Source organism: Syngnathus scovelli, chromosome 13 (assembly GCF_024217435.2).
Source record: "Syngnathus scovelli strain Florida chromosome 13, RoL_Ssco_1.2, whole genome shotgun sequence".
In the NCBI taxonomy this organism is placed as follows: Eukaryota; Metazoa; Chordata; class Actinopteri; order Syngnathiformes; family Syngnathidae; genus Syngnathus; species Syngnathus scovelli.
This window is the reverse complement of record NC_090859.1, coordinates 1,405,789-1,477,877: the sequence shown is the minus strand read 5'-3', so window position 1 is coordinate 1,477,877 and position 72,089 is coordinate 1,405,789. Positions and strand designations below refer to the sequence as shown.

The 72,089-nt window shown below is 45.3% G+C and overlaps 2 protein-coding genes across 5 annotated transcripts in view; both read right to left on the bottom strand.

Annotated features, from left to right (window-relative positions):
- Positions 1 to 31,306: 31,306 nt before the first annotated feature.
- ajm1 (apical junction component 1 homolog) lies at positions 31,307 to 51,210 on the bottom strand. Of its 3 annotated transcripts, none has more exons than XM_049738644.1 (2): positions 50,923 to 51,210; positions 31,307 to 36,144 (listed from the first exon to the last, which is right to left on the bottom strand). In XM_049738644.1, the coding sequence occupies exon 2, from the start codon at positions 36,094 to 36,096 to the stop codon at positions 32,866 to 32,868; it is 3,231 nt and encodes a 1,076-aa protein (XP_049594601.1). In that variant the 5' UTR covers positions 36,097 to 36,144; positions 50,923 to 51,210; the 3' UTR covers positions 31,307 to 32,865. The 3 variants fall into 3 exon arrangements, with proteins under 3 accessions (XP_049594601.1, XP_068508836.1, XP_049594600.1); XM_068652735.1 differs by having other exon boundaries at positions 31,307 to 48,498; positions 50,994 to 51,210; XM_049738643.1 differs by having other exon boundaries at positions 50,994 to 51,210.
- Positions 51,211 to 62,927: 11,717 nt separating this feature from the next.
- The window catches only part of slc12a2 (solute carrier family 12 member 2), a 114,864-nt gene continuing 105,702 nt past the window's right edge, over positions 62,928 to 72,089 (bottom strand). For both annotated transcript variants that reach the window (XM_049738637.1, XM_049738636.2), the window contains 4 exons: positions 69,601 to 69,687; positions 68,989 to 69,124; positions 64,739 to 64,806; positions 62,928 to 64,546 (listed from right to left, as the gene is read on the bottom strand). In XM_049738637.1, the coding sequence (XP_049594594.1) occupies positions 64,411 to 64,546; positions 64,739 to 64,806; positions 68,989 to 69,124; positions 69,601 to 69,687 (427 nt within the window). In that variant the 3' untranslated portion in view covers positions 62,928 to 64,410. The remainder of the gene's footprint in view (positions 64,547 to 64,738; positions 64,807 to 68,988; positions 69,125 to 69,600; positions 69,688 to 72,089) is intronic.

Genomic DNA, 72,089 nt, shown 5'->3' with positions numbered 1-72,089 from the left:
AATCTTGCCCCTGTTTTGACAACTAGCTTAGCAAGTAAATGGATGGCCTCCCCGAATGGGGAGCGACTCAGCTAGCAAATGATTAGACATTTTCACTTTGTTGTAGTTTCTTTAGTTACTTTTCAATCGTTTTCTCATTGTTTATCACAAGAATCTTAGAAATTTGAATACAAATCAAAACGTATGTTTTATTTTACTCAATTGTATGATTTAGAGAATCCATATGTAGTAAAGTTTTGTAGTACTACATATGATTTCATCATCATTTAGTTTGACTTTCTTTCCAAAACGCTTCTTAATTTCTCAGTTCACACATCTTCTACATGTGTTACTGGTTCTCCATTTTTTTTTCTAGTTAATTATCAATCCAAAAGCTACGTGTTTCTTTCTAACATTCAACCTGCTCAAAATCATTCTTTCATCAAAGTCGCTCTACTAATTTTCCATAGTAGTCGCCAACGACTTCAACCATTCAACCTTTCATTCAGGCAATCATTCATCAATGCTCATCATATGCATCTCATACAGTCTCCAAAAAGGAGTCTTCTTATCACATTGGTCCCAATTCATCCAAGCTCACCACACAACACTCATATATCATTTTCAACTCAGGTTTCCTGGTAGAACAATCCACCAATTCAAAAAAAACTTAACTAAAACAAACAATTGGCAAATTAATCTGAATTTTTCTTTGTTTTTAAATTTGAAGAACTCAATCGCTCAGATTTAGTTTGCAATTAGAATTTTGCATAATCTTATAACACAACCAATCAATTATTCCTATTAAATGTAGCATTGCAAAATCTTAAATTCACAATTTAGCTTCTTCCAATTCCTGAAAGCATGTTCTGTCATTTTTTTTTTTTTTTTCTTCGAATTTCTCATGTGGGCTCGACACTTAACATGCACTAATGTGGATTAGTTTCTGCTTGCAAACAGATTTCTCTCTTTTTCCTCTCATTTTTATCTTTCAAAATCATTTCTGTTCTGCGGTGCAAATTGGATAGACCACAGTCTAGCAATTTTTTTTATACTAAAACTTTAGCCAATGTTCATCATTTTAACATATACGCACACACATGCACAGCTCTCGCACGCAAAAGGTAGTTCCCAGCACCAATGATTCGTCACAGGCTGGCCATTTCCTGTGGTCGATCATGAGCTGGTCCCTCCCATGCACACGAGGACAGCACATTCTAATTTTATTTATTTATCTTCTAGAAGCAAGTTGCATTTCTTTACCACTTGAACTCTCAACTTCCTTTCTACTCCATACTTTTTCTTCCACTTCGGCATATATTGCATACAATTAAGAAATCTACTTGCCATGAACTTCTCGTTTTAAAGAAGAGCAGAGCAAGAGATTTACCGTTTTTATTTCCCATATTAATTCTAGTAGTTTTAGGTTATACAATCTCTTTGTCTCAAAAATATTATTATTATTATTATTACTATTATTACTTATTTATTTATTTAACTATTGCTTTGAGGATCCTCAATGCAGGTTTAAATTGACCTTTCAACAAATTACTAGCCTGTATTATTGCCGTGGATCAATGCTAGAACTGCTTAGTCAATTTATCCTACCAGTCACACACTCAATCACACTAACTCCAGCGCTTTTTTTTTTTTTTAGGCCTCATGGCTCGGACAAACCAAAGCCGTATCTCATAGCTCGGACAAACCAAAGCCGTATCTCATAGCTCGGACAAACCAAAGCCGAATCTCATAGCTCGGACAAACCAAAGCCGTATCTCATAGCTCGGACAAACCAAAGCCGTATCTCATAGCTCGGACAAACCAAAGCCGTATCTTTAGCGCTTTAACTTACTTGTCCCCTGGTTCGTTGCACCGCCGGATCCCGTCAATCCACCTCTGTCAGACGAAGGCAGACCTAAGATGCTGGCCCAGCGAAGAATTCTCTTCCCAGGACTTTCTTTTCCAGGTCCTCCTAATGGACGCTGGCTTGTCGACAATGCAGCACGTCCTCCTTCGCCGGTCAGATGGTGGGTATGAGGATCCCGGGTTTCGGCACCAAAATGTTAGAGATTTGCTCACTCCAACTTATTTTGCAAGAACGAAACAGGAGACAAGCAAGTTCTTTTAGACACCTGCAGGTGGAGAGTCCATTCGTCGCTGTCTGAACAGCGATTATCGAATGAAGTCTGAAAGTCTCCTCCCTGCAAGGGCATATTTATTAGGAGGAACAGAGTGGGGGTGGGAGTGGACAGGTTTGGTGAACCCCCGGCCTCTGATAAGATCAGAGCAGGGGGTGTTTTACACTATTGTGGGAAACAGAACAACTTTGATTGCTTCCCCTGCAGCTGGTCAATCAAGCAGAGGAAGCAACCACTTCATCTTACTCTGCATTGTGAGGGCCAGACGTGATTGATTTAATCATTACATTGTGAGGGCAAGACAAGATTGATTTAATCATTACAGTCTACATTCCAACATAATCATAGGATCAAACTAACCTGAAAACCCTAACAGACAGGACTTATATACACGACAGGTAACGAGAGGCAGGTGGGAATAATCACACTGATCATGGGTTAGGGTTAGCGAGCACACAGACAGAAACCAAGACAACAGACACATAGTGGAGCAGTTGGGGACGAGACGTGACAAGTATATATCAAATAACTATCACATAAACAACAATATAATCAAACCATCTGTGTCACTCCAAATCATTAAATCCATCGATCAAAATCCTCGTCCTTTGTCAACAACGCCGCGCGTGCGCCCTGACGTCAGCCTCGTCGTTATTCCACAGATCTAGTATATAACTATATTATAGCGTTACCAAAGTACAAGGAAAGATGTGGGTTTGGTAAACGTCTCTTTATTTAACAAAACAAGAGTTCAACGAGCCAACAAGTACTGAACTGTAACGATAAAAACATATACAAGTTGCTATACGAAATAAAATATATCAAATAACTATAACATAAATAATTCACCACCACACGGCCCCAAGCACCGGCGTCCACTTCCAGGTGTGTGGCGGCGTGGACTTCCATCCCCGGAGGTGGCACTTCCAGCCACGGAGGTGGAAGAGAGCTCCATAGAATAGGACCGGGCGTGCGTAAAAGCCATGCCCGAGCCCCATCCACCGTCCCCGGACAGCCACTCGGCCGAGCGCCGGCCCATGACTTCCATCCACGGAGGTGAAAGAGAGCTCCGTAGAGTAGGACCAGGCGTGCGTAAAAGCCATGTCCGAGCCCCATCCACCGTCCCTGGACAGCCACCCGGCTGAGCGCCGGCCCCCGACTTCCATCCACGGAGGTGAAAGAAAGCTCCGTAGAGTAGGACCGGGTGTGCGTAAAAGCCATAATAGTTTTTCAAACCTTCTGTGTCACTCCAAATCATTAAATCCTTCAAACTCTTCGTCCTCCGTGTCACTTACAAACAAAGCCGCTAATGATGCCGGTAGTACGAATCTTTGTCCATTATGTAAACAACCGCCGCGCCGCACCACTGACATCACTTGAAATTCAAATTACAGTAATCCCTTGCTACATCGCGGTTCGTTTATCGCGGTTTCCCTTTTTTTTGGGGCGGGGAAATTTTTGAAAAAATTCACATATAAGTCACTCCTCATTATAAGTCGAAAAACTATGAAAAAAAAACGCGACTTATAGTCCGAAAATTATGGTATTTGTCACTGGACTTGCCCGGTCATTTAACCGGGCGGTGGGGGGTTTTGATGAGACCAACCAGGCCGACTCAACCAGCGTGGAACAACAGGTGACAGCCTTTTTCATGTCCATGGGCATAGAACTGGACATGCGTAGCATAGAGGCCTGTTACCCACTCCCGCAGAGAAGGACAAGCGACAAACCTGCTGTAATACTGAGATTTGCAAAGCGAAAACATAAAACGGCACTGTTAAAACAAAAGAAAATGCTGAGAGGATCTGACGTTTACCTGAATGAGCACTTGACCAAAAAGAATGCGGATATTGCCAAGAAAGCTCGCTTTTTACAAAAGAACAGAAAGATCCAATCCACATGGTCAGCAAACTGCAAAGTCTATATAAAGCTGAATGGAACGCCAGAGGAATCCAGAGGGATGGTCGTCCGAAGTATAGAAGAATTGAACAAGTATCAGTGACAATCAGACAAGTACACAAGGTAACAATGCTGTCTATTATGGACTGGCTACTTGTGGAAATGACTGTAGACCGAAATGGCATTAGATTCTTCTGATATAGTTGAACTCACAGAACATAACAAGCATGGATTTGAATATAACATTGACCCTGATAGCAACTTCTTTAAGAATGTAAACAGCAATTGTGGTTATTATACAGATGACTAATTTAATGCCAAAATCAATGTAAATTATCCATTTTAATAGCAGAAGCCTTTATGCCAATTTTCAACATATTAAGGAGTACTTATACCATTTTAAGAAGCAATTCAATATTGTAGCTATTTCTGAGACTTGGATTAACTCCGAGAAGGGTGCAGATTTTATGTATGTATGTACGTACGTATGTATGTACTATGTATGTATGTATGTATTTATATACATTCTATGTATCGAGAATTTATAAAGCATAGAACCATAAGGACAGAAATTAAGTACAAAAGGTATAAAAATAAGATGACGCAAATTATCAGTAGGTGCAAGAAGGATTACTACAGCAAGTTAATAGAAAAAAAATAGAAATAATAGTAAAGGGATATGGAAGGTTTTAAACAGTATTATCCGGAAAGGAGCTGCTAACACAAAGTATCTTGAACGCTTCATGGATAATGACAAGACCATAAACAATATGGAAGATGCGGTCAATGATTTGAATGCATTTTTCATGAATGTAGGACCAAAATTGGCTGAGGGTATCAGTGACCCGTCGATAGAGCAGGCAAGAGCAGTAGGAGACGGTATTGAAATTAATCCAAGTTCAATGTTCTTGAGAGCGGTTGATGAGAAAGAAGTTTTAGATATTATAAAATCATCAAAAAATAAAATATCTACAAATGGGAATGATGTTGATATGGCCTTAATTAAGGAAGTTGTTGATGGAGTGTTAAATCCTCTGACATACCGTATTTGCCGGTGTATTAGTCGACCTTTTTCGATCCAAAATCGACCGAAAAAAATCGACCTCGACTTATACACCGAGTCATAAAATTTAACTTCGTATTCATCGCTTCAAATGTGATGGTAACCAAGGCCGTTTCTCATGCATCTCATTGTGCGTGGGTGTGCGTCCGTCAGGCTCATCAAACAGCGAGAAACTGAATCATTATAAAGCGTTCGTCGCATTAACACACATCCTCAGCAACAATTTCAAATATTCTCACCTCAATAACGGACATCGAAAGCCAGGCAGCGACGATGACTGCTAGGGGGAAGTACTGGGTATTGAGCGAATGTGCGAGTCATCGCGCGTCAAGCAACGACAATAACTACCGGTAAGTAAACATTCAATCGCCATGTCTAAATGAATGTCGTTGGCACTTAGAAAATATTCGCCAAACTTGGCCAGACTTCCAGGGGAAGAGGCCGAATTTTCACTTGTTCTGGCCGACTGGAGAAACCAGCCGAGGCGGACACTTTACGGCGGTTGAGACGTTGGCACTTAGAAAATATTCGCCAAACTTGGCCGGACTTCCAGGGGAAGAGGCCGAATTTTCACTTGTGGTGGCCGACACGGGGAACCAACCGAGGCGGACACTTTACGGCGGTTGAGTCGTTGGCACTTAGAAAATATTCGCCAAACTTGGCCGGACTTCCAGGGGAAGAGGCCGAATTTTCACTTGTAGTGGCCGACACGGGGAACCAGCCGAGGCGGACACTTTACGGCGGTTGAGTCGTTGGCACTTAGAAAATATTCGCCAAACTTGGCCGGACTTCCAGGGGAAGAGGCCGAATTTTCACTTGTGGTGGCCAACATGGGGAACCAGCCGGGGCAGACTCTTTATGGCGCAAGAGCCGTTGGCACTTAGAAAATATTCGCCAAACGCTCTCAGGATAGAGAAGACCAAGAAGATGCCCTTTATGACGACAAACTAAACGAAAACGAATGGAACGAGCTTTTCGGAAGTAGCGACGATGAAGACGAATTTTGAACTCTATGTACCGGCAATCACTTTATAATTATAATTTGTAGTTTCTTAACTAAAAATAAACCAGTTTCTAAGAGTGTTCATTGTTGTTAGTCTCTCTCGGCGCGTAATATCACAGGGTCATGAAGTAAATAATATTTAAAATGGCGTATAGATCGCTCGCTACAAACTCGCGAATTTGAACACATTTCGTCAATAAATTTCGCATATTTCTGATTGAATTTTGAAGTTTAATATAATGCAACAATTGAGCTCGACTTATACAAAGGATATATCATAAAATCGTAAATTTCCGTCGAATTTTAGGGGGTCGACTTATACACCAAGTCGACTTATACACCGGCAAATACGGTACATCTGTAATTTGTCCGGTAAAACAGGTACCTTCCAAAGCAAAATGAAAACGGCTAAGGTTATCCCACTGTATGAAACAGGAGATAAACATCTCTTTACAAATTATAGACCTGTTTCTTTATTATGTCAATTCTCTAAAATCTTGGAGAAGCTTTTCAGTGTGAGACTGGATAGCATCACTGAGATACACAACTTGTTAACTGACAGCCAATATGGATTTAGAACAAATAGATCAACAATTATGGCACTAATGGATTTGACAGAAGAAATAACTAACTGTCCTGACAATAAGAAATATGCGGTAGGATGATTTATTGATTTGAAAAAAGCTTTTGATATCATTGACCATAACATACTATTGTATAAAATGGAAAGATATGGGATGAGAGGTGTAGTATTGAGCTGGTTAAAAAGTAGCATTACTAACAGACAACAGTTTGTTAAGATGGGTAATCATATATCATCATGCCTAGACATTACCTGTGGAGTCCCACAGGGGTCAGTGTTGGGCTCTATAGGATTTATTCTGTACATACATGATATTTGTAAGGTGTCAACTATCTTTAAACATATTATTTTTGCAGATGACACCAACATCTTCTGTTCTGGTAATAACTTAAAGATACTATTGAAGACCATTACAATTGAATTGTCCAAACTAAAAATATGGGTTGACATTAATAAATTATCATTGAATGTAGACAAAACCAAACTGATGGTATTTGGAAACCGTAAAATAGATACACAGGTTCAAGTAACAATAGATAATGTCAATATTGAACAAGTTATCATTGACCATAACATACTATTGTATAAAATGGAAAGATATGGGATGAGAGGTGTAGTATTGAGCTGGTTAAAAAGTAGCATTACTAACAGACAACAGTTTGTTAAGATGGGTAATCATATATCATCATGCCTAGACATTACCTGTGGAGTCCCACAGGGGTCAGTGTTGGGCTCTATAGGATTTATTCTGTACATACATGATATTTGTAAGGTGTCAACTATCTTTAAACATATTATTTTTGCAGATGACACCAACATCTTCTGTTCTGGTAATAACTTAAAGATACTATTGAAGACCATTACAATTGAATTGTCCAAACTAAAAATATGGGTTGACATTAATAAATTATCATTGAATGTAGACAAAACCAAACTGATGGTATTTGGAAACCGTAAAATAGATACACAGGTTCAAGTAACAATAGATAATGTCAATATTGAACAAGTTTATGAGATAAAATTTTTAGGAGTAATATTAGACAATAAATTCTGTTGGAAACCTCATATAAGATACGTTAGAACCAAAGTAGCAAGGAGTATTGCAGTACTGTGCAGTGCAAAACATATTCTGGAGCAGAGAATGTTGTATACTCTGTATTGTTGTCAAATTGTACCATATTTGACTTACTGTGTGGAGATATGGGGAAATGCATACATAAGCACTTTAAAACCATTAATTATACTACAGAAAAAAGCTATGAGAATTGTAGACAAGGTTGGATTTCGAGATCATACAAATAATTTGTTTTTAAAATCAAACGCTTTAAAGCTAATGGACTTATTCAAATTTAGACTGGCACAAATAATGTATCGAGCAAAGACTCAAAAACTCCGAGGGAACATTCAAAAATTATTTATTGAAAAAGATAGGGGATATAATTTGAGAGGAAAAGGTAACTTTGATAAGGGGTATGCTCGCACCAACCTCAGGAGCAGGTGCATATCATTCTATGGAGTAACTGTGTGGAATGGACTAGAAGATAAAATGAAGGAAAGCAGAAATATAGTTCTATTTAAAAAACTGTATAAAGGAATGATATTTGCAAATTACCAAAAAGAGGAAAATGAAGGTGACTACTGTTAAACCTTTGGATTATAAGATGTTGTTGTTTTTCTTTTGTACTTTTAATGTTCTCACTTGGAACTAAGTGATGGAAAGGGGTAGGACAGGGGTTTCTTAAACCGAGAGCTACTTCCTGGGTACTGATTAAGGCAAAGGGCTACCAGTTTTACACACACTTCTGAAATAGCCAATTTGCTCAAATTAGCTTTCACTATGTGTTATTATTGTCATTTCCAGTTCACATGTAAGTGTGATTTTAACAAGAATAGCAAAAATACAGTCAAACCTCGGTTTTCGACCACAATCCGTTCCAGAAGGCGGTTCGAGAAGCGAATCAGTCGAATTCCGAATCTATTTTTCCCATTTCAAATAATGGAATTTTTAAAAATCCGTTTCAAGACAAAAAAAACCCGCCTTTTTTAAGCATGTTTTCATTTGCGCATCTTTTCTTATGTATTTTTCGCATTACAAATAATGTAAACACTTTTAGTCCGTTCCAAGACTTTTTTTGTTTTTTTAGCATTTTTTTCACTTGCGCATTATAGTCCGGTCGTTCAACTGCAACGCACCGCCGAACGCCCAACCGTAGCGCGTCGCCCACCGCGCAACTGCACCGCGCTGGTTGCATTATTGTGACAGAGCCGTCGCTGAAATTTCGAAAATATTTTTAAAGTCCTGATGTACTTTCCAAAATTTAAGTAGACATCAGTGCGCAGGGAGCTTAATTTTGTCCGATCGCACAACCGCAGCGCGCCGGGCGCTCACTGTCGCATTGCTTTAAGAGCGTCTTTGTGTTTTAGGATGGCTTTACTGCTCCCACTTGCTTTCTTTGGAGGCATGATTAGGGGGTTAATACAATCCTCAAAGTAACGAAAATACAATAACAACGGAGTCAGTCGGCATCCGGGCCGCGCGGTCGGGTTTTCTCGGGTCCTCCCGGCTTATCTCGCAAGGTTGGACCTCCGAATTTTGTTCGACAACTGAAGCAAAAAAATCTCGAATTTTTTTTTTTTCGAATACCAATTTGTTTGAGAACCGGGACGTTTGAAAACCAAGGTTTGACTGTAAAATAAATAGATGCAGCTCACTGACAAGTGCTGCTATTTGAGATAATTTTAAAACAGTCCTGCGGGCGACTCATGCGGTCCTCACGGGCGACCTGGTGTTGGTGACCCCTGGGTGTAAGGGATCGGACAGTACAGCCAAGTGCGTAGCGACAGACTTTATTGTGGAAGGGGATGATGGCGGTGGCTGGCGCTGGGGTGGCTGGCGCTGGAGCGGCGATCTGCCTGGAGTGGACAAGCAGTTCTGTGGATTCGAATTGTAAGTCAGATTCTCAGGGACAGATGAGCGAAGCATCAGCGCTGGCGGCGCTGATATAGCGCTGTCCATGAACCCGTGGCAGGTGACGGCGATTCCACTGACAGAGGGCGTGGTCCTGTCGCAGGTGGCACCAGCACGTGACAGAACCCCGCCACAAGGGACAGCTCCCGACGTCCCCAGGAACCAAAAACAAAAAAAAGGAAGGCAATACCCCGGGCGACCAGGTGGGGGGGTCAGCACACCGCCGAAACGTCCGACACCTCGCCGGACGCAGGATCGACGGACGTGGGAGCAGAAGACCCCAGTACCAGCGGACAAGACCTCCCCGGACCCTCACCCCTGGTCCCCTCGTCCCTCCTCGGGCGCCCGCGTCGAGGACCCGGTTGGTCCGGATGACAGCGATGGAACTCCGTGATGAGCGAACGGTCGAGTATCCAGCGGCTCGGAACCCAGGAGCGGTGCGCGTCGTCATAACCCTCCCAATCCACGAGGTATTGGAGGCCACGACCGCGCCGCCGCGATCGGATCAGGGAGCGGACAGCGTAAGCCGGACCCCCATCGACGAGCTGGGGCGGCGGCGGAACGGGCGCCGCCACCAATGCGCCCTCCTGGATGGGCCGCACACGGGACACGTGGAACGTGGGGTGAACCTTCATGGAATCTGGAAGGAGAAGACGGAATGCGGCCGGGCCAATCACCTTCTGAATAGGGAACGGTCCAACAAAGCGGGGCGCCAGTTTGCGGGATCCCGCTCGCAGCGGCAAATCCCGCGTCGAGAGCCACACACGCTGCCCCACTCTGTACTCCGGAGCCGGCGTCCGGTGCTTGTTCGCCTGGCAGGCGTAGCCTGAAACAGAGCGGAGAAGAGTGACCCGGCCCCTCGCTCAGGCACGATGACAATGGCGGACACAAGCCTGGGCCGACGGGCACGCCGCACCACGCTCCTGGTGGGCGAACAAGGGTGGCTGGTACCCGAAGATGCAGTGGAAAGGCGAAAGTCCCGTGGCCGAGCTGGGGAGGGAATTGTGAGCATACTCTACCCAGGGAAGCTGTTGGACCCACCCGCGCTGGTCCCCGGCGGCCATGCACCGGAGAGACCTGCCCAGTTCCTGGTTCAGGCGCTCCGCTTGACCATTGGACTGAGGGTGAAACCCCGAGGAGAGGCTGGCCATGGCGCTGAGGAGGACCTCGGTCTGACACGATGTCTTGTGGGAGACCGTGGTGACGAAACACCTCCCGCACCATGATGGACGCAGTCTGCTTCGCAGATGGGAGCTTAGGCAGAGGGATAAAATGCGTCATCTTGCTGAAACGGTCCACCACCGTGAGGACCACCGTGTTTCCCTCTGAGGGGGGGAGGCCCGTGACAAAGTCGATTGACAGGTGAGACCAGGGACGCTGGGGAACCGGCAAGGGTTGAAGCAGCCCAGCCGGAGGACGAGTAGACGTCTTGCAGCGGTTACAAATTGAGCAGGCTCTGACGTAATCGCTGGTGTCCACTTGGCAGGTGGGCCACCACAAACGCTGTGCCACCATGTACCTTGCGCGTGCAGCGGCGGGGTGACAGGCCAGGCGTGAGTCGTGTGCCCATTGCAGCACGGACGACCGCAGGCCTTCAGGGACGAACAGGCAACCCTCCGGGCAGTTGCTGGGGCCGGGTTGATCGCGTGATGCGGCTTCCACTTGGCGTTCGATCTCCCATGTAAGAGCCGCCACCCGAACCGAGCTCGGGAGGATAGTGGGAGGCGGACCCTGTCCCTCCTCCCCCCCCCAGGAAACAAACGCGACAGGGCGTCCGCCTTCGCGTTACGGTCTATAACCCGGTCTATAGGAAAGAGAGAACTCAAACCGGTCAAAGAACAGAGCCCACCGTGCTTGTCTCGCGTTCAGTCTCTTGGCCGAGCTCAGATACTCCAAGTTGCGGTGGTCGGTCCAGACGATGAACAGAGTGGTCGCGCCCTCCAACCAATGCCGCCACTCCTCCAAGGCCACAGCCGCACCTCGCCCGTGAGGTGGGTTAGAACGAACCCGACCTTGGCAGATTCCGACGCAAACGTGACGGGCTGGAGGCTGAACATTATACGGCAGTTAGTCACGAATGCCCTCACGTGCTTGGGGTCGCCGTTAAATTTCTCGATGTTGCCAAGGCGGGGCTCCGGGACGTCCACGAGCCTCCTGGCCTCGGCAGATGGGCGGTGCGGGGGTGCCGTGACAGCCGGGGACGCTGCCATCTCCTGCTGCTGTAGCTGTTGTTGTTGACCAACCTCGATCAGATTCGGATGTCGGCGGACAGGCTGCTGATGGCGGTCTCGGCTCGCTCCAGTCGGGTCAATGCCGTCTCGTCGTTCGCTGGCTGCATAGCGTGGTCAGTCTGTACTGTAAGGGATCGGACAGTACAGCCAAGTGCGTAGCGACAGACTTTATTGCGGAAGGGAATGATGGGGGTGGCTGGCGCTGGCGTGGCTGGCGCTGGAGCGGCGATTTGGCTGGGGTGGACAAGCAGTTCTGTGGATTCGAATTGTAAATCAGATTCTCAGGGACAGATGAGCGAAGCATCACGGGACAGACTGACACTTGGGTCTGCGCTGGCGGCGCTGATATAGCGCTGTCCATGAACCCGTGGCAGGTGATGGCGATTCCACTGACAGGGGGTCGTGGTCCTGTCGCAGGTGGCACCAGCACGTGACACTGGGGTAGAATATGATAAGCCGAGGCTTCTTCCTACTCCTTTTCGAACAGTGATATATGTTAGAGATTTGCTCACTCCAACTTATTTTGCAAGAACCACACGGGAGACAAGCAAGTCCTTTTAGACACCTGCAGGTGGAGAGTTCACTCGCTCAAGGAATGAAATCTGAAAGTCTCCTTTCTGCAAGGGCATATTTATTAGGAGGAACAGAGTGGGGGTGAGAGTGGACAGGTTTGGTGAACCCCCGGCCTCTGATAAGATCAGAGCAGGGGGTGTTTTACACTGTTGTGGGAAACAGAACAACTTTGATTGCTTCCTCTGCAGCTGGTCACTCAAGCAGAGGAAGCAACCACTTCATTTTACTGCATTGTGAGAGCAAGACAAGATTGGTTAATCATTATAGTCTACATTCCAACATAATCCTACGATAAAGATAACCTGGAAAACCCTAACAATATATATTGTTTGTTGTTTTTTTTAATTGTTTTTAATTGTTTTTATTCTTTAAATCATGTTCGAAATAAAGATTCATTCATTCATTCATTCATTCATTCATTCATTCATTCATTCATTCATTCATTCATTCATTCATACCAAGGGAGGCGCGTGTGACACCATGGAACATGCTTTTCTTTTGGTCGGGGTCACCATTTGTTGGATTTTGTCCACAATTTAGGGAGCGCGTTATCTGCACCTCACGGCAAAAGCCTTTGCCAATCACCTGTTATCCAATTTACTCACTGCGTGCTCGTTTGATTTCTTCAGATTTAGGAAAATGCAAAGACACTGAAGCAGAAATTAGACTTAGACAGATTGGTTGAGTTCAATCACAATTCTCTGTTTTCAGGAAAGTACAATACAGCGCTGGGCCCTTCAAGAGCGGAAAGTCTCCATTCAGAAAAGGCAAAGTTCAAGGTTGTTAGATCAGTTTTATATTCAGTAGCACATTGTGGGCCAGGATTGATGGGCGATGAGTCTTCGGGGTGGGGCAAGTTCGAAGGAGAGTCTGCTTCCATGGGAGTGGTGCTGGTTATGGGCGATTCGGTGTGTAGGTGGGGGGCTGTTGGTGTGTGTGTGTGTGGAGGGGGCTGTTGTCTTCCATCCCGTCTCTCGGCCTTGGCGATCATCTTTGGCCGAGTTCTTGGGTGGCTCCTTCTGGCACCTGCTGGTTTCATCTCCACGTGACCTTCCTGTGAACATTCTCCTCCAATCTTGGACATACACTATCGTACCTCATTCTTCCAATTGTGTCATCTTGTGCGAATTTATGTTAGCTTTTGGCTGTGACATCATTAATCTATTGCTCTTACCTGACTATGTAAAGTTTGTGCTTTTGATACTTCATGTCTTTGCTTACGTCATTATATTCTTAGTTTAATCATGTTTCCAACCGTATCTTTTCTTCGTTAGGCCAAAATATTTCCCTCTGTGCAGAACGTTCAGTAGTAATCAAAAACTGGCGTCTAGCATTAGTCAAAACATAAGATACAATCAAGTACTGAACGGTCAAGACGACTCTGGCTGTGTCCATGATTCTGAGAAAAAACATCAGGCATGCATTCCACAGTTCCTTAAGGGTCATTAAGCTTCAAGAGCGGAAAGTCTCCATTCAGAAAAGGCAAAGTCCAAGGTTGTTAGATTAGTTTTATATTCAGTAGCACATTGTGGGCCGGGATTGATGGGCGATGAGTCTTCGGGGTGGGGCAAGTTCGAAGGAGAGTCTGCTTCCATGGGAGTGGTGCTGGTTATGGGCGATTCGGTGTGTTGGTGGGGGGCTGTTGGTGTGTGTGTGTGTGTGTGTGGTGGGGGCTGTTGTCTTCCATCCCGTCTCTCGGCCTTGGCGATCATCTTTGGCCGAGTTCTCGGGTGGGGGCTGTTGTCTTCCCTCCCGTCTTTTGGCCTTGGCGATCATCTTTGGCCGAGTTCCCGGGTGGCTCCTTCTGGCACCTGCTGGTTTTATCTCCACGTGACCTTCCTGTGAACATTCTCCTCCAATCTTGGACATACACTATCGTACCTCATTCTTCCAATTGTGTCATCTTGTGCGAATTTATGTTAGCTTTTGGCTGTGACATCATTAATCTATTGTTCTTACCTGACTATGTAAAGTTTGTGCTTTTGATACTTCATGTCTTTGCTTACGTCATTATATTCTTAGTTTAATCATGTTTCCAACCGTATCTTTTCTTTGTTAGGCCAAAATATTTCCCTCTGTGCAGAACGTTCAGTAGTAATCAAAAACTGGCGTCTAGCATTAGTCAAAACACAAGATACAATCAAGTACTGAACGGTCAAGACGACTGGCTGTGTCCATGATTCAGAGAAAAAACATCAGGCATGCATTCCACAGTTCCTTAAGGGTCATTAAGCTATTTAGGCAATATATCAAAAGTCATTTGTTATTTCAAAGTCCTCAGAGATATATCAGATCATAAAGTTATAAAAACCTTTCTCATCACCACTTATCAAAAATGTCTAGTTATGTCTTCTTTATTGATTTGGTGTGTAGGTATAATTATAAGCTTAAAATGTTTCTTTTATTTATTTATTGAATATGTGAATATACTTGTCTGCTTATGTACTTTATTCAATGAGGTTTGAGCATATCTGTTTTTGTAGCGAGGCAGGACTTTTTGTATTTCGACCTCATTCCTTCAATAACCTGGAAAACCCTAACAATATATATTGTTTGTTTTTTTAATTGTTTTTATTCTTTAAATCATGTTCGAAATAAAGATTCATTCATTCATTCATTCATTCATTCATTCATTCATTCATTCATTCATTCATTCATTCATTCATACCAAGGGAGGCGCGTGTGACACCATGGAACATGCTTTTCTTTTGGCTGTACTAGATTAACGGGTAATTAGACATCCACTGCAGTAAGTGGGAATGGCAGAGTGTGCGCAAGGAGTAGTGCTCTACTGTGTAGAGCGCACGGAGCATACGCACACACAGCACAGAACAGGCGATAAAAAGTGCAGTGGGACACCATGGAAAAATATTTAACAGGGTTGAAAAGAACGGCGGAGAGAGACGAAGATAAGAGAATTGAGAGTCACACGAAAGCTAAGACAAGGAAATATGACGAAGCGTACGTAGCGCTCCACTTCAGTGTGACTACGATGGGAGACGAGGAAAGACCGGTGTGTTTATTGTATTTGTTTCAGCATAAAATGGCAGTTGGTCAAGAATGTTTATAGTTTGAGTAATTATAGTTTATTTTTTATTTTAAGGAAAAGTGATGCACTTTGAATCTGTTCTGTTACGGACTAAAAAAACAATGTTATTAAGTTATTCTTTATTGTAAGTTGATCCTTCATTTTTATTTATTTTTTGTTTTCTTTAATGTTAATAACATGGGGGGGGGCGCGAAATGTTTTTTTCTCCCTGAGGGGGCATCACAGAAAATAATTGAGAAGCACTGGCCTATAGTGATGCAGACTGGGCAGCTGACGTCACAGACAGACGCAGCACCACAGGTTACTTACTGTATAAGCCTAAGTAACAACAATGCTTTAGTCTCATGGAAAACTAAGAAACAGCCCACAGTGGCGCTTTCAACATGTGAGGAAGAATACATGGCTCTGGCCTCTACTATGCAGGTGTGCATATATTTAGAACAGCTGTTGAAAAACATTGATGACTACAAATACACACACACAACTGTAGTGTATGAGGATAACCAGGGAACAATCGCTTTAGCCAAAAACCCTGTGAACAGACAGAGGTGCAAGCATGTAGACATCAAGTATAATTGTATTAGATCTATTGTAAACGAAGGAAAAATGAACCTGGTATATTGCACTACCGAAGATATGATCGCCGACGTCATGACCAAACCTGTCACCAGATCAAAACTTAGAAAGTTTGCAAGTATGATGTTTGGTGTTTAAAAGAATGGAGAGGATTCAAATCTGTGTTGTGTCGTGTGTGTGTATGTATATATATATATATATATATATATATATATATATATATATATATATATATATATATATATATATATATAAAATGGGCGGCTCGGTGGCGCACTGGGTAGCACGTCCGCCTCACAGTTAGGAGGGTGCGGGTTCGATTCCACCTCCGGCCCTCCCTGTGTGGAGTTTGCATGTTCTCCCCGGGCCCGCGTGGGTTTTCTCCGGGCACTCCGGTTTCCTCCCACATTCCAAAAACATGCTTGGTAGGCCGATTGAAGACTCCAAATTGTCCCTAGGTGTGAGTGCGATTGGTTGTCTGTCTCTGTGTGCCCTGCGATTGGCTGGCAACCAGTTCAGGGTGTCCCCCGCCTACTGCCCGATGACGGCTGGGATAGGCTCCAGCACGCCCGCGACCCCCGTGGGGACTAAGCGGTTCAGAAAATGGATGGATGGATGGATGGATATATATAAAATAGATTTTTTGGGGGAATTTGTGCATTCTGAGTACAAGTGGGGGTGTTAAGATGAAGATGTTCATGTTTGTGTACTCAGATGCAGCGATTTATTTGACATTGAGGGGGCCAAATAGAGAGTTGGAAGAAACCTCGAGAGAGGGTGTATGTACATAGTTCCTAATAAAAAAAAAAGCAGCTGAGAGGAGCCTGAGAGAAAAGCTTCTTTGTCTCCAACTGTCACGTGTGGGCGCCGCCGGCTGCTTTGCCACGCCCCCCTATCACCGTGATCACCAGCACCTGACGCTGGCTCATCAGGAAGTCTATATTAGCGTGACCAGCTGACAACTCCAGTTGTCAGCTTGTCTTGTCATATCCTTGTCCGCATCAGAGCAGAGAGAAAAAGAAAGAAGAGAAGAGAAAGAAAAGAAAAGAAGAGTCCTGTCATCCAGCCACCCACGCTCAGCAAATACAGCCTCGCCCGTCCACCGCTTCAAGACTCCATCGATCCCCTTCCCTTTCACAATAAAGTCTGGTCACTCTGCACATGGCTGTACTGTCCGGTCTTTACAGTACAAGCTGACCACCACTATGCAGCCAGCAAGCGATCAGACGGCATTGTGCCGACTGGAGCAAGCGGAGACCGCCGTCAGCAGCCTGTCGGCAGATCTCCAAACCCTGATTTTGATTGGTCAACAACGGCAACAGCAAATAGAGCGGCAATGGCAAGAAATGTCGCAGATCCTAGGCAGCATCCAAGAGCAGTCAGTCCATAATTGACCAGTAGACGCTGCCTCGGTTGCGCCGGCGCCCGTCTCCACTCCTACGTACCGCCCAGTCCCAGAAGCCAGACAATTCGTTGATGTTCCGGAGCCCCGCCTGGGTGACCTCGAGAAGTTCAGCGGCGATCCCAAGTACGTCCGGGCTTTCGTGAGAGACTGCCTCATCATGTTCGGTCTTCAGCCAGTCACCTTTGCTTCCAAACCAGCCAAGGTGGGGTTCACTTTGAGCCACCTCACAGGCGAGGCACGGCTGTGGGGCCTGGCCGAATATGAAAGAGGATCCTCTTGTGACAGGTTCGAAGCCTTCGCGGAGGAACTGCTTTGGCTGTTTAACCTGGGCTCTGCCGCCGAGGATGCAGCCGAGGAGCTGGCAACGCTGCGCCAGGGTCGTTGCTCGGCGGCCGAATACGCCCTAAAGTTCCAGACGTTGGCAGGAAGCAGTCATTGGAATACCCCGGCCCTGGTAAGCACCTTCCTCCACGGGCTCGCGGACTATATGAAGGACGGGATGGTGGCATACGATCACCCTCAAACCCTGGAGGAGGAGATGGACCTCGCAGCCCGAATTGATCGGCGGATCCGAACACGGCGGCGTGAGCGTGAGCAGAGAGCGTCGCGTGAAACACGTCGCCATTTCCCTTCGTCAGGGTCAGAACTACCAACCTCACCACCAGCTAAGCCAAAGGAGCTGGGGCGGGTCCGCCTTCCCGCAGAGGAACGCACTCGACGCCTCACGCTGGGCTTATGCTTGTATTGTGGGAAGGAGGGTCATCGGGCGATTCAATGTCTGTTAAAAGACCAAGAGCTCATGCGGCATCAGGGAATCCGCGTGGGTTCGACCAGCGCTCACTCTCCCGGAGCCAGCGCATTCATGCTACGGGCTCTCATTCGGACCACTGGGGGTGACAGAGACGCGACAGCCTTGGTGGATTCCGGGGTGGAGGGCAACATTATGGACCTGGGGCTGGCTCGTCAATGGGGAGTGAAGCTCTTGCCTCTGAGCCCTTCAATCCCCGCCCATGCCATCGATGGTCGGCTGATAGGCGAAATTACTTACCGGTCGGGTTGCGGATTTCCGGTAACCACCATGAAACCATGCAGTTCTTTCTTCTGCCACTCTCAGGACACCGGCTCATTCTGGGGCACCCCTGGTTGCCCCAGCACAACCCCGTGCTGGACTGGGAGGTGGGAACTGTACGGCAGTGGAGCGATCGCTGCCACCGTCTTCGCCTGAAAGCAGCCACTAGTGCGTCCGGAGATTCACCGCCCACTCCCCGTCCAGACCTTACCAAGGTACCGGCTCATTACCATGAACTCGCAGACGTTTTCTGCAAAACCAAGGCGACTGCGCTTCCTCCTCACCGCTCCAATGATTGCGCCATCGACTTGCTACCCGGTACCTCTCCTCCCAAGGGCCGCGTATACTCCCTGTCCGCGCCTGAACACAGGACCACGGAGGAGTACATCCGGGACTCCCTGGCGGCAGGGATCATCCGACCCTCTTTGTCGCCCGCAGGAGCGGGATTTTTCTTCGTCGGGAAGAAGGATGGTACGCTCCGCCCGTGCAAAGACTACCGGGAGCTAAATGACATCACGGTGAAGAACCGGTACCCGCTGCCTCTCCTCTCGTCCGCCTTTGAGAGTCTCCAGGGCATCTTTACCAAGTTGGATCTCCGTAACGCATACCACCTGGTACGCATCTGAGAGGGAGATGAGTGGAAGACAGCATTCAACACCCCGAGCGGGCAGTACGAGTATTTGGTGGTCCCATTCGGACTGACAAATGCCCCGGCCGTCTTCCAGGCCCTCATCAATGACGTGCTAAGGGAGATGCTCAATCAGTTCGTGTTTGTATACTTGGATGACATTCTCATTTTCTCCCGTTCGCTTCCCGAACACATCAAGCATGTCAGGGCAGTGCTGCGACGCCTCCTCGAGAACTCCCTATTTGTAAAGGCGGAGAAGTGCGAGTTCCACGCCCCCTTGGTCAAGTTCCTCGGCTACGTGATTAGGGCGGGGTCCGTTGAGATGGATTCCGAGAAGGTGAGGGCGGTCACGTTATGGCCCGTGCCGGAGACCCGCAAAAGACTGCAATAATTTTTGGGCTTTGCAAATTTGTATCGCCGCTTCATTCACGGATACAGCACAGTGGCTGCTCCTCTCACTGCTCTCACTAGCCCCGCCTCCCCGTACAAATGGACGGAGCACGCCTTCGTGGAGCTGAAAAGGCGCTTTACGACGACCCCGATCCTTTGGGTGCCTGATGCCGAGAGACAATTTGTGGTCGAGGTGGATGCCTCTAACCTGGGCGTCGGAGGGGTGCTGTCCCAACGCTGCAGCCAAGACTCTCCATCCGTGCGCCTTCTTCTCAGGCCGCTTGTCATCCGCAGAACGCAATTACAACATCAGCAACCGGGAACTCCTCGCTGTCAAACTGGCTTTGGAGGAGTGGCGGCATTGGCTAGAGGGCGCCACCTTGCCGTTCATTGTTTGGACAGACCACCGTAACTTGGAGTACCTGCGATCGGCTAAGAGGCTGAATGCCAGGCAAGCTCGGTGGGCTCTGTTTTTTTGATCGTTTTAACTTCTCGCTCTCCTACAGGCCGGCTTCCTGCAACGCCAAGGCAGACGCCGTGTCTCGCGTGTTCCCTGGTGGGGAAGAGGAGCGGGGGCCGGTCCCCACTATCCTTCCGAGCTCCATTCGAGTCGCGGCCCTGTCATGGGAGATTGAGTGCCTGATGGAGGCCGCTTCGCGCAATCAACCCGGGCCCAGCAATTGCCCGGAGGGTCGCCTGTTTGTTCCGGAAAACCTGCGGGCGCCCGTCCTGCACGACTCGTGTCTGGCCTGTAATCCTGGGGCTGCCCGCACGAGGTCAAAGTCAAAGTCAAAGTCAAAGTCAAAGTCAGCTTTATTGTCAATTTCTCCACATGCCAAAGACACACAAAGAAACCGAAATTTCGTTCCCCCCTATCCCACGGTGACAAGACATGGCTCACAACAGACAAACAAGTAAACAAGTATAACAAAAGCGTGCTGAATAAGTAATGAATAAATAACACAACAATAAATAAATAAATAAATAAATAAATAGGAGGAGCAGAAAAAGAAAGGAGCAAGTGCGCGTACAGCAGACATTCCCGAAAGTAGCGCAACAGTGCCGCACGCTACGCAGAAGGGGGTAGCGAGTTCAGGGCCCTAACAGCCTGGAGAAAGAAGCTGTTGGCGAGTCTGGTGGTGCGGGAGCGCAGGCTCCTGTACCTCTTCCCAGAGGGCAGAAGGTCAAACAAAGAGTGAGCCGGGTGACTCACATCTCTGGCAATCGAGGTTGCCTTGCTTCAAGAGCTCCACCATCGTTCCAGTGGCCAAGAAGCCCGCCATCACAGGTATGAATGACTATAGACCTGTTGCACTGACATCTGTGGTCATGAAATCTTTCGAGAGGTTAGTACTGAACCACCTGAAGGATGTCACGGGCCCCCTGCTGGACCCCCTCCAGTTTGCCTACCGGGCAAACAGGTCGGTAGATGATGCGGTCAACATGGGACTGCACTACATCCTGCAACACCTGGACACCCCAGGAAAGTACGCCAGGATCCTGTTTGTGGACTTCAGCTCGGCGTTCAACACCATCGCTCCTGACATCCTCCAACAGAAGCTCATCCAGCTTGCGGTGCCTGCCTCCACCTATCAGTGGATCACCAGCTTCCTGACCAACAGGAGACAGCGTGTGAGGCTGGGGAGCATCACATCTGACACCCTGACCACCAACACTGGAGCCCCTCAGGGATGCGTCCTCTCCCCACTGCTCTTCTTAGACTTAGACTTAGACTTAGACTTAGACTCAACTTTATTAATCCCTTGGGATTACTCCTTCAGGGAAATTCTGTGTCCAGTAGCAGTAAAATACAAGATACACAAGAAAAAAACAAGAGATCAAGATATACAGAAGATGCCGAAATACACACAGTGCAAGAGATAGCAATGAAATGTAAAAGAGAATGTGTACAGTTATGTCCCTGTTCATGTCCATGTCACCTCCTCCCCAGTGAGGAGTTGAATAGCTTGATGGCTTGGGGGACAAAGGAGTTCTTCAGTCTGCTTGTCCTACAATTGGGGAGGAGCAGTCTCCCACTGATCCGGCTCCTCCGATTAGTGATGACAGAGTGCAGAGGGTGACTGACATTGCCTATAATGTCCAACAGTTTTTTCAGTGTCCTTGCCTCTGCCACCGTCTCCAAAGAGTCCAGCTTCTTGCCGATCAGAGAGCCGGCTCGCCTGACCAGTTTGTCCAGTCTGGAGGTGTCCTTCTTGGATGTGCTGCTGCCCCAGCACACCACGGTGTAAAACAGGACACTGGCAACCACGGACTGGTAGAACATCTCCAAGAGTTTGTTGCAGATGTTAAAAGAACGTAGTCTCCTCAGGAAGTACATCCTGCTCTGTGTCTTCCTGTGAAGGTGGTTGGTGTGAGTTGACCAGTCCAGTTTTTTATCCAGCCACACCCCAAGGTACTTGTAGGAGTCCACAGCCTCCACCTCAGCCCCCTCCAACAGTACGGGCCTAGGCTTAGGCCTGTTCCTCCCAAAGTCTATGACCAACTCCTTGGTCTTGGAGATGTTGAGCTCCAGTTGGTTGGCTCGGCACCAGGTGGCGAAATCCCCCACCAGGCTCCTATACTCCTCCTCTCTATTGTCCCTGATACACCCGACAATGGCTGTGTCATCCGCGTACTTCTGTATGTGACACAGCTCAGAGTTGTAACAGAAGTCTGAGGTGTACAAGGTGAAGAGTACAGGGGCCAGCACTGTGCCCTGTGGGGCTCCAGTGCTACTGACCACAGTGTCAGAGATGGCGTCTTTTAGTCTGACGTACTGTGGCCTGTCTGTGAGGTAGCTGGAGATCCAGGTCACCATGTATGGGTCCACTCCCATCCTGTCCAGTTTGTCTCTGAGCAGGGGGGGCTGGATGGTGTTGAACGCACTGGAGAAGTCTAGGAACAGAATCCTCGCTGTGGCGCTTCCCTTATCCATGTGGGAGTGAACTCGGTGCAGTAGGTGGAGGATGGCGTCCTCCACTCCAACATCTGACTGGTATGCAAACTGCAGGCAGTCCTGAGCATGTCGCACTTGAGGTCTGAGGAGACCGAGGAAGAGCCGCTCCAATGTCTTCATCAGGTGTGAAGTGAGTGCCACCGGCCGAAAGTCATTCAGTTCACTGGGCCGGGTCTTTTTAGGAACCGGCGTGATGCAGGATGTCTTCCATAGTGTAGGCACTGTCCCCAGCTGCAGGCTGAGGTTGAAGATCCGTTGAAGTGGTTCCCCCAGTTCAGCAGCGCAGGTTTTCAGTAGTCTGGGACACACCTTGTCCGGGCCTGGTGCTTTCCTGGGTCGAAGCTTCCTCAGTTGTCCTCTGACCTGGTCTGCTGTGAAGTAAGGCAGAGCTTGTGTTGGCGTGGGGGGGCTGGAGGTGGAGAGTGGTGGTGCTGTGGTATCTGGGGTGGGGGGGCAGGAGGAGGAGGGTGGGGGTGCTGTGTCGTTTCGGGGGTGGTGTGTTGTGGAAGGAAGGAGAGATGTCTGCAGTAGAGGTGGGGGGGTCGAGGGCCGATCAAACCTATTGAAGAAGTTGTTCAGCTCGTTCGCCCTCTCCGTTGTCCCTTCAACGACCCTGGTCTTGATGTTGTGGCCCGTGATAGTCCTCACACCTTCCCAGACGGCCCTCATGTTGTTTTCCTTCAGCTTCTGCTCCACCTTTGTCCTGTAGGCGTCTTTGGCTACCCTCACACAGTGTTTAACCTCCTGCTGTGCTGCCTTCATGGCCTCCCTGTCTCTGCTCCTGAAGGCGGCTTTCTTCCTGTTCAGGACGGCTTTGACCTCCCGCGTTACCCAAGGCTTGTTATTCGGGTAGTAGCGGACTGTCTTAACAGGAGAGACCACATCCATGCAGAAGTTCAGGTAGTCCGTCAGGCAGTGTGTCAACCCCTCTATGTCCTCACGGTGCGGATCGAACAGCACATCCCAGTCTGTGGTGTTAAAACAGTCTCTCAGGACACTTTCCATCTCTGGGGTCCACTTCCTGATGGTGCGGGTCGCAACGGGCTGTTTTTTGACCAGGGGGGTGTACTCTGGTTGTAGGTGGATCAGGTTGTGGTCTGACTTCCCCAGTGGGGGGAGCGGTGTGGCCTTATACGCATCCCTCACATTGACATACATGAGGTCTATTGTCCTGTTGTTTCTTGTGGGGCAGTCAACAGCCTGATGGAAAACGGGCAGAGTAGAGTCCAAGGTTGCATGATTAAAGTCTCCAGAGATTATTACAAAAGCATTGGGGTGCTGAGTCGTTAGCCTGGCTGTGACAGTGTGTATAGTCTCACAGGCAGTGGCTGCGTCCGCGCTCGGAGGGATGTAAACACAGATGGTAATCACGTGACTGAACTCCCTCGGCAGGTAGTATGGCCGCAAGCTAACCGCTAGCAGTTCAAGGTCCCGGCAGCACAACACAGTCTTTACAGAAACATGTCCCGGGTTACACCAGCGATGGTTCACATACACGACCAGACCCCCACCTTTCCATTTTCCACTAGCTTTGGCATCTCTGTCGGCTCTCACCATAGTGAAACCCTGCAGGTCCACGTTAGCATCCGGTACGAGGTGGTTTAGCCATGTCTCCGTAAAGATGAGCACGCTGCTTTCCCTGTAGGTCCGCTGGTTGCTCAGTGCCGTCAGCTCATCGATCTTGTTGGACAAGGAGTTCACATTCCCCATGATTACGGAAGGAATCGATGGTTTATATCTCCGCCGGTTCTCCGACCGCCTGGCTTTCATCTTAGCACCGGCTTTGCAGCCCCGGTACTTTCTCCTCAGCTCCACCGGGATGTCGTGTCGTAGTCCAGCTTGCCCCATTAATCTCAGCGATAACAGTTCCTCCTTCAAGTATGTGAGCAAGCCGGCTCCGCGTCGCATGATGATAAAAAAGAAGTGTCCACTAACTCCGAAAAGCAGTGTATAAATAAAGAAAGCACGAGCTTAAACTTAAAAGTCAAGAGCTGACCAGTTAAAGAACAAAGAAAAATAGACAAAAAATATAAATAAATAATAAGATAAATAATCCGAAAGGTCGAAAAAAGTCAAAAAATAGTCAAAAACAAGAGAGCTACTGGAAAGGCTGCCGTCTCCTACAGCGCCAACTTCAAACTACACCAACGATTTCTCCGCAAGTGACTCTTCCGTGAAGCTCCTGAAGTATGCAGACGACACCACTCTCATCGGACTGATCCAGAACGGTGATGAGACTGCGTACAGACAGGAGGTGGAGCGGCTGGTCCACTGGTGCAGCCAAAACCACCTGGACCTGAACCCGCTCAAGACCGTGGAGATGACAGTGGACTTCAGGCGAGGCCCTTCACCACTTTCACCCCTCACTATCCGCAGTAATACTATTCTCTCCACAGACACCTTCAAGTTCCTGGGAACCACAATCTCTCGGGACCTGAAATGGACCGGCCACATAGACTCTGTCCGGAAGAAGGCCCAGCAGAGGCTGTACTTCCTGAGACAGCTCAAGAAGTTCAACCTGCCACGGGAGCTGCTGAAGACCTTCTACACTGCCATCATCCAGTCTGTCCTCTGCACCTCCATCACTGTCTGGTTTGGATCGGCCTCCAAACAAGACAAGCACAGACTGCAACGGACAATAAGGACTGCAGAAAAGATAATTGGAATCAACCTCCCATCTATCCAAGACTTGTACCTGTCCAGGACCAGGAAACGTGCAAGTAACATCTCAACAGACCCTTCGCACCCAGGTTGCAGCCTGTTTGAACTACTCCCCTCCGGACGCCGTTATAGAGCTCTGTACAATAAAACCAGCAGACACAGAGACAGCTTCTTCCCCCAGGCTGTCGCTCTGATGAACTCACACCACTCTTAGAGTCTCAGAGTCATTACTGTGCAATAACATCCCGCTTGCCACACCTTTTTTGTCTACACTGTTTGTACTATGTGTCCTCTCTGCATCCATTGCAGCCTGGTCATCCTAGAAGAGGGACCCTCCCATCTGTGGTCTCTTCTCAAGGTTTCTCATTTCCCCTAGCTGGAGTTTTGAGTTTTTCCTTGCCTTCTTGGGAGTTTAAGATCAGGGGGTGTTTTGAGAATATCTTTCGTTCTTCACATGTCCTGAGTGTTGTTGTTAGTCACCTAAATGTTGAACAGAGGCTGTGATTTACCGAAGTCAAATTCCTTGTTTGGCACGCTCAAACATGGCGAATAAAAAACTCTTGAATCTTGAATCTTGAATCTTGACATGGGAGGTGTAAATGTCCTTCAGGGAGGGTAGCGAAGCACCAATAATCTTACCAGCCGTATTCACTATGCGCTGCAGGGCCTTCAAGTTCTGTTCAGTGCAGTTACCACCCCAGACAGCGATGCAACTGGTGAGGACGCTCTCAATGGTGCCACGGTAAAATGTAGACAGGACTGCCTGAGGAGCACATGCACGCCTGAGCTTCCGCAGGAAGTACAAGCGGCGCTGAGCTTTCTTTGCCAGTGACGAGGTGTTTTCAGACCAGGAGAGGTCCTCACTGATGTGCACCCCCAGGAACTTGGTGCAGCTCACCCTCTCCACCACAGCACCGTCGATGATCAGCGGCAGGTGTGTTGTGTGACCCTTCCGGAAGTCAACAATCATTTCCTTGGTCTTATTGACGTTCAGCAGGAGGTTGTTGTCCCTGCACCACGTGGTCAGAAGGTCAACTTCCGACCTGTACCGAGTCTCGTCGCCCTTCGTGATGAGACCCACCAGAGTCGTGTCGTCAGCAAACTTCACTATGCGGTTGTCGCTGTAGGTCGCAGTGCAGTCATGCGTCAGCAGGGTGAAGAGCAATGGACTGAGCACGCAGCCCTGGGGGGCTCCCGTGCTCAGCGTGATGCTGGCGGAGATTTTGTCGCCAACACGCACCACCTGAGGCCTCTGACAGAGGAAGTCCAGTATCCAGTTGCAGAGGGAGGTACTGAGGCCCAGCTCGTCGAGTTTGCAGATGAGTCGCTGCGGCACAATGGTGTTGAAGGCAGAGCTGAAGTCCACAAACAGCAACCTCACATATGAGTCCTTTCTCTCCAGGTGGGTGAGGGCCGAGTGGAGGGCAGAGCAGATGGCATCCTCAGAGGACCGCTTGGCACGGTACGCAAACTGGAAAGGGTCAATGGTGGGGGGGAGAACGGACTTGATGTGCTCCATGACCAGCCGCTCAAAGCACTTCATGATGATGGGCGTCAGTGCCACAGGGCGGTAGTCATTGAAGCAGGACGGTGCAGGTTTCTTTGGCACAGGAACGATGGTGGCAGCCTTGAAACACGAGGGGACGATGGCCTGCTGCAGGGAAACGTTAAAGATGTCCGTGAAGACACCCGACAGCTCCCCAGCACAGTCCTTCAGCGCTCGACCCGGGATGTTGTCAGGGCCCGCCGCCTTACGGGTGTCAATAGCGGCAAGCCCAGCGGTTCTGGTGGCCCACCTGGAGAGATGACGTCCGCGATAACGTTCGGGCCTGTCTCATCTGCAACCGCTGCAAGGCGTCGAATCGTCCTCCAGCCGGATTACTCCAACCGTTACCCGTTCCCCGGCGCCCCTGGTCCCACTTGTCGATTGACTTTGTCACGGGCCTTCCGCCCTCGGAGGGGAACACAGTGGTTCTTACTGTTGTGTACCGCTTTAGTAAGATGACCCATTTTATTCCCCTGCCCAAGCTTCCGTCGGCGAAGCAAACGGCGTCCATTATGCTGCGGGAAATCTTTCGTCACCACGGCCTCCCACGGGACATCGTGTCGGACCGAGGCCCACAATTCAACCTCCGCCTTCTGGACAGAATTCTGTCGGCTCCTCGGCGCCACGGCCAGCCTCTCCTTGGGGTTTCACCCGCAGTCCAACGGGCCAGCGGAGCGCCTTAACCAGGAGCTGGGTAAGTCCCTCCAATGCATGGCCGCTGGAGATCAGCGCGGGTGGGCCAAAGAGCTCCCCTGGGTGGAGTATGCGCATAATACCCTCCCCAGTTTGGCCACGGGTCTTTCGCCCTTCCAGTGCGTCTTTGGATACCAGCCGCCTCTGTACGCCCACCAGGAGCTTAGTGCTGTGTGCCCGTCCGCCCTGGGCTGTGTTCGCCGCTGTCACCGGGCCTGGGCAAGAGCCCGGGTCTCTCTCCTCCGCTCAGTTGCAGGCTACACTCGCCAGGCGAACAAGTGGCGGGTGCCGGCTTCGAGGTTCAGCGTGGGACAGCTCGTGTGGCTCTCGCCACGGGACTTGCCGTTACGCTCGGGACCCTGCAAGCTGGCTCCCCGCTTCGTTTGTCCATTCCCTATACGCAAGGTGATCAACCTGTCTGCCATCCGCTTGCGCCTCCCAGGTTCCATGAGAGTCCATCCCACGTTCCACGTCTCTCGTGTGACGCCCGTGTTTGAGTGTCCGCTGGTCTCGGCGTCTGCTGTGCCGCCACCCCAGCTCGTCGAGGGGTAGCCAGTCTATACTGTCCGTTCCTTGCTCCGGTCGCGCTGCCGCGGCCGGGGGTTCCAGTACCTGGTGGACTGGGAGGGTTACGACGACGCGCACCGCTCCTGGGTGCCGAGCCGCTGGATCCTCTACCCGTCACTCATTGCAGAGTTTCACCGACGGCATCCGAACCAGCCCGGCCCTCGGCGGGGTCGTCCGAGGCGGACGGTGTCCTGATCCCTCCCGCCTGCCCGTTCCGGTGGGTTGGAGGAGTGTTCCGGTGTCTCCTGGGGACGTTGGGGGCCGTACCTTGCGGGGGGCGGGGGGGGGGGGTAGGTTCTGTCACATGTGGGCGCTGCCGGCTGCTCGGCCACGCCCCCCTATCACCGTGATCACCGGCACCTGGCGCAGGCTCATCAGGAAGTCTATATTAGCGTGACCAGCGCAACTCCAGTTGTCAGCTTGTCTTGTCATGTCCTTGTCCGCATCAGAGCAGAGAGAAAAAGAAAGAAGAGAAGAGAAAGAAAAGAAGAGTCCTGTCATCCAGCCACCCACGCTCAGCGAATACAGACTCGCCCGTCCACCGCTCCAAGCCTCCATCGATCCCCTTCCCTTTCACAATAAAGTCTGGTTGCTCTGCACATGGCTGTACTGTCCGATCCTTACACCAACGCACTCTTTCTTCGAGTCACACGCAGTACAACGGCGAGAAGCTCAACAAATCCAATTCTTTAAAGATAACATAACTACCAACAATGTATGTGAATCTTAGGGATCATTCATCAAACTCATGGACTTATATTCTATCTTCTAAACTCCTGTTTTTTAAATCCTGTTTGTTTCTTTTTGATTTTCTAAATTATGACTGCTGTAAACTGTAATTTCCCTGTGTGGGACAAATAAATGAATAGCTTATCTTAATATTGGCCACTTTTACTATTTCATAGTTGTTTTGACCGCTTATTGTGTCACGTGCCTGCATCACCTGCCATCCAGTTGTTACCTTCCATCGACGTCAGTCGTTCACAGGCACGCCCACACAATCAAGTTAATCACCTGCACCTGTTACTGCTTGTTAGTAGCTACTATTTAAACCCCGTGATCGCAGCTGTTTTTTGTCAGTTTGTCCCGTGATGCCACTTGTTAGCCTACCGCAGCGATCCCGTCTGACTCCCGGTGCCGACCTTGCTCGTTTCTGACCCTTCTGGTCCTGCCCGCCGCCTGCCCTGACCACTTTCCCGTTTTTGACCACTCCTTGCTCACCGCTCCCCTTGATCACTTCCCCGTTTGTGACTACGTTCCGAATGCCGCTGGTCCTCATTGACCACCTGCTTGGTACAGATTACGAATCCCACCTACGCTCTGTCATGCTGCGCTCTTGATCAGTTGCGTTCCCCCCTAGGTTGGTTTCAGTCACCACCCTGCCAGTCACGCTATGGGAGATGACCCGTTGTGGCGCTGCCATCCGTGCCCACCAGCCGCATCCCTGCACCTGACCAGCCCAGACCTCCAGCACTCCATGTGAAGGGTCTCTCAACAATAAAGTCTGCATCTTGCTGCAATTGGCTGCCCTGTCTTGTTTTCGACATATTGAAAGTTAAATATTACATGTTAAAATAAATTTACCCAAATTCAGCCTCTTTTCTGTAGGTTCTTATGTATCAATAGTTTGAAATCTATTTTGGTATTGATCAGTATGAAAACAACATACTGTCCAGCTCTATTAGTGAGACTCCTGGAAGTAGATAATTACAAATCATAAATACACACCAGCTACTCCGATGTGCTTCAAGCACTATACCTATACAGACTGGTGACTGGTGCACCCCCTGACTTATTTGAACTCTCAATGGAGATCCCATTAATCACTGTTTGCAGCTGTATTTTTTTTTAATTCTTAGAACAAATTAATCACTTTTGAGGTTTCCCCATATTTGAAATATTCATGAAATTTTTCAGGTGTGTTCATTTTGCTGAAAATTTCAAATTACTCAACTCAGCTTTATTTATACAATAATTTCACAACAGCTGCAGCTGTTACAAAGCTGTACACAAAACAATACTGCAGTTTTTGTCAGTGACTTTGGTACATTTCTCAAATCAGAATTGAAACTTGCAAAACAGTCAGTGCATTTCTCAAAACAATTCGTACAAATGGCAAAACACTACAGTTCCTCTGCAAAAGCCATTTTTTTTCTCAAAAATATATTTATTCTCAGTAAATATTTGTGTCGCTGAACTTATCTATGTCATTGTGTATGGATAAGACTGTTAAATTGCTCATGTTATTATAACTATATAATATACAGTATATACCCAAGTGTGCTCTGTTGGGTGTTAACTGCTGCTTCAATTTGGATGACAAATTAATTATTTTCAATTGGTAGTGACGGTATACAGGTACGTGGAAAGATTGACTGCAAGAGACTATGCAAGAGTCACATTTCACTTTTACTGTGGTAGCATAGTTAGCATGGCCACCTCACAATGTAGAGGCAGTAGGTTAGAATCCAGGCTGGAGTTTGTATATTCTCCTCGAGCCTGTATGGGTTTTCTTTGGGTACTCAAATTTCCTCCCACTTTCCAAAAAGACGCAGGGTAGCTTGGTTAATAATTGAGTATCATATTCTAAATTGCCCTCAGGTTTTATTATGAGTGTAAACGGTTGTTTGTTTGCTCTATGTATGCCCTTTGATTGACTGCCAAACAGTTCCCAAAGTCTGCCTACTTCCCAAAGTCAGGTGGAATAGGCTCCAGTACACCTGCGACCCTTGTGAGGACAAAATGGTTTCTATAATTGAGGATGGAATGGTGTTTGCACGTTTGGATTTGTTGACTTACCAACTCATTGTGATAGAGAAAGGGAAATAACAGCATTGCATAGTACATAGTACAAAATAAAAAAAATTAAAAAATGAGGAATATGAAAATGACTTTAGAAAGTGTGCACATGCAACCCAGTAGGAATTACAGTGCAATACTTCCGACTTCCTTTCGGCCATCAGTTCTCATCCACATCAATTATTTAAGTGCAATCTCAGGAATCTGGTTGATTCTGGTTGATTTTGGGTGACCTAATGCTTCACACAATTTCCCTCGTTAGAAAAAGTCAAGATTCACCTGGGGAAAAAGTCTAAGAAATATGTTTCCCACATGACAACTTTGTTTGCATGCAAAATTAATGCCATAATATTGTGGAATTTAAGACAATTCAACAGAAAGCCGTGGCTGCTGCAGTGTGAACATAGCCTAAGGTGTCACCATTAAAATATGTTCATTTCATAATAAACTCATGCAACAAAGGAACAGTGTCATGGTTTACACTGTAAAACTGAAGGCATAAATCACACACAATAAACACAGCCTAAAAATGCCACTGAACACGGAATATTTAATGTAGCACATACAGTATCTATTATGGAACATCTGTGTCACTTTGTTCTAATAACAATTATTCCCGTTACGCTTTCATGTGTCACGTGAGGACATTGCAATTATTACGACAAGTCTTGTTGTTGAAATAGTTAATTGTTCTTACTGTTAAAATGTTAACAGTAAAAATTTTAAATATTAGAATCTTTCATTGCAAAAATAGCCATCATGTCCAGCAGTATTGCTTCAGTAAAACAAAAAGCAAAGCAAACCAAAATAAAATAAATACAACACGGGAGAACATTCTTCACGCAACAAACAAGATAGGGTACTTACATTTTTTGTAAATATGATTTGAGTGAAAGGCCGAGCTCAATCAACCAAGTCTGGTGGCAAGTCAACCAAGAGGCCACACACTTTCCTAATGACATAGATAATAATTCCCATTCACACTCACCAAAAAATTAAACATTTTCACATTTAGAATACCCACAAAAATAAATTTTTAGAACATAATTCTTCCTCTATTTCTACATCTTTTGACTAATTCAAATCATTCGAACTTTAAACTGTTTATCCTTACAATGCTAAAAATTCCCATTTAACAAACTTTCTACATTTCACCTTTAAAGTACCTACAAAAATATTAAAAGTTTAGGATTTTTGTTTTGTCTTCTACAAGGTGACATGATGAAGCACTGTCTACCTCACAATTCAGAGGTACAGGGTTCGATTCCAGCTTTTGCATGGTCTCCCCATGACTGTGTGGGTTTCCTCCTGGTCCTCCAGTTTCTTCACCCATTACAAAAACATGTAGGGTATGCCAATTGATTACTCCAAATTGTCCGTATGTGTGATTGTGAGTGTGAATAGTTGTTTGTGTACCCTGCAATCGGCTTGCAATCAGTTCAGGATGTGCCCTGCCTACCACCCAAAGACATATGGGATAGGCTCTAGAATGCCTGGGACCCTTGTGAGGATAATATAATATAATATACTATAATATACTATAATATAAAATATACTAATATAATATATTTCCTTTGGAATGAATATTTCTCTCATTAGCCAGGTTGTGAATCATTTTATACCGTACACTTTTGTTGAATTACTGATACTGCATCCAAATGTATTATAATCAGCTGTGTGAGTGTGAGTGTGTGTGTGTGTGTGTGCGTACGTGTGTGCATGTGTGTGTAATTGTGTTTGTGTGTGTGCATGCTTGTATGTGTACAAAATGTCATAATTAGAGAAATCAGCTTTGCATAGAATTTCCTTTGACGTCAAGAACAAAATAATCAATATTTTCCCTATAATACATTATTAAATATTAGAACATTAAATTTGAAGGAAAAATGTAAATGTAACAGTAACCAGCCCATATAAAGATACATAGCAGCCCATATCAAGATACATACACATACATTGGCTAAAAACTGTTCTGTATGTTAAAAATAATATGCTGTACAATATTCTGTTAAAAAAAATAGGCTGACAAAATAAAGTAACTAAAAGTACAGTAATGTATAATTTGTGTACTCCATACACATATATGCATTTAAATGATGTCATCAAGAAGATGTGGAGTTCCTACCCAGTCCAATGTTCTTGGCTCAGAGGCGGCCATAATCATGCACATAAACTGCTTCCCCGTCCTTTTATCAATTGGATAAATGGTGGTAGGGGTGAATCGGAGGTTATTTTCCACAAACTCACAGAGCTGTTGATACACTTGTGGGTATTCATGGCGTAAGAATACTCCTCGAATCCTTAACTCTCGTTGTATATTGATAAAGCATATTTCTCTGGCCTTCCTGCCTTCTTCTCCAGCTTTGTCAATATCTGTTGTTCCTGGTGGTGGAGTTAAGATCAGGGTTTCCATCTCACCCTGTTTCTTGTGGATCTTTCTGTCAGGGCTGAAAGAAGCAAGAGCAACCTTTGCATATTTTCTGACTGCTGGAGCTTGGGTCCTTGGTGAAGGCCCATCTGGCAGCTGTTCACCGACAGCAATTGATACATTCAATATAAAACATTCATTTGGGTCGTATTCTTTTCCAGCTTCTTGCAACTCTTTACAGTACTCACCAAGGTTGTCTTTGAAACTTTCAAGCTCTCTTAGCGACAAGTATGTGGGTGACATAGGCAGACTATTCAGGCCTGCTTGTAAAAAGTTACTGGAAGACACAGTGTTAGGGAAACCAAGGAAGAGTACGCCCCTACCTCGAGAAAGATAACCAACTTTGGCAAGACGGGAGAAGGCTTTGTGGACTTCAATAGTCTCACGACAATGTTTGATGATATGTCGACATGAGCTGCCAATTCTACCATATACACAACTCTCTTTATGAATGTCCCAGTCTTCTCTGCGGCAGTTGCGAGAGCAGTAATAAGTGTAGCAGCTGTGGCAAGATTTAAAGTAAAGGCAAGCATTAAACAGAGTTTCTGTTCTCCGGCATTTATTGTTTGAACACATCATTGTATCATCCTCATCTGGGCTCTGATCTGGAGAGCACTCATTTGGACCCTTCATTGCATCACTTGCCCCATCAAGATCTTGAAATGAATCAGGATTTAATCTTATTGAAGTTGGTTGCTTGTCAAGAGGAGGTGGTTCTTGAGCAACAGTATCCAAGTTCTTCCTCGACAGAGATACTGCTTCTTCCTCGTCAATTAGCTTCTTCAGCTGACCTAGTATGTCCTGACTCGCCCTTCGACTTGGTGGTTTGTAGTCAGTTACAAGATCAGCCAGCAGCTCATCAAGTTGTTCAAGGCTTTGCTGAAGAGAATTGTCATGTGGCTTTTCTTTGGTCGAGGCTTTAATGTCATGCTCACCTTCAGTGCCTCGAGAGTCCAGAATATCCCAGCTGGCAGACTTTCCTTCAGCTTTCCTAAGATTTCCAGTACGAAAGTCATTATCCGTAATTGTAATCTCTGGAGTTACTAACCACTGTTTACTAGTTGTGTTCTTTGATGTTGATGAAGGGCTTTGGTCAATCAAAGAGTTATCAGACATGGACAAAGCTGCATAACGTCTTGGTGAAGTGGAGAGATTGACTACCACTGGCTGTGGCTTGTCATCCAAGTCTCCTATAGGTTTCCTTGGATCAAGGTCATTATAGCTCTGATGCCGTTGAACAGAAGGGGGTTGTTCCCTTTCTATATATGAGGTGAGGATATCGTCCAATGATCTTGAGTAGGATTTAGAATCTGTGCCAATTCTTTGAGGTTCTTCAGAAGGGTTTGAATAACAAGGCATTAATACAGTCTCTTGTTGGACCCTGGTTGGAGTGACTTGGGACACATCATTTACTGGAATAGAGGAATATCCAGGACCATATGAACTGTACCAGTCATCTGTGTGTGCCTGAATAATTCTCACATTTTTTTGGTTGTCTGTATAATGGGCCCTTGCTGGTATATGGTGCTGTGGTGGCATGGCATGCGTGTCACGTGAATAATAGAACCTTGGAGGAGCAGACTGAATTTGATAAGACCTTGGATCATTTCCATAAAAGATTCTTGTTGGCTGTGGTTGTATGATATATGGCCCTGGTTCATTTGCTTTAAACAATTGTGGATACCCTGCCTGTAAAGTGTATGGATAATGCTCAATTTCATTGTTATAAGACCTTGTACCCATAGCATGCACCATTCGACCACTTTGATCATGTACATAGTGCACTTTGGAGGTTTGTCCTTTCATACGTTGATCATGAAAATAAGAACTTGGCTGAGGGGGAACTGTGGTAACATATCTACCAGGATCCTCTTCATAAAACACTGGGATTGGCATGTTAGGACTGGAGTGACTTCTGTTTTCCATTTCATATCCAGTGGAATCCATCCCTTCGAAAGGAACTTCCATTTGATGTTTGTACTTATTTGGCAGACTGTAGGAATTTTGAGAAGCTTGCTGACTCTCTGTAACCAATGAATCAGTGGACGCTGGTGCTCTTGAATAGGAGAAATGGCGGGGCACAGTCAGGCTCCTACTTACCCAATTGTGGTGCCTTTGACATTGAATGTCCATTTGAGGTGTAAGGTGTTTCTGTCCTTTATGATATAATGCTGAATCATTTGGTTTAATGTCTACCCGACATCTGACATGAGGGCTGGTTGCTGGTTTATCCAGCGTAGCCTCCTCGTAAGTATTCGATAAATAATGGGCTGAAAATATATTGTTACCACTCATTTGAGGCTGAAGTCCAAATAAATGAGCTCTGTTTGCTGCATAGGAGGACTCTTTACGTGGGGATATGTCAGGTCTCCAATGAGATTCTCCTAAGGTGCATCGGGACTCCCTTCCCTTCCTCCTGGAGGGTGAGGACTCAAATGATATAGGGGTGAGATTAGTTTGGACTCGAGGTGTGCTTTTTGACCGAGCTCTTCGTTTTTGCTCAGGGATGATGGCAGGCTCACTGTTCATACTTGCATCCATTGGTTGAGATGTTAACCGAAAGTTGAAAATATCTGGAGCTGAAACGCGGTACCTTTGATGGTGACCCAGGGCATTCCAGACAATATCTGGATTAGCGCCATGCCTCTCAGTCTTTTTGTGTGGGGAATTCATTGCGTATTTACAATGTTTTGGGTACTCGAGCAAGGTAGTTTCAAAGACACGGCAGTGCTGCTTATTATCCTTGCTCTTGATTTCTTCCAGTGTGCTGCAATTTAAAGAACTACATTCTTTGTAGCGTTGCAAGGATTTGGGGAGTGAAGAAATGGGGGTAATTTTTATGTCTCGATGCACACTTGATACCAATAAGTCAGGTGGTCCTGTGAGTGTCATCTTAAAATGACTCCTTTAGTTTTCGCCATTGATCTCCATGGTTGTTTCCTGGAAGAGAAAAAAAATCATGAGGACAAATTAAGATCTTTACCAAAAAGCCATGTGGGAGTGATCGAAGCATTATTTTTGTGGTGTATTGGTGTGTACAGTGGAATTCCTGAATCAAGAATACATATGTGGACAAATCAACTAGGGAAACATTACTTCAACAACATTTGTATTTTCATGATTCAACATTTTTGTAAAGATTGCAACTGTCTGTCAGTGTCTTATGTTTCTGTAGAGGTGATTTGCGCCCAAGTTGTCAATAAGAAAATGAAACACAATGGCTCCTTTGCTTCTCGCAAACGACTGCATGGAATTGCAAACATTTAAAAAAATATAAGAAAGAAATGGAAAAACCTAGGTTTAGTAATAGCGGTACTGGTAATGCCGAAATGCTACACTATGAAGGCTGTTGCTCTTCTCACTAGACTATGAGGTGTCATCCCTCTGTTAGTACCCCCCCTCCCCTGCCTTGGTGGGGAGGTGGCGTAAATTAGTCTTACCATAGTATATGCATATTATTTGAGTTCCGGGAAGCAATTTACCATACTTGTGATGTTTCCCATGTCAATTTATCCATGTGATATTCCGTTTGATTATGAATGGGTTGGAAACAATACGATCAGACCAAAATGTATGAAAGCGGATTTGTGCCAAAAATAAATCGATAAAAACGTTTTGAAGCACAAACAAAAACCACAGAACAAGAAAACCTCTTTGAAGTGTGAGGAGAGAGCAACAGCAATGTGTACATATTTTATTAGGTTAGACAAACTCAGGTGATAACAGAACAGAGGTTTACCTTATAAGGACATGTTTTTACCTCCCCGCCTTCTCCCTTCCCGATTTTTCATTTCCCGCATTTTCCTTTCCCGCCTTTTCCTTTCTTTGTCACTACGGGTGGACAGTATAAAACCTTCTGACCTGGAGGGTGGGGGCTGTTGTTTTATCTGCTGTAGTGCCTCGTGTACTGACCGCCATTAAACAACCCAAGATCTTGCAAATAAAGAACCAACTGTTACTCCACATCGCCTCATGAAACCACGTGTCGGGTCAGAAAACTCGGGGTTTTGGTTGAGATGCAGTTACATTTCCCATTACCTATCCGTGGTCTAATCTGGCGATGAGGTTTGAGTTTTTCCTTGCTTTTTATGTTTTTTACTCCACTTTTGGGAGTTTACTTTTGTTGAAAGTCGTGGACAGACCATCCCTGCCATTTCGTCCACATTGCTGTCTGGCTCTCAACGGAGGTTTCGTGGCCGTTTGTCTACTGTCGATCATCGGACACAAAGTATGGCTGCGGATCAAGGGGTTTGTACGGCTTCATGAACCAACTGCACCCTTCTCTTAGAGAGGTTGTCCCTGCTAGAGGGACGTGTCCGCCAGCTAGAGCAGAATAGTGCGCTAACAGTAGATGTGGCGGACAAAGATGCGGACTGTAGTCAGCCCGCTAGCCCAGTTAGCATTAGCCCCAAGCGGCTTGCTAATCGCGATAAGCCAGGTAAGATGCATAGCCGTCCAAAGTCATCTCAGTCTACTGGCCCTCGCACCTTGGTCATAGGTGATGCCATTAACTGAAATATCACGCTTAAAAATCCAGCCACGGTAATGTGTATTCCTGGGGGCAAACATAGAAGCTAATCTTAGGCAGCTGACTCGCAATAGGCCTAGTCATGTATTCCTGGGGGCAAACATAGAAGCTAATCTTAGGCAGCTGACTCGCAATAGGCCTAGTCCAACAACACTAGCTACTCGGACATAGTGATACACGTTGGCGCCAATGATGTTAGGATAAGGCAATCAGAGATCACAAAGAAAAACAGAGCGGGGACTTGTGATCTCGCCAGAAAGATGAGTCGGCATCGAGTATTTGTCTCTGGCCCCCTGCCTAGGAGAGGCACTGATGAGAGGTTTAATAGATTAGTCTCCCTTAATCGATGGATGGCTGGGTTCTGTAAAAAGCAGGGACTGTATTTTATAGATAACTGGTCCTCCTTCTGGGGTCGCCCCGACCTGCTGAGGAAGGACGGCGTTCATCCTAACCGTGAAGGCGCCTTCACTCTTTCTAGGAATATAGATTACTGTTTGAGCTACTCATGACAGGTCACTTTAGAGCAGGCCAGGGCACAGGTTAGACCACCTGTTAGGATGGGTTTGGAGTCTGTTAAGTTAAAGTTAACTAGCACTAGGCTAGACTTCCAGCATGCACATAGCTCCTTGTGTAGACTAGAGCGTCACAGATTGGTCGAGTTCCTCTTCACCATTCCCAGGCTTCAGCTACTCTCAGCTGCATTCCGGCTTCCGGGTTGTTCTGACAGATCGTCGCTCTTCGGACACAAAGTATGGCAGCGGACCAAGAGGTATGTACGGCTTCGTGCACCAACTGCACCCTTCTCTTAGAGAGGTTGTCTCTGCTAGAGGGACGTGTCCGCCAGTTAGAGCAGAATAGTGCGATAACAGTAGTTGCGGCAGACACAGACGCGGGCTGTAGTCAGCCCGCTAGCCCGGTTAGCATTAGCCCCAAGCGGCTTGCTAATCGCGATGAGCCAGGTAAGACGCATAGCCGTCCAAAGTCATCTCGGTCTACTGGCCCTCACACTTTGGTCATAGGCGACTCCATTACCCGCAACATTACGCTTAAAAATCCAGCCACGGTAATGTGTATTCCTGGGGGCAGAGCACCCGACATAGAAGCTAATCTTAGGGAGCTGACTCGCAATAGGCCTAGTCAACAGCGTAGTCCCAACAACACTAGCTACTCGGACATAGTAATATACGTCGGCTCCTCGTGTAGACTAGAGCGCGACAGTTTAAATAGTGCTGCAGTACACATAAACACACTTTCTACTGGGGTAGTAGACAAATCCAATCACTCCGTCCCGACCGGTCTTGCTGATGAAACGGTGCCTGTTTTAGATAACTTCACATGTGTAACAGATACTCATCATCAAATTCCCACGGTCGTTTCAACCCACCGCCCTAATAAACTTTTGAGAGGTGATATTAGGCCTAGAGAACACAATTTTACTCGCATCCCGTTTAAAAATCCTTCGATAGATACGCACCCTGATCAACCAATTACACTTAAATTCGGTTTTATGAATATTAGATCACTTCATACGAAAGCAGTTCTCGTTAATGACCTTATCACGGAACATAATCTAAACGTTTTTGGTCTTTGCGAGACCTGGTTAAAACCTAATGAACTGCTGCCACTTAACGAGGCCTCGCCTCCAAATTTTGTGAGCTCGCATGTGGCTCGTCCTCGGAAAAAGGGTGGGGGTGTCGCCCTCATCTCAAATTCTGAGCTTAGATTTAGGCCTCGCTCAATTCACGTATTTAAAACATTTGAAGTTCTCATTGTGCGATCCACTGCGTTACCGTCATTCTATCTTGTTGTTATTTACCGCCCACCCGGGGCTTACTCTGGCTTCCTGGATGAATTTTCAGAAGTTGTGGCTGATCTAGTGACAAATGCAGATAATATAGTTATCATGGGTGATTTCAACATCCACATGAATTCACCGTCAGAACCACTGACTTCGGCATTTCAAACTTTAATCGATACGTTTGGTTTTACGCAAGCTGTACAGGCAGCAACGCATAAGAATGGAAATACCTTAGATCTGGTATTATCCCGGGGACTAGCAACCTCAAATATAACAGTACTGCCATACACTACTGTTCTGTCTGATCATTTTTTAATAAAATTTGAAATTTTAGTTCCTTGTCAAAGACAAGAGAGCAATCAGAATTATAGCAGCCGTAATTTTAACTCCATGACTGCAACTGCGCTATCTGAGTTACTGTCGCCGGCAACCGCCATGTTTCCCGCGTACAGTGGCTCTATCGATAATCTTACAAATGAATTCAATGCGACATTATTAAAAGCCATCGACTCTGTGGCACCGCTACGTCTGAAAACTCGCCGTAGATGGCCAACTCCGTGGTTCACAGATGAAACACGTACGTTTAAACAATTATGTAGAAAGCATGAGCGCAGATGGCATTTAACCAAACTTGAGGTTTTCCATCAGGCATGGAAGGACAGCCTCCTGAAATATAAAGATGCGCTTATTTTAGCAAAAACTCGTTATTTTTCGCAAGTCATTAATCTTAATAAAAACAATCCTAAATACTTATTTGATACAGTGGCAAAGCTAACTCTGCGCCAGCCGACCCCCGATAGCTCCTTCCACTCAGCTGACGAGTTTATGAAATTTTTTGCTCAAAAGATTGAGTCCATTAGGGACGAGATCAAGAATACCATGCCAATCGCTCCGCCGGTTACGAGCGCTGGGGATCATGCAATAACCCTCTCAAATTTTAAAAGTGTGTCCCTTGAAATGCTTACAAAATTGGTTAGTACGGCTAAACAAACAACATGTTTACTCGACCCGCTTCCAGCCAAACTACTTAAAGAATTATTTCCAATTTTAGGACCGTCCGTCTTAAATATAATCAATCTGTCTGTTTCCTCTGGGATAGTGCCAATAGCCTTTAAAACCGCTATTATTAAACCACTACTTAAGCGAGCAAATCTTGACCCGGACTGTCTCAGTAATTATAGGCCAGTTTCAAACCTCCCATTCATAGCAAAACTTCTTGAAAAAGTAGTAGCACAGCAGCTTATTGATTACATGGTCGCTAATAATCGATATGACTCTTTTCAGTCTGGTTTTAGAGCTAATCATTCTACAGAGACAGCACTTGCTAAAGTGACCAATGATCTCCTCATAGCTATGGATTCAAATACGTCGTCTGTATTGTTACTACTTGATCTTAGTGCTGCCTTTGACACTGTAGACTTCAATATTTTATTAGGGCGTCTTAAAAGTTGTGTTGGTATCTCAGGGTCAGCACTAAGCTGGTTCAATTCCTATCTATCAGGCAGGACGCACCGAGTGGTCCATGGTAATACGTCCTCTGAGCTTTATAATGTTACGTGTGGTGTCCCACAGGGATCGGTACTCGGACCGATTTTATTTAATATTTATATGATTCCGCTTGGGGACATAATACGTAAATATAATATTAGTTTTCAATGCTACGCGGATGACACCCAATTATATATGCCGTTATCAATGACAGATCCACAGGACTGCTGTAATCTCGAGGCGTGCCTTGCGGAGATTAAGCAATGGATGTCTCTCAACTTCCTTCGTCTTAACCCAGATAAAACTGAGATGTTGATAATTGGTCCTACTCGTTATCAACATTTATTTAAGGAAACCACTATAACTATAGATAACCGTACTATCACTCAGAGTGATACGGTAACTAATCTCGGGGTAATATTTGACCAAACGCTCTCCTTTCAAAAACACATTAAGAATATAACCAGGATTGCGTTTTTTCACCTTCGTAATATTGCTAAGATTCGTCCTATCCTCTCGACCGGGGATGCGGAAACTATTATACATGCGTTCGTCACGTCGCGCCTGGACTACTGTAATGTATTATTCTCTGGTCTTCCTAAATCCAGTATTAAAAGTCTACAGTTAGTGCAAAATGCCGCTGCGAGGCTGCTCTCACGGTCAAGAAAATTTGATCACATTACCCCAATATTAGCCGAATTACATTGGCTCCCGGTCCATTTAAGATGTGACTTCAAGGTTCTTCTACTAACCTATAAAGCACTGCATGGCTTAGCGCCTTCATATCTCGTCGACCTAGTCGTTCCTTATGTTCCGTCTCGTAACCTTCGTTCGCAAAACGCTAGTCTTTTAGTTATACCGAGGGCCAAGAAAATGTCTGCAGGGTCTAGAGCATTCTCTATTCGGGCTCCAGAGCTTTGGAATGCCCTACCAATGGATATTAGAACTACTACCTCAGTAGAAACATTTAAGACACGTTTAAAGACACATTTCTATGAGATGGCCTTTAACTAACTTGTGATGGCCGATTTGGCCGGAGTTTGTTCTGTTCTCTCTGCCCACCTCCTCACCGGCTGGGGAGGGGGTTAGGTGGCTCAAAAGCTGATAGCGGCTGGCTGGATTTTCGGGGACCAGTTCGGGATGGGGGAGCTGCGGCTCGGCCCCCTTGAGGACACTGCCAGGACAATCGAGGGCACCTCCGACATCCATTTTTTTTTTTTTTTTTTTTCATTGATTTTCATATTATGTATTACTTGTGCACTCTCTGCATCCATTACAACCTGGTGATCCTGAAAGGGGAATCCTTCCATCTGTGGTCCCTTCTCAAGGTTTCTCATTTTCCCCTGGCAGGGTTTTTTTGAGTTTTTCCTTGCCCTTTTGGGAGCTTATGATCAGGGGATGCTTTGAGAATAATTGTCAATTTTGGCTATGTGAAGCCCTTTGAGACTGTTTGTGATTCAGGGCTATACAAATAAACTTGACTTGACTTGAGATTGAATAGTGCTACAGTACACGTGAACACACTTTCTACTGAGGTAGTAGACAAATCCAATCACTCCGCCCTGACCGGTATCGCTGATGAAACGGTGCCCGTTTCAGATAATATTACACGTGTACCAAATATTTAATATCAAATTCCCATGGTTGTAGCGTCCCACCGCGCTAATAAACATTTGAGAGGTGATGTCAGGCCTAGAGAACACAATCTTACTTGCATTTCATTTAAAAATCCTTCGATAGATACGAACCCTGATCGACCAATTACACTTAAACTCGGTTTTATGAACATTAGATCGCTTCATACGAAAGCAGTTCTCGTTAATGACCTCATCACGGAACATAATCTAAATGTTTTTGGTCTTTGCGAGACCCGGTTAAAACCTAATGAACTGCTGCCGCTTAATGAGACCGGTATCGCAGATGAAAGATGAGTCGGCATCGAGTATTTGTCTCTGGCCCCCTGCCTAGGAGAGGCACTGATGAGAGGTTTAGTAGATTAGTCTCCCTTAATCGATGGATGGCTGGGTTCTGTAAAAAGCAGAGACTTTATTTTATAGATTACTGGTCCACCTTCTGGGGTCGCCCCGACCTGCTGAGGAAGGACGGCCTTCATCCTAACCGTGAAGGCGCCTTCACTCTTTCTAGGAATATAGATTACTGTTTGAGCGACTCATGACAGGTCACTTTAGAGCAGGCCAGGGCACAGGTGACTAGACCACCTGTTAGGATGTGTTTGGAGTCTGTTAAGTTAAAGTTAACTAGCGCTAGGCTAGACTTCCAGCATGCACATAGCTCCTTGTGTAGACTAGAGCGTCACAGATTGAATAGTGCTACAGTACACGTGAACACACTTTCTACTGAGGTAGTAGACAAATCCAATCACTCCACCCTGACCGGTATCGCTGATGAAACGGTGCCCGTTTCAGATAATATTACACGTGTACCAAATATTTAATATCAAATTCCCATGGTTGTAGCGTCCCACCGCGCTAATAAACATTTGAGAGGTAATGTCAGGCCTAGAGAACACAATCTTACTTGCATTTCATTTAAAAATCCTTCGATAGATACGAACCCTGATCGACCAATTACACTTAAACTCGGTTTTATGAACATTAGATCGCTTCATACGAAAGCAGTTCTCGTTAATGACCTCATCACGGAACATAATCTAAATGTTTTTGGTCTTTGCGAGACCCGGTTAAAACCTAATGAACTGCTGCCGCTTAATGAGGCCTCGCCTCCAAATTTTGTGAGCTCGCATGTGACGCGTCCTCGGAAAAAGGGTGGGGGTGTCGCCCTCATCTCAAGATTTAGGCCTCGTTCGATTAACGTATTTAAAACATTTGAAATTCTCACTGTCTGATCCACCGCTTTACCGTCATTTTATCTTGCTGTTATTTACCGTCCACCCGGGGCTTACTCTGGCTTCCTGGATGAATTTTCGGAATTCGTGGCTGATCTAGTGACAAATGCGGATAATATAATAATCATGGGCAATTTCAATATCCACATGAATTTACCGTCAGAGCCACCTACTTCGGCGTTTCAGACTTTAACTGATACGTTTCGTTTTACGCAAGCCGTACAGGCAGCAACACATAAGAATGGAAATAGCTTAGATCTGGTATTATCCCGAGGACTGGTAACCTCAAATATAACAGTACTGCCATACACTCCTGTTTTGTCTGATCATTACTTAATAAAATTTGAAATTTTAGTTCTTTGTCAAAGACAAGAGAGCAATCAGAATTATAGCAGCCGTTATTTTAACTCCATGACTGCAACTGCGCTATCTGAGGTACTGTCACCAGCAACTGCCATATTTCCTGCATATATCGGCTCTATTGATAATCTTACAAATGAATTCAATGCGACATTGTTAAATGCCATCTACTCTGTGGCACCGCTACGTCTGAAAACTCGCCGTAGACTCTGTGGTTCACAGATGAAACACATACGCTTAAGCAATTATGTAGAAAGTATGAGCGCAAATAGCATTTAACCAAACTTGAGGTTTTCCATCAGGCAGGGCGTGACAGCCTCATGAAATATAAAGATGCGCTTAGCTTAGTAAAAACTCGTTATTTTTCGCAAGTCATTAATCTCAATAAAAACAATCCTAAATACCTATTTGATACAGTGGCAAAGCTAACACTACGCCAGCCGACCCCCGATAGCTCCTTCCACTCAGCTGACGAGTTCATGAAATTTTTCGCTCGAAAGATTGAATCCATTAGGGATGAGATCAAGATGACCATTCCAATCGCTCAGTCGAGACCGCCGATTATCGGCACTGACGATCATGCAATAACCCTCTCAAATTTTAAAACCGTGTCCCTTGAAAGGCTTACACAATTGGTTAGTGCGGCTAAACAAACAACGTGTTTACTCGACCCGCTTCGAGCCAAACTATTTAAAGAATTATTTCAAATTTTAGGACGGTCCGTCTTAACTATAATTAATCTGTCTGTCTGGGATGGTGCCAATAGCCTTTAAAACCGCTATCATTAAACCGTTACTTAAGCGACCAAATCTTGACCCGGACTGTCTCAGTAATTATAGGCCAGTTTCAAACCTCCCATTCATAGCAAAACTTCTTGAAAAAGTAATAGCGCAGCAGCTTATTGATTACATGGTTGCCAATGATCGATATGAATCCTTTCAGTCTGGTTTTAGAGCTCATCATTCCACTGAGACAGCACTTGCTACAATGACTAATGATCTCCTCATAGCTATGGATTCAAACACTTCATCGGTATTGTTACTACTCGATCTTAGTGCTGCCTTCGACACTGTAGACTTCGATATTTTATTAAAGCATCTTAAAAGTTGTGTTGGTATTTCAGGGTCAGCACTAGGCTGGTTCTATTCCTATCAGGACGCACCGAGTGGTCCATGGCAATATGTCCTCTGAGCTCTATAATGTTACGTGTGGTGTACTTGGACCAATTCTATTTAATATTTTACTTGGGGACATAATACGTAAATATAATATTAGTTTTCAATGTTACGGATGACACCCAATTATATATGCCATTATCGATGACAGATCCGGGGGACTGCTGTAATTTTGAGGTGTGCCTTGCGGAGATCAAGCAATGGATGTCTCTCAACTTCCTTCATCTTAACCCAGATAAAACTGAGATGTTGATAATTGGTCCAGCTCGTTATCAACACTTATTTAAGGAAACCACTATAACTATAGATAACCGTACTATCAATCAGAGCGATACTGTAACTAATCTCAGGGTAATATTTGACCAAACGCTCTCCTTTCAAAAGCACATTTTTTCACCTTCGTAATATTGCTAAGATTCGTCCGATCCTCTTGACCGGTGATGCGGAAACTATTACACATGCGTTCATCACGTCGCACCTGGACTACTGTAATGCATTATTCTCTGGTCTTCCTAAGTCCAGCATCAAAAGTCTACAGTTAGTGCAAAATGCTGCTGCAAGGCTGTTCTCACAGACAAGAAAATTTGATCACATTACCCCAATATTAGTCAACCTACATTGGCTCCCGGTCCATTTAAGATGTGACTTCAAGGTTCTTCTATTAACCTGTAAATCATTGCATGACTTAGCGCCTTCATATCTCGTCGACTTAGTTGTTCCTTATGTTCCGTCTCGTAACCTTTGTTCGGAAAACGCTAGTCTTTTAGTGACACAGAGGGCCAAGAAAATGTCTGCAGGGTCTAGATCATCTTCTATTCGGGCTCCAGAGCTTTGGAATGCCCTACCAATGGATATTAGAACTGCTACCTCAGTAGAAACATTTAAGGCACTTTTAAAGACACATTTCTGATATGGCCTTTAATTAACCAGTAGTGGCCGATTCGTCTGGAGTTTGTTTTCGCTCCCTGGTGAAAACACTGGTACCAGAGACCAAGTTGTATAAGAGAGGCAAGCTATATTTACAGTGGGGCAAAAAAGGTATTTAGTCAGCCACCAATTGTGCAAGTTCTCCCACTTACAAGATGAGAGATGCCTCTAATTTTCATCATAGGTACACTTTAACTATGAGAGAAAAAATAAACAAATCTGGAAAATTGAAATATGAATTTTTGTTATTGGCCAAATGTGATTTTCCGGATTTTTATTTTGTCTCTCATAGTTGAAATGTACCTATAATGAAAATTACAGGCATCTCTCATCTTGTAAGTGAGAGACCTTGGACTTTGGCTGACTAAATACTTTTTTGCCACGCTGTATATTCTAGTTGGAACCTCTCTGCTTTGAAAAAAAGCTCAGGCTGTCACGAATCGGATGGAACATGGAGCAGGACGACCAAGTGCAGCTTGGACCAGGGTTTATTGGTGGAACTCAAAATACAGACTCGGTAAACTGACATGACTTAACAAAACAACATGACTTCCCAACCAAAACATACTTGAAACCGACAGGAACCAAAAGGACATGAAGACGACACGACAGCAACCAATGATCCGACAGGAAGTGAGGGGCAGACAGGACTTATATACATGACAGGTAACGAGAGGCAGGTGGGAATAATCACACTGATCATGGACACACAGGAGGGGAGGGGTGAGCACACAGACAGAAGCCAAGACAACAGACACATAGTGGAGCAGTTGGGGACGAGACGTGACAGAACCCCCCCCCCCCACAAGGGACGGCTCCCGACGTCCCAAAAAAAAACTAGGGGAACCGAACCGCACTCGGGCGGCGACTTGGGGAACCGAACCGCACACGGGCGGCGACTTGGGGAACCGAACCGCACTCGGGCGGCGACTTGGGGAACCGAACTGCACTCGGGCGGCGACTTGGGAGACAGAACCGCACTCGGCGGCGACTTGGGGAACCGAACCGCACTCGGGCGGCGACTTGGGGAACCGAACCGCACTCGGGCGGCGACTTGGGGAACCGAACCGCACCGCACTCGGGCGGCGACTTGGGGAACCAAACCGCACCGCACTCGGGCGGCGACTTGGGGAACCGAACCGCACCGCACTCGGGTGGCGACTTGGGGAACCGAACTGCACTCGGGCGGCGACTTGGGGAACAGAACCGCACTCTGGCCGCGACTTGGGGGACAGAACGGCACTCGGGCGGCGACTTGGGGGACAGAACTGCACTCGGGCGGCGACTTCGGGGACAGAACCGCACTCGGGCGGCGACTTCGGGGACAGAACCGCGCTCGGGCGGCGACTTCGGGGAACAGAACCGCGCTCGGGCGGCGACTTGGGGAACAGAACCGCGCTCGGGCGGCGACTTGGGGAACAGAACCGCGCTTGGGCGGCGACTTGGGGAACTGAACCGCGCTCGGGCGGCGACTTGGGGACAGAACCGCAATCGGCGGAAACTCAGGGAAACACAACCGCACTCTGCGGCGACTCGGGGAAACAGAACCGCAATCAGCGGCATACGAAAGTCAGCGCCGCAATCGCTGGCATTTAAAAGTCCAGATCGCGATCAGCGTCAATCGGAAGACGGAGCTGTGGCAGCAGCATGAGCCACCACGCGCCACAGCAGTGGGAGTGGGGCCAGGGACGATCGCGGGTCCGGCGCAGCTGGCCCGAAATCTGGCGACGCCCGCAGGTCCTGCAACGCTGGGATGGAGCCCGGTGGTGGCCGCGAGTCCGATGGCGCCGGGGGGCACTCCGATAGCGGCCGCGAGTCCGATGGCGCCGGGGGGCACTCCGATAGCGGCCGCGGGTCCGGCGTCGCGGCAGCGAAGTCCGATGACGGTCGCAGAGGCGATGGTGCCGGGAGGAACTCCGATGGCGGCCGCGGGTCCGGCGTCGCGGGAGCGAAGTCCAATGACGGTCGCGGAGCCGATGGCGCCGGGGGAGAATTCCGATGGCGGCAGTGAGTCCGGCGTCGCTGGAGCAAGATCCGATGGCGGCTGCAAGCCCATGGCGCTGGAACATGCTCAGATGTGGATCGGGCGTCGCAGCGGGAGCTGGTGGTGAAGGGGGGTCCAAGCGCTGGTCGCTGTGATGGTTGGATCATTCTGTCACGAACGGATGGAGCATGGAGCAGGGCGACCAAGTGCAGCTTGGACCAAGGTTTATTGGCGGAACTCAAAATACAGACTCGGTAAACTGACATGACTTAACAAAACAACATGACTTCCCAACCAAAGCATACTTGAAACCGACAGGAACCAAAAGGACATGAAGACGACACGACAGCAACCAATGATCCGACCGGGAGTGAGGGGCAGACAGGACTTATATACATGACAGGTAACGAGAGGCAGGTGGGAATAATCACACTGATCATGGACACACAGGAGGGGAGGGGCGAGCACACAGACAGAAGCCAAGACAACAGACACATAGTGGAGCAGTTGGGGACGAGACGTGACACAGGCACCTTCCCTGCCAGAGGTGACATCCCATGTCCCTGGAGCTAATTTCTATAGCCGAAGATCGGTCCTTTTTCCATGTTACACGCAAACATTTTGATGCAATGAGAGCGGTACAGGTTGGCTAACATTTCTAAGGTCATTACAGGCTTTATTTTTAAGGCTTTCTTAATAAATTATGATAGAGTGGTGGTTTGTGGTGGAGAGAAACCAGTCACTGGGTCAGTACAATAAAGAGACTTTTTATCTCATTGATGTCACTCATTCAGTAGAGATATAGTGATTAACTTCAGGTCAGTGGGCATTTTGAGGGAGCTCTTTCTTTAATGATGCATTGAGAGTATTTTCTCAGGGGATAAACACTATGGTGCACAGTGGTGTACCTCTGTACCATTGGTACTGAGCAACAAACATTTGTTTTCCCTTTCATTGAAACGCTTCTGTCTTTTGAAACTCAAGCGGTTATTTGTTGATTGGATGCTGCTGTATATTCTATATTAATCGCACACAGACAAAGAAAATGTTCAGTGTTTAAAAGAGCTCTGTTTCTCAACATAAAAATGACTTGAACAGAAATATCTTACTCTATTGTTACTGTTTTACAGGGTGTCCTAATGGGCAACATTTCCATGTTATAGCGCTCTTGCAGGGTTTTCACAAGGACACTGATATTTTCGGTGCATTATAGCCTTTGTCCACATTTTGAGGCAGGGCAAATGGAGCTTTTGGAAGACACAGGCCAATAGAACCATTTTATGTTAAACTATACTTTTTGGCGTTGTTGCAGGTAATGTTACAGCTTGTGACTGAGCGTGAAGAAACATTCTAGAGAAGGAATACAGGAGTGAGAGTGACAGCAACAGACGACAACTTGCCACCTTATTTTGCCATAAATCGCTTGAGAAATAGTGACAGCAGATACAGGAGAGTGACCGATAACTCCCCACTTTGCGTTGCCATGATTCGCTTGAGAGACGCAAAAACAATTTCTGTCTACCATAAATAATACTACATATTATAGTCAATGTCACTCACTACAGGAATAAAGCAGTCGGTTTTCCTCTCGCACCACAAGCGTGCTTGTGGCTCCATCTTCAGCATCCTTCTCCTTATTTAACTCGGATCCCACCTCAGCACATGTCCAAACCATCTCAATCTCACCTCTCTGATTTTGTCTCCAAACAAACCACCTGAGGTGTTCTGATATGTTCATTTCTAATCCTGTCCATCCTCGTCATTCCCGAAGAGAATCGTAACATTTTCATCTGTGCCACCTACAGCTCTGCCTCCTGTCTTTTTGTTAGTGCCACCATCTCTAAGACATACAACATAGGTAGCTGGTCGCATCACTGCCTTGTAGTAGCGATTGTATGAAAATCATGGAATTGCATGTGGAACAAATAGACATGATAACATATTTTAGTGTTGACAGATTCATTGCTCTAATTGTCTCTTCATAGATCGATATTGGATGAATGGAAACATACATACATACATACATACATACATACATACATACATACATACATACATACATACATACATACATACATACATACATACATACATACATACATACATACATACATACATGTACGTACGTACACTTAATGTCAATTTTGGAGCATGTTCAAATAAGTCTGCAAGTCTTGAAAATATGGCATGAACATGAAGAATTCAATATTTTTTTTCAACGCCCAATCTGAATAAACAGAAGATTTATTTGACAAAATTCCCAGTTTATTCATGCATATCCGCGGCATTGAGAGGAGACTACCCGTAGCTTGACATCTGAAGAAGATGATGTCATGTTGAAAAGATGGGACATTTCAAACAACGTTATCACACTGAATATTAATATGGTAACAACAGCACCACACTAGCACACAACATCCACATACAAAATGAGACGTTTTGCAAGCGTCAACTAAACGACGAATTGAGGTTTACGCAAGGCTGTATATCAAATTACGCATTATGCGGGCATGCATATGTCAAGGCTACGTGGATGACATAAATGTCAAACAGTGACAACGTAGTGTTGGTAGAATGGTAAATGCATAATACCGTATTTCCACGCACACCAATCCTGACTGGATGTCAACATCATTCAGCAAACTCAGTGGTTCGTATCTTACCACATCAGGTCGACGACCCACTCTGAGCGTATCCATTGTTCATACGAAGGAGTAACAAAATCACGCATCAGCAAAAATGCAAAATAAGGCTTTTTGTTTCCCTCCCTCGCTACCCTGACAAGGTGAGATGGGTCTCTTGCGGATTGCTGCACATTCTCGCTGCACCATCCGCATCTAATCTTGCCGCAACCACAACCCAGTCAGTCCCTTTCCCTAACCCCCCCCCCCCCCCACACACACACACACACACACACACACTCCTTTTTATCGTTCAGTGCTTCTGCTGCGGTGAAAGATTGCCTCTAGCCCTACTTTCATCAGAGCATGTGAATGCTGATTCAATTGTCCGTATTATTATTATTTTTTTTACTTCATTTCCAATGTATACCGTGGAAATATCAAATCGTATGTATTCTATATAGTAATTAATGCATATCATTTCTTTGTTGTGTTTGGTGTGAAAAGTATGTTTGCGTGTTCAGATATTTTTTTCTCGCACAGCACTGATTACTTCCTCCGACACTCTAGTGCATAGTTGTCAAACTCAAGACCCGGGGGCCAGATACGGCCCGCCACATCATTTTATGTGGCCCGCGAAGACAAATTGTACAGCAAATTCGTGTGTCATTACTAGAATTGCAAATTGTCTTCACTTTCAATTACATAATTTTTAAAATTAATATTTGACCAGTTTTTGCTCATCTGATTTGATAACGAGTTATTTGTCAGTTTGTTTTGTAGCCTTTACTGTATGTAATATGAGGTGTTCATACATTTATTTGGTTTGACAGTCATAATTGCCCTCCGAAAGAAGCTATAACTACAATGCGGCCCGCGAAAGAAACTAGTTTGACACCCCTGCGTCTAGTGTATACTTGAGAGTCGCATGGAGAGTAATTGTGTATGAAACAACCAGTGACGTGCGGTGAAGTTCATGACTGGGGAGGCACTGACCAGCAGTTCAGTCTACCTGCATAGCCTGTCAGAATAGGCAGCCGTGTGATTACGCAATCCTTAGCGGAGGCAAGGCAGGAAGTTGCCTCCTCCAAGCGACTCGTCTTTGGTTTTAACATAACTATAAAAATTCTGCGATTTTGGTTCAAAATGATACAAAACTACGAAAATTAAAAGGAAAATGACTTTATAATAAAACAATTCAATTTGTTTTTTCCCCTTTTCATGATAGCAGGGGAGGCGTGTCCTCCCTTGCCTCCTCTGAACGCACGTCCCTGGAAACAATTCAAGTCTGTGCTCTCAGGCTGGTTTTTGCCCTTCTGTACCAGAGTGTTGGTGGGTTAGTGCGAGTGTTGTAGTGTTACCAGTTAGAGTTGGTTCCTCTTGCCACACACCTGCAGCTGATTGTATTCAGGTGTCTCTGTCTTTTTAAAGTTTCCCAACATTGACAGATTATTCTCCTGCCATATGTTAGAACTTTTCCCTGGTTTTATGGTGGTATCATTTGATGTTGTTTTGCAAACCTTAATTGCCTAGCCCATTTCTTGCCTTTAATACAAGCGACTTTGGTATGTTTTCTCTCCTTGCGTTTCAGCAAGTGCCTTTTGTTGTGTCCTTTCATTGAAGTAATAAACCTTATGTAATTATTTTATCTGCGTCTTTTCCGAGATCTACATTTGTGGTTTACCACAACTTCACAACAATAGCCGACCCTTAATTTTGTCATGGACCACACCATCCATCCATCCATCCATCCATCCATCCACCCACCACCCCATCCATCCATCCATCCATCCATCCATCCATCCATCCATCCATCCATCCATCCATCCATCCATCCATCCATCCATCCATCCACTTCTGCTTATCTGAGGTCGGGTCGTGGGGGCAGCAGCTTTAGGAGGGACGCCCAGACTTCCTTCTCCCCAACCACTTCGTCCAGCTCATCCCGGGGGATCCCAAGGTGTTCCTAGGCCAGCTGAGAGACAGTCTCGCCAGCGCGTCCTGGGTCGTCCACGGGGTCTCCTGCTGGTGGGCCATGCCCGGAACACCTCCCCGGGGAGGCGTCCATGAAGCATCCTGATGAGATCCCCGAGCCACCTCATTTGGCTTCTCTCAACGTGGAGGAGCAGCGGCTCTACTCCGAGTCCCTCCCGGATGACCGAGCTTCTCACCCTATCTCTAAGGGAGAGCCCGGACACCCTGCGGAGGAAACTCATTTCGGCTGCTTGTATCCGGGATCTTGTTCTTTCGGTCTCGACCTATAGCTCGTGACCATACGTGAGGGTGGGAGTGTAGATCGACCGGTAAATTGAGAGCTTTGCCTTATGGCTCAGCTTTCTCTTCACCACGATGGACCAGTACAGAGTCCGCATCACGGGCGACGCTGCACCGATTCGCCTGTCGATCTCATGCTCCATCCTGTCCTCGCTCGTGAACAAGACCCCAAGATACTTATGGACCACATCATAGTTAGGTTTGTCTCTGAGGAGCCCTTAAGTATGGTGGCCAACAGGGGCAAACACCGGCCGTACTCTATCGCAAGCTTGACAATACGCATGCCTTCTCCATGCTCCTCTATGATTTTGAGTTTCAGATCGATAGTCTTAGGAAATATACTCTACAACAGGACTGTGAAACGAATTTTTGTCACGGGCCGCATTGTAGTAGTTTCCTTCGGAGGGCCATTACGACTCCCAATGCCTTAAATTGTATAGAGTATACAACAAACTGATGAATGATTAGTTTTGAAACCAGAGTAGTAAAAACTGTTAAAATATGTTAAAACATTGAATGGTAATAAAAATTGCTCGTAATATCTGTCACGTGCCTGCGTCACTGGACTTCCAGCCACGCCCCCCAATCAAGCTAATCACCAGCACCTGCCACGGCTCGGGCCCGCTCTATTTAAACTCAGTGAATTTAGCCATTGGTTGTCAGTTCGTCTGCTTGCCTTGCCCATGACTCCACCGCTCACTGCGCTCTGCTCACGGTACCCTGCCCGAACGATTCCTGTTGTCGACTTCGCTCGTGTTCTGACCCGACTCGCCTTGCTCGCTGCCTGTCCTGACTACTCACCTGTCCTTGACCACGTTCTGATCGCCACCTGCGCTCTTCTGCTCAGTCACACCAGCCAGACCGGCAGTCCAGCGTTCCACTTCCCCTTTCAATAAAGGTTCGTGCTGCATTTGGTCGCCCTGTCTCTGTTCCTGACAGAATGAACTGACCATTATGCGACAATCCGGAGCCCAGACTCAGCAACATTGACAGGTTCGACGGTGACCCCAAGTACGTCCGGGCGTCTTGTTCGACCTCCACCCCGTCACGTTCGCCACGGAACCAGCCAAGATGGGGTTTGTACTCACTCACCTTACGGGCGAGGCGTGGCTGTGGGGGACGGCGGAATATGAGCGGCAGGGACCCACCTGCTTGTCGTTCGACGTCTTCGCAGCTGAAATCCTGTGCGTGTTCGACTTGTGCTCAGCCTCGGAAGACGCCTCCGAGGAACTCATCATGCTGCACCAAGGCAACAGATCCGTGGTGTTAGGGTTTTTCAGATTATCCTTATCGTATGATTATGTTGGAATGCAACCGGTAATAAATAACCTACCTTGTCCCATCATCCACAAGGTCGTAAAACATCCCCTGATATGTTTTGACTAGAGCACAAGGGCTTCCTATTCAACCTACTCTTACCCCCACTCTGTTTCTCTTAATAAATATGCCATTGCAGTTGGGAGAGGCTCGAGATTTCATTCCTGTAGCGAGTGATCTCTCCACCTGCAGGTGTCTAAAAAAACTTGCTTGTCTTCCGTGTGGTTCTTGCAAAATAAGTTGGAGTGAGCAAATCTCTAACATTTTGGTGCCGAAACCCGGGACCCCTCATACCCGCTATCTGTCTGACGAAGAAGGACGTGCTGCATTGTCGACAAGCCAGCGTCCACTAGGAGGACCTGGAGGAGAAAGTCCTGGGAAGAGAATTCTTCGCTGGGCCAGCATCTAAGGTCTGCCTTCGTCTGACAGAGGTGGATTGACGGGACCCGGCAGTGCAACGAACCAGGGGACAAGTAAGTTAAAGGCCTGAAGTTGTGTGATTGTGTTGTTGTTTGTGAAACGCGTAAAAAAACACAGGTGCACGAGAGATACGGCTTTGGTTTTTCCGAGCTATGAGATACGGCTTTGGTTTGTCCGAGCTATGAGATACGGCTTTGGTTTATCCGAGCTATGAGATACGGCTTTGGTTTGTCCGAGCTATGAGATACGGCTTTGGTTTGTCCGAGCTATGAGGCCTAAAAAAGCGCTGGCGTTTGTGTGATTGAGTGTGTGACTGGTAGGATAAATTGACTAAAAAGTAGTTCTAGCGTTTATCCACGGCAATAAAACAGGCTGGTAATCTGTTGAAAGGTCAATTTAAACCTGCATTGAGGATCCTCAAAGAAAGAAAAAAAAAAAAAAAAAATGTAAAACCTTAAACTACTAAAATTAAGATGGGAAATAAGAACGGTAAATCTCTTGCTCTGCTCTTCTTTAAAACGAGAAGTTCATGGCAAGTAGATTTCTTAATTGTATGCAATACATGCTGAAGTGGAAGAAAATGTATGGAGTACAAGGAAATTTGAAATGTGGAAGAAGTGGTAGAAGTGCTAGAGTGTGGTTGAAATCTTCACAAAGAGATGAGAACGAATTCAAGAGACAAAAGCTAGAAAGATGAAAACTGATGAGGTCACAAGTGTTTGTCAGACCAGGAGACAATAAGGCCCCTGTGAGCAGGTGCAAAGCCGCAGCTCAAGCAGCGGCTCAAGCAAGGGGCAAGAGGAGTTTCCGGTCCTATGCAAATCATGTATCGAAATTTAAAAGATCTGAAACCTCTCCCATATGACAGCAAAACATGTCATTGTCAGGTTATCAAAAATCTTTTTAGATTGTTAGAGCCCCTGTCCACACAAGAAGTATGACAATGCTGTTTGTAAGCCCAATTACAAATGAATAGGGATCAAATTGTGTTACACTGAAGTTAAAATATGCAAATCAAGTGGTTAAGAAATGCAACTTGCTTCTAGAAGATAAATAAATAAAATTAGAATGTGCTGTCCTCGTGTGCATGGGAGGGACCAGCTCATGATCGACCACAGGAAATGGCCAGCCTGTGACGAATCATTGTTGCTGAGACCTACCTTCCGCACGCGAGAGCTGTGCATGTGTGTGCGTATGTGTTAAGTTGATGAAGATTGGCTAAACTTTTAGTATAAAGAAATTTGCTAGACTGTTGTCTATTCAATTTACACCGCAGAACAGAAACAATTTTGACAGATAAAAATTAAAGAAAAAGAGAGAAATCTGTTTGCGAGCAGAAACTAATCCACACTAGTGCATGTTAGTGTCAAGCCCTCATGAGAAATTCGGAGTTAACAAAACAACAGAACATGCTTTCAGGAATTGGGAGAAGCTAAATTGTGAATTTAAGATTTTGCAATGCTACATTTAATAGGAATAATTGATTAGTTGTGTTATAAGATTATGCAAAATTCTAATTGCAAGCTAAATCTGAGAGATTGAGTTCTTCAAATTTAAAAACAAAGAAAAATTCAGATTAATTTGCCAGTTGTTTGTTTTAGTTACGTTTTTTTTGAATTGGTGGATTGTTCTACCAGGAAACTTGAGTTGAAAATGATATATGAATGTTGTGTGGTGAGCTTGGATGAAATGGGACCAATGTGATAAGAAGACTCCTTTTTGGAGACTGTATGAGATGCATATGACGAGTATTGATGAATGATTGCCTGAATGAAAGGTTGAATGGTTGAAGTCGTTGGCGACTACTATAGAAAATTAGTAGAGCGACTTTGATGAAAGAGTGATTTTGAGCAGGTTGAATGCTAAAAAGAAAACGTAGCTTTTGGATTGATAGTTAACTAGAGAAAAAACTGGAGAACCAGTAACACATGTAGATGTGTGAACTGAGAAATTAAGAAGCGTTTTGGAAAGAAAGTCAAATTAAAAGATGATGAAATCATATGTAGTAATACAACACTTTACTACATATGGATTCTCTAAATCATACAATTGAGTAAAATAAAACATAAGTTTTGATTCGTATTCAAATTTCTAAGAATCTTGTGATAAACAATGAGAAAACGATTGAAAAGTAACTAAAGAAACTACAAGAAAGTGAAAATGTCTAATCATTTGCTAGCTGAGTCACTCCCCATTCGGGGAGGGCATCCATTTACTTGCTAAGCTAGTTGTCAAAACAGTCCAATTGCCACGAAAAGTAGCTATGTGCACGTGTGCAGTACACACACACACACACACGAGACTGATAAGGTGTCAAGAGGTAACAAGCTTGCAGGCAGAACCACAAAGCTGCAGCGCAAAAGACACTTCAAATTTTATACACACAAGAAGCAGATTAGATCACTGAAACATTTTTAAAGATGTGCAGCGACAAAGTCCATAGAGTGAAATTCAATTATGGACGAAAAGAGGGGCAAGATTAGAGAATGGCACCTATAAATGACCTACCCCACCAAAGAACCTATGCTAATGGTGAGCAATATTGAGCCATGGTGCGTGTCACATGGCTCAAGAGGAGGGATAGTGGGGCAGGTCAGTCAGCTTTATACAACATATGGATTTGATTCATATTCAAAACAGTTTCAAAACAAAACAATTTTTTTTTGTAGAGCTTGTTTCAACAAAAACAAAAACACTGAATGCCTCCAATTTAAAAGATCAATTTGACCTTTGCAGGATGATCTGCTGTGTCGGATCTGGACTGCCATGAAAGTATGATGTTTATATGTGTACTTTGTCAACAACCTCTGTAGATGTTAAAGAATGGGATGAATATCTAGAATGAATGTGGATAATTTGTTTCAGGTAACTAACTATAAGAGTAACTGAAAAAAGAAACAATTGATTGCTTATGGCAAAACAAGCTGCAAAGAAAGAAAAAAATAATAATAATTGAATATGTCATATGTATGGATTTGCGACTGATTATTTATGTTGTACCGTTGCCATTGACCAAAGATTGTGTGAAATCTGTCACGTCTACTGGATTGTGAAGTGTGTGACAGAGCAGTCTATATAATATCCATTGAGAGAAAAAAAAAGAAAAAAAAGAAGCCATTGCTTTCAGAGAATGTAGTCAAGCGAAATTGTATATACATCAACATGCCAAGATCTGGGAAAAAAGCTGGTAAAAACCAAAATATCTTTAAATTTGAGAGGCGACGATGATCTGACCGAAATTGATGCAATTGGAGTCCCTAGAGGAGTTCCTTATTAATAAGAATTAAATGACCAAATTGCAGCGGGATGGGAGTCCTCCATTTGCTGCTGGTGAACGATGAACAAGAACGTAGACAGGATAAATTACATCCATTACAACATGCAGAAATTGGGCAAACGGACACAAGCGGGGCTCGAGGCAGTGCATAAACAGCTAGCCACGCCTTCCCTAATGTCGATCCAGAACCACAATGCTCATAATATGTTGTTGTCTGAGAAAGGAGGCGTCTGCGCAATGTTTGGAGAACAATGCTGCACCTTCATCCCCAACAACACCGCCCCTGATGGGAGCCTGACGGATTGCAGGCCTGCGATCCCTCAAAACGAGGATGAAAGAGCACTACAAGTGGATGAATGCTTTTGGGAAGTATAACGCCATTGTGTCCTCAATTTTACCATCAGATTCAGTGTTGCTGCTATGCTCACCTTGTATGGATGTTGCATACCGTGTCTTCGTGCTCTGTTTAATTGTCTCGCCACTACAGTAATATCGCCCATGGAGGACGAGATTGCTCAGATATACCTAATGTCTGAGCGGCAACATGATGATGTTGATGGCAAAATTCCTGCATCTGTGTTACCAGACTTTTCCCAGATCCATGGGATTCTGAATAATGACATCGCAACGTTTATCCTTTGGTGTAAACATATTTGTCCTCATGAATGTGATCCGACGACTGAGAGTCGAGAAAAGGGGTTGTTTACGGTGATGTGTGAATTTCAGCAAATATGTGATAAACAGCGGGGAAATGTCAGGATAATTAGTTTTGTAGAAGCGCTGGCCGGCCTGACCCGGAGGTCTCATACTTTCGCTCAAGGCCAACACATCTGCCAGGTTTTAGGGAGTTCTTATACTCCCTTCCTTGTCTTATCTGTGAGAGGCCCTCACTATTTATGAACAGAACACCTTTGTTCTTTGTCTAGCTAAAGAGAAGTTCTTTATCTATTATGCCTTGTAGTTTCTATTTACGAATTGTTGTTGACCGGGACAGTTTTCAAGTTATCCCATATTTACTCAATGTTTTGTTAAGTAGACTTCATGCAAGTTCTCACATCTGCTTAACGTTTGTTGGAGTGTACGCACGAGAGGTATCTGATGATTTACTCATCATTATTATTGTGTGAAACGTAGCAGGAAAGTCTAGAGCATTGTTTTACAGGGACACGGCATCCAGGAGTTGGATATCAACCGTGCTGTCACAGTCAAAGATGCTGACCCTTACCGCCCTGGACTTGCAGACAGTGCCTGTGATCAGCTATTCTGGGCAAATCTCAATGTGACTGTTAGAGGATGAACAATACCACAAGTGGCCTACACAGCGAGACCAGCTGGAGTGAATTACACGTTACATCCAAGGTTTATCCGATGCTGCCCGCCAACCGGACAGGAGTGTGCGCACCAGTGTGGGTGACGGACCACACCTACAGGATACGACATCATTAGCTGACAGGAGCACACAACTCTTCTGGACGTCGACGCAGAGCAGTTGCAACCTTTGACCCTCATGACCCTGTCTGGGGTGCGAACGTTCCAGAGGACCATAAAGTATGGTCCGTCGGAAACAAAGTTGTCCTTGCGCTCTTCCCTCAGATTGGGGTTGGGAAACTATCGCTCTTCATCGAGACACTGAACTATCGTTTTCAATCCTTTGTGAATCTCTCACTGCAAGTCAACGATGGACAAAATAGAGAGATTCAGGCTATTAGACTGATGGTCTTGCAAAACAGGATGGTTCTGGACTTGTTGACGGCAGCACAAGGTGGTGTGTGCCACATCATTGGGACTTCCTGTTGCACATACATACCAGGAGAAAATGACACCCACATCAACGACGCCATGAATTCACTGAAGAACTTACAGCAGGCCATGTCTAATGACAAGGTCCCACATCAGTTTGATTTCTTTTCGTGGCTATTCTCTGGCAACTGGTGGCAACTGCTTTTGAAATTGCTGTCTCCTGTGCTTGTTGTGCTGGTGGTGTTGTGCTTGTTTACGTCCTGCGTTATCCCATGTTTGAAGTCTGCTGTGTCGAAGTTTGTGTCCTCTACTGTAGCCCAAGTTCATATACAACTTCTTAGAGATAACGGATGTGATGACGATAATGAAGCGTGGATTGCGTAGATGCTGTTCTATTGAGCATGTTTTACAGAAACTTGATGATTTGACCATCAAAAATGCTTCGCAAGTGATGGATACAATGATGTACTGTTTCTGTGTTTTTGTTTTTTATTGATAGCATTCTGGTCGTCTTAGGCAAAGGGACCGTGTAAGAATTTTCTTGCTAATAACATCTGGCCGGCAGGTTTTTCGCTTACACAATAAGTTTGATCTTGGGGTATTGAGGTAATGCCTCATCTTCACTGGAAAGTGTTGTTGTTTTTATTTTTACTATTCTTCTTTCTTCATTATACATGTATATATGTTTTTTACTTGTCTTTGTTGTTTGGGGTGGCATAATCATATGATAAAACAGGAGGGAGATGTTAGGGTTTTTCAGATTATCCTTATCGTATGATTATGTTGGAATGCAACCGGTAATAAATAACCTACCTTGTCCCATCCTCCACAAGGTCGTAAAACATCCCCTGATATGTTTTGACTAGAGCACAAGGGCTTCCTATTCAACCTACTCTTACCCCCACTCTGTTTCTCTTAATAAATATGCCATTGCAGTTGGGAGAGGCTCGAGATTTCATTCCTGTAGCGAGTGATCTCTCCACCTGCAGGTGTCTAAAAGAACTTGCTTGTCTTCCGTGTGGTTCTTGCAAAATAAGTTGGAGTGAGCAAATCTCTAACACGTGGCGCAGTACTCCATTAAGTTCCAGGCGGTGGCGCGTCGGAGCGACTGGAACACCCCGGCTCTCAGCGGCACCTTCCTCCACGGACTTGCGGATTACATCAAGGATGAGATGGTGTCCTACGAGCGCCCTCGGACTCTTGAAGATGCCATAGACCTGGCCGCACGGGTAGATCGACGGATCCGGTCAAGATGGCGCGAGAAGGTTAAGTTGACACCGCCCCTCCGCTGCCGTGACACCAGCCCGACACCTCGGGTATCATGGGCAGCCCGTCGTCCCGTCTCACCTGTTGTTCGCCCAGGATCCCGTCCAAGTCAGCCAGCACACCATGAACACTCCTTCCACCCAGCCCAGCTGGCCAAAGCCTATAGACATTGAACGCACCTCGCTCTCGCCAGAGGAGTGTCATAGACGCCTCAGAGCTAGGCTATGCCTATACTGCGGGGGTGAGGGCCACTGGGTGGCCTCTTGCCGGAAGAGAGCCCAGAGCACCCGCCTAGCAGAGATCCGTTTGGGAACGGTTTGCTTGCCCATACCACCTGTCGCAAGTCCCTGCTCCAGACCCGCTCTTCACCTCCAGCCCATGCCCTTGCCTCTCGGCCCTCAGCTTCTTCAACCCGTAGTCTGCAGCCGTCGGCCCGGTCTCGTCGTCAGCCGCAGTCTCCGGTTCAGTCTCCTCCTCGGCTGCTGTTGCCACGTCCGCAGCCTGGTTCCACTCCGACAGGCAAGGCGTTGCAATCTGACCGGCATCCCATTCAAAGTCGTCCAGCAGAGACATCTGGTTCCTGTGCCGGCCCTCAGGCCAACGTCTCTCCAGACCACAGCTGAGAGGGGGAATGGGCGGTGGTGCCACCTGATGACGGTGCTTGGTCGACGTGTTCGTCTGATGACTCAGACTTATCGGACTGGTATTAACGCGCGTCTGATGTTGCCCCCCACCCGCCCGACCTCCTGCTCTGGGTCGGGGTTCTCTTTTTGGGACGTCAGGAGCCTTCCCTTGTGAACTCGTCTACAAGTGATGAAAACCCAATTGCAAATTCACATTGTGGTGGTGTAAAAACACTTAGTTCTCCGCGTAAGTTAAGAAGTGGAAATGATGTGACGAAAGTAGCGCCAAAATGCTGCTGAAAATAAGGCGGATGTTGTCGCATCACTGATGCCAGTGAGTTAGGTTTACAGAGGCAAGCCGATTTCTGTACACACATCTTAACTAATTTTGTCTTGAGATGTGCCTAAAGATGCCGTCACGGCGGGCGGGGGAATGCTCGCGAGTCGCCGAGGCTAACGTTGAAAAAAATAATTTTCTCAAAGGATTTACACGATTCATGAAAATGATACTTTTGACGGAAAAAACCCGGAAATCTGCGGATCTGTGGAAAATTCTCATCCCTGACATGTCACGCGCGCGCATGCACACACACGCGCACACACACGCACAAACACGTATCATATTTATATTATTCATACGTTATTTTCTGCATGTCATTTATACTACGTATTAATAGTATAGTATTTACATGTTTGAATTTTTTTTTTAATGTTCTAATGATAACATATGCACTTATATGGTTTAATATACACTTATTGATACACAAACAATGTATGTATGTCAAAAAAAAGGTGACAGTACTTTGCGGATTTTCACATATCGCGGGTGGTCTTGGAACCAATTATCCGCGACAAACGAGGGATCACTGTACAGGGCCTATAGTATAGGCTTTCGTAAGTAGAGGTACCACTGTAGATCAAACAAGTAGCCCTTCACAATAATCAGTACCCAAGATGTAGCTCTTTCAAAAAATGTTGGTAACTCTTCAGTTGATCTAATTTTTTTTATGTAATGCATGCCTTGTGTCCTACACGAAATGAAGTGAAGCGAAGCGAGTGGACCTTTCAAATTGGGAGATGGACTTTTATTACATATGTGACACATGAAAATGCATAGTGGTATAGGTTTTTCAAATTTCAATTTTACATTATTCAGAACTGTAAATCTTTCAAGTTTGAAAAAAAGGTCACTATGGATAAGACTAGCAGTTCATCATACATCCTTAAGACAAACAAGATAAAGAGGATGTGAGGGGCCTGAGTACAAGAGTAAATCTAAACTGTATGATTGCTGGATGTGTTATATGTTGAGTCACCACAGAACCTGCTGCTTGCAGAGCTGAGCTACATTAAATGATTCAAGAGACCATTATGGGCGGACGGTGATCACATACTACATACGCGTAAATACATACATACAGTAGTTATGGTGGTCTATTCGATTGTGCTGAAAACAAGAAGTTGAACTAACAAGTATGGCTTACAAAAACTTGAATCATTAGTTCTGGTGTTAAGGCAAAGTTTACTAGCTTGTTCGATAGTGACGTGTTCAGGGGAAAAATACAAGGAACAAACATTTTGTTGAAGGAAACCATTTGGTTAATCTGTGAACCTACATATGCTGCAATAGGCTAACCTGTGAACCTACATGAGCTGCAATAGGCTACTGTTAATGTGACACACTGTAGCAAATGAAAAATGACAGCCACAAATTAAATCTTCAACTCAAGACCATTCTATCAATGCTTTAGGCGTTTGTTTAAAAGCCTAATCGTGTCTTTTGCAGAGTAGTTGAGGCATTAGAAATATTACAATATTTTAAAAGGAAGACTCAAAAGTTAATGCAGAGAATAACAACAGCCCAACACAACAAAGTGGGAAGAGTTAGTAGAATGAATAGACACCTTCTATTCATGCAATTCACTCCACTCAGAAGGACTCATATTTGAAAAAAAATCAATAAAATGAACTACTATTTCATATAAGTAACATTGTCATCTAACTAGAGATTAATGTGATTAAATGGAAGGCACATCCATAAGGCTTTAAAAAGGTGTTGCAAAGCATTCTATGTGCTTCTCTCCAAGTACTTAAGGAAAGCAGCAAGGTAATTAAATATTGAGGCTTCACAAACATTAACATTAACAGGTCGAGTCATTTTAATAACAAGTGCGACCATTCCATGTCACACCAAATTGAAGATGACATTTTGGTGTGACATTTTCCTTTTTATAGAACCGTTTCGAGAAACTGACATTCCCGTATGTGAATCAGATTGGAAATAAATGAGAAAATACATTTGAGGAACAAAAAAAAAAAAGAGTTGGTAAATTTTAAAAAGCACCCTACACTCACCACTTGAATTCTATGTATTTTTCCTCAGCAAAATCCATTCTGTATTTTAATCATGTCACTTTATTTTTTAACTCAATTTTTGCAGTTTGTATTATGTTTGTCTAACCGACACAGTCGAGCAGACCATGTCAAACAGACACAGTAGGTGGATGTAAGAATCATTCCTTATGTGTTATTTTTGTTGCTTTTAAGAGTAGAAAGTTAGGACACTCTGGTGGTTGCCACGCACCAAAAGGATGGGTGGCAAATCCTTAGACAACACCTCCAGCCAGGCCATGTACAGGGCACTAGACACTGCACCCTTTCTGGCCAATGGCAGGCTCCTGAAGAAAACAAAAGATACATTCAGTTTGCTTTTGAAAACCTATGCAAATTAAAAAAAAAAAAAAAAGCTGCATTTGTAATCAAAATCACTCGTAATTGTAAGCAATGCAGTGGGATAGGCAATTTGCAGTTCTAATTTACCCATATATTTTACCCATACAAGCACAAACATTCAAGCAGAGGTGGCTTACATGACAATGAGGTTGGCTGTGTTGGAGTGTTCTTTAAGTAGCTCATTGAGTCTGATCTGACGATTAGTCTGGAAAAACAAACGTCAAATATGTTCAATCAAACCTTTAACAAATTACATGTACATAAAGAATTGCACCACAAACAGCTTTTTGTCAACCAGTCTATACTTAACATCCACAAATTACATTTTAAAAAACAAAGAAAACATTTTTTTCACACAAGCAGTGGTTTCTAAGCCGTACATACAATTTCACACATACTGTATTACTCCATGTGGTGTGCACTTGAGTCTGACAGTTTCGGCAGTGTGACACAGGTAGAGTAGAAGGAAAAATGTCAATGTGAACCCTTTGGAAGTTCTGCATAAACTGCTCATAAAAGGTTTAATATTTTCTTAATCAAAAGCGTAAACAGAGTATGGTAAAAAAAACATCACATAAGGAATTGGATATTTTCCCTTTTTATGGAGAATAACGTAAACATGCACAAAACGCAAGTGAAAACTTGGATTGAAGTCTCTTTGGCAGCAATAATCACAACTGAACGTTACATGTAGTATGTAGACCCCATGTCCACAAATATTAGGATGAATTTTGGACCACTCCTCTTCACAAATCTTGTAATGCGTGGATGTGTTTTCCACAATGTTACGATAGCTATTTAAAACCAACAATAGGCAGAAATAATTGTTGTTGTCATATTAGTCACGTGACAGCCCAAGGCCAGTTGGGTGGCTCATGATTCAAGCGCATTGGTCCGCCCCCAAAAATTTCAACCTCTGCAATATGGCATCTTTTTTCGGTTGTTAGTTCAAATTCCAACAGTGCAAAAAGTTGCCAAGATAACATTTTTAAATACTACGGGGGGCTGACGATCCTTCAGAAAAATGAATCAAATTACATACATTTCAGGCAGGCCATCTGCACATACAGAATTAGCATAGACAGACAGTGCCTTCGCTTTTGAGGAGCGCTCCGTTTGGGGTGGAGAGAGCTGTTGGATTTCAGACGATAATGTAATGATAATGTAAATGTAAATGACTCGCCAATCGTTGATGCTGTAAACCTGACAGAGTTTCCGTCCTGCTTATCTATGTGTGTTGTTTTAGCCGGCAAAATTGCTACTGCGGTTTTAACGTCACTTTGAATTATAGAGCAAAATCTATGGAGAGAGATTTTATCGTACCGAATTTTCTGAATCTGATTGTTTGTATACATTTATTCTTTAATTCTCCTTAGTTGTTCTTTAATGACAAAGAAAATGTTATTTTATTGTTAAATGGAATATTCTGTCAATAAAAAATATATGGGGGGGTTGTCTGTCTAAGATCTCACTGAACTGTAACAGATCTCTGCCCCGTGGAGTAGAACTTCTCCAAGCCTTCTGCTACCCTTGTGTGTCACATTGCGTGTTTCGTTGTTATGGTGTCCGTTCGCGTCTCTGTCCCACGTCTGTGCTCTCGCCCCTCCTTATCCTGTTTACCCTGCTCACTCTGTCTGCGTTTTCCACACGTCTGGTTCCCATCCATTTCTGCTGCCCGTCCGTTGCCATGTTCGACTGCCTGTGTTTGTTCCCCTCATCCTGTCCTCCACCACCATTTTCCCATTAATAAACCCTGGTCCAAACTGTATTTGGTCACCCTGCTCCATTCCACATGTGACAAACTGTTTTGTGGTCAGTATTAATTACAAACCGGATTCGGTTGAAGTTGGGAAATTGTGTAAATGTAAATAAAAACAAACTACAACGATTTAAAAATCCTTCTCAACCCATATTCAATTAAATACACTACAAAGACAACATATTTAATGTTCAAACTGATAAACTTAATTGTTTTTTGCCAAATAATAATTAACTTTGAATTTCATGGCTGCAACACATCCAGTAGAAGTTGGGAAAGGTGTCAAAAAATACTGAGAAAGCTGAGAAAAGCTCCTCAAACACCTATTTGGAACATTCCACATGTGATCAGGCTAATTGGGAACAGGTGGGTACCACGATTGGGTATAAAAGGAGCTTCCCCAAACATGCTCAGTCATTCACAAGCAAGGATGGGGCGAGGTTCACCACTTTGTCCAAAACTGCGTGAGAAAATAGTTGAACAGTTTAAGAACATTTCTCAAAGCAAAATTGCAAGGAATTTAGGGATTTCAACATCTACAGTCCATAATAGCATCAAAAGGTTCAGCGAATCTGGTGAAATCACTGCACATAAGCCCCACGGCCGGAAACCAAGACTGAACGACCGTGACCTTCGATCCCTCAGACGGCACTGCCTTCAAAACCGATGTGAGTGTGTAAAGGATATCACCAAATGGGCTCAGGAAAACTTTAGAAAACTACTGTCAGTAAATACAGTTCGTCACTCCATCAGTAAGTGCAGGTTAAAACTACCATGCAAAGCCAAAGCCGTTTATGAACATCCAGAAATGCCGCCGGGTTCTCTGGGCCCGAGTTCTTGTAAAATGGACTGATGCAGAATGGAAAAGTGTTTTGTGGTCTGATGAGTCCACTTTTCAAATTATTTTTGGAAACAATGGACGTCGTGTCCTTCAGACCAAAGAGGAAGCGGACCATCCAGATTGTTAACGCAAAGTTCAAAAGCCAGCATTTGTGATGGTATGGGGGTGCATTAGTTGCCATGGCATGGGTGACTTACATTTCTGTGAAGGCAACATAAATGCTGAAAAGTACATACAGATTTTGGAGCAACATATGCTGCCATCCAAGTGACGTCTTTTTCATGGACGCCGCTGCTTATTTCAGCAAGATAATGCCAAGCCACATTCTGCACGCGTTACAACAGCATGGCTTCGAAGTAAAAGAGTCCAGGTTCTCACCTGGCCCGCTTGCAGTCCAGACCTGTCTCCCAATGAAAATATGTGGCGCATTATGAAGCGTAAAATACGACAGGGAAGACCCCGAACTGTTGAACAACTGAAGCGGTTCATCAAGCAAGAATGGGAAAGAATTCCACATGAGAAGCTAAGAGAATCAGTGTCCTCTCTTCCAAAACGTTTATTGAGTGTTATTAAAAGGAAAGGTGATATAATGAAGTGGTAAACATGCCCTGTTGGAATAATTTTAAGTGAAGCTGGAGGCCTCGCCTTTACGACTTTATCTTTCCTTTTATCTAGGTTCTTCCTTTTTAGTGATAGGGATGTCTTTTGATCCCTGTCAGCCATTGTATCCTTCCTGTCCTTATGTTGTCTGTGTGTTTTTGTTCCCGTAAGAGGCCTTCACTAACAATGAGCAGGGCTTATTTGCATAGGTGACATGTTCTTTGTTTGATTCACAGGAACTTCATTCCTTTTCATTTAGATGTAGCTTTGGTTCATAGATTGTAGTTTATCAGACCTGTTTTTCTTTGTTAAGGGTTACATACAGTTAGAAGTAGTTGCATAAAAGTTATCCCATATTTACTCAATGTTTGTTTAAGGAACTGCATACCAGTTACCTCACGTTTGCTTAATGTGTGTTGAAGTGTTTAGGACAAGTTACTTATTATTATTATGTGTTAATTTACCAAGTAGATAAAGTTAGCAAAGGTCTAGTTGCATTTGTTCCACAGCAAAGCGGCAATCAACGTGCTTCAAGGTATTTGATCACAGTCGAGGACGAGTCAGCCAACTGTGAGGGAAGACGGCTGGGGACGGCCTCTGCGGGGGGTCACGAGCCAACAACGAAGTGCTAATTCACACCACACTACATTCTTTTGCTAATCAGCGTTGCTACAGACACAATCCCCCCTCCCTTAGTGTAGCAACGCCTCTGTAACCAGGGCAACCATAACATTAAAAAGAGGGGCACGTGGAGTAAGGACTCAGAACTGATGGAGTTTGTAACTGAGATTGCTTTCTCTATCATTCTCCTCGCGAGTAAACCTGTTCTGGTTGTCTTCTCCTCTTCATTCCAGTGAGTGATTTAATGTCTAATCGTATTTAGACCCAACATGCCCTTTCCCAACTTCTACTGCACATGTTGCAGTCATGAAATTTTAAGTTAATTATTATTTGAAAAATAAAATAAAGTTTATGGGTTTGAGCATTAAATATGTTGTCTTTGAAGTGTATTCAATTGAATATAGGTTGAAAAGGATATTCAAATCATTGTATTTTGTTTTTAATTACATTTTATACAATTTCCCAACTTCAATCGAATCCGGTTTGTACATACTGCATAAACTGGTCAGAAAGGCCAAATTAAATTAAAATAAATAAACAAATAAACAATAATATGCGTTACAGACCTTGGCACGATAAAGCTCCAGCTCATTGTCTGTGATCCGCCATGGTTCGCTGTTTTTCAAACGTTCAGCTGCCTCCTGCTCCATGTCGTCTTCTCTCAACCGATAGGGCTCAATCGTCTCATCAAAGGCAGCAATGCTGAACAGGAGAATACGATCATGCTTTAAGCTACAATATCAGCTAGGAATAACAAAATCATCCTTTCATCTTACAAAAAGTACTGGAAAAAAGAAAAGGCTAAAAACAAAATACACTGTAGAGTGGGATATAATTTTAATTTTGATAAACTGTACTGCCGGAAAATAAACAAAAATGCAGCTTTTGAGAGCACATTTTCCCTACAGTATGTAGCATAACTTGAGTCGAGTAAATTCAAGCTGTTATCAAAATTACAGCATCATTATTGCCACCTCGTGTCTGTTAAATAAAGTAATAAAAAAATTATTTACAGCCAAAATGTGTTTTGTATTTAGATTTTTGATCAACAAATACAGTAAAATGTTTGAGTTTAGCTAATTATAATCAAGATTACTTGTCATCCAAGTGGACAATATAATTATACCAACAACTGTTGAATTACAAAAAACACATAACGCTTGATGAGAAAGACTTACTGCTCCTTTTTGGGCTTGGTGTTTATGTCTCCCAGCACAGTGATGTCTGAGAAGTCTATCCTAAATTTGCTCAGCAGAGTTGCCATTCTGCACAGGAAATACAAAAGAAATTAGCACTGATGAATTGTGGGGGAAAGAAAAAGCAAGAAATTACCCATGTGGTATGATTTAAGTATTTAACTCATATTTCATCGTGAAAAAAAACCTATATAGCTCAAGTGGAACTTTGGCTCACAAAGGCAAAACTAAGTGTTTTTTTTTTCATTGAAATGAATGGAAGTAGAATGAAGGTCCTTTCACACTGCAAAAGGCCGTATACAACAAACAAAACCATTCCATGTGTCTGCATTGCTATGTATGTATCTTGTCCGTCGACACAAAAAGGACCATCTCGTCATCCTAAATTTTTTTCTTTTTTTGGTGGGTCCGCAGATGGCTGGTGAGGCCAATCTGGGCTGCCTACTCCCATGTGCCATGGTCGATGTTGAAAGCCTTCAGTGAGGCTTTCAGCGAATCATTGAAACGCTTCTTCTGGCTACCTTGGGAGCATTTTCCTTGCTGTAGCTTGCCAAACAGCAGTTTCTTGGGGAGACGTTCATCTGGCATGCGAGCTAGATGGCCTGCCTAGCAAAGCTGAGACTACATCAGGATGGTGTGGATGCTGGGCAGGTCAGCACGTGTTAGGACCTCAGTGTCGGGGATCCTGTCTTGCCACCTGATGCCGAGAAGTTTTCTGAGACAGATGGTGTGGAAGTGATTCAGCTTCCTGGCATGACGCTGATAGACTGTCCAGGTTTTACAGTCGTAGAGCAATGTGGTGAGAACAACAGCACGGTACACCTTGAGCTTTGTCTCTGTGGTGATCCCTTTCCTGTTCCAGACATTCCTGTGTAGTCTGACAAAAACGGTGCCCGCTTTGGCGAGTCTGGAGATGACCTCGTCGTCAATGACTACATTCCTGGAGAATGTGCTGCCAAGGTATAGGCGAACTTGTCCACCGAGTTCAGTCGCTGCCCATTGATGGTGATGTTCGGTTCAGCGTACGGTTTGCCTGGAGCTGGGTGATGTATTTATTACCTCAGTCTTTTTTGTGCTGATGGTGAGGCTAAAGTTGTCGCAGGCCTCAGATAATAGGTCAACACTGATCTGCATGTCAGCTTCAGTGGCAGCGTTGAAGGCGAACAGGAATTCATTGATGGTGTCAGTCAAAACCTTGGTATTTGCTTGAAGCCTCCTTAGGTTGAATATTGAACCATCCGCCCAGTACTTGATGCGGATGCCCACATCAGCATCTCTGAAGGCATCTGTCAGCATGGCTAACATGAGGCTGAACAAGGTGGGGGGCTGGCACACAGTATTGTTTCACTCAATTGGAGACAGGGAATGGAGCAGTCGTCTCTCCGTTGTTCTGGACTCTTGCTAGCATGCTGTCGTGTAGTTGACGTATGATGGTGATGAACTTTCTCGGGCATACGTACTTCGGCATTGACTAACATTGTCGAATTGTTAAACTGACGTAGACAGAGTAGAGGTCGGCTTTCTGTTCCTGACATTTCTCTTGTAGCTGTCTAGCAGCCAAATATACCATGTCTATACCACGTTCTTTCCAGAACCCACACTGGCTCTCGGGTAGGAGGCCTTGCTCGAGGCGCGCGTTGCTATGGTGAGGTGTAATGACACACAAAGTGGCCATTTGCTGTTGCGCCAAAAATTGTTTAAGAGAGCGGTAGAATAGCAACCTCTTCCAAATACAGTGGAGCCTCGGTTTTCGGCCACAATCCGTTCCAGAAGGCTGTTCAAGAAGTGAATCGTTCGAATTCCGATTCATGTTTTCCCATTACAAATAATGGAAACAAATTTAATCCGTTCCAAACAAAAAAAGTGTTTTTTCATTTGCGCATTTTTGTCCAATCGCGCAACTGCAGCGCACCGCCGAACGCGCAACCGTAGCACGCCGCCGACCGCGCAACCGCACTGCGCTGGTCGCATTATTGTGACAGAGCGGTCGCTAAAATTTAGAAAATATTTTCAAAGCCCTAATGTACTTTCCAAAATTTAAGTGGACCTCAGTGCGCAAGGAGCTTAATTTGGTCCGATCGTGCACATGCAGCACGGCGGGGGCTCACTGTCGCATTGCTTTAGAAGCGTCTTTGTGTTTTAGGATGGCTTTACTGCTCCCACTTGCTTCCTTTGGAGGCATGATTAGAGTTGATGCAATCCTCAGAGTAACGAGAACGTAATAACGAACGGAGTCAGTTGGCATGCGGGTCCTCTCGGCTCATCTCGCGAGGTTCGACAACCGAATTTTGTCCGACATCCGAAGCAAAAAAAATTCGAATTTTTTGTTCAAATACCGATTTGTTCGCGAACCGGGACGTTCAAAAACCGAGGCTCCACTGTGTATACATTGAATATTTATTCTTTAACGATGACAACAGCCTAACATTAGCTGACATGTAACATCATGTTACTTTCTAAACCCACATGCT

Coding starts and splice junctions, on each gene's coding strand:
- ajm1 (XM_049738644.1), bottom strand. CDS start 36,096: ATGACACTCACAGGACCACCTGACTTATTGGTATCAAGTGTGCATCGA.